Raw genomic sequence first — 72,089 nt, 5'->3', positions numbered from 1 at the left:
GGTGGGGTGAGGGCGGTGCGGAACTGGGCGCGTCGGGACCGCCCCCCCAGCCGCCTGCCCACTAGCTGGGCGGAGCCGGGGCTCGCTACTCTCGGGCCCTGGGACCCGCGGCCGCACTGAGTCCTGTGCGCTCCTGCGCCGACAGTCTTCTTTCCGCGGAACCGGGCGCGCGCGGCCGCGATGAGCTGGGAGTTGCTACTGTGGCTGCTGGTGCTGTGCGCGCTCCTCGCGCTCGTGGTGCAGCTGCTGCTCTTCCTGCGGGCCGATGGCGACCTGACCCTGCTGTGGGCCGAGTGGCAGGGGCGACGCCCAGGTGAGGACCCGCAGCCGCGCCACCCCAGGGGGAGGCCGGGCTCCGGGCAGCCGTGTCCGGTGTCGCCGCATCCTTCCGGGTGGCGTGGAGCTTCCGGGTCTTTCCTTGGGGTTGCCTGTCTGGGAAGGAAAAAGCCGTGGCCAACGAGGCGGTCCTGCCCCTTTGTCTCTCGCGGGGGTCAGCGAGGTCTTGCCCGCTTGGCGAACGAGGAGGGCGCCGGAATGGGCGGAGCGCCCTCGGGACTCGAAATTCTTACCCGGGCTCCCAGGGGCTCTGCTGCTGCGTCCACGGAGGACACCACTTTGACGAGCAGTGCCCGTCCCCCGAGTTTGTAAGGGAGCCTCCTTTTGACAACCGGAGCCCGGTTCATCTCCTTCCTTAAGTTGTCACGAGTGGCGAAGTAAAGTGAGTGTCCGGAGTTACCGCGCTACGCGCGTACTGGGATGAAGGTATCACCCTGGAAAGAACTGGATTTTGCCCGGGGCGAGATCATCGTTGGCATCCTGAGGGGCATTCTGCCTCTCCCACTTTCATCTGTACCCTGGTTAGAATTTGGTGGTTGTTTCCTAAACACATTCTTCGTGCTTGAGCGATGTGACACGACCTCGAGGCTTCACAGCGACTCTTACAAAGTAGGCGTTATTAATCTGATGTACCCGGAGCTGGGCTTTGGATCCGTGAGCGCTAGGGGAAGTGGGGTTTGCCTGGGCCTAGTTTCCTGTGTGTCGATACCCAAAACACATGTGAGCAAGTTTACTCTTCTTTCCAAGCGGTCCTGGGAGGGCAGGGCAGCGACATGGCTCCCAAGGGTGTCAAAACTGGTTCCTGAGGACTAAAGAAAGTCTTAGATGGCACAGTGCTTTGTGTCCCTCCAAAGCTCAGCCCCACCGCACAAAGTCTTATTCCTTAATATTTCATTTGTCTCGTTGCATTTTCTTGGCGATAACATCTGGAGTGCTGACGTTATTGAGTTGGTGGAAAATACACCTATGCAGGGTCAACGCTACAAAACAGTGGCAAAGAGGTGCTTGTGATTGTCAGGCCTCTGGATGAGTCCTTCTCTTGTCTGATGGCTGCCCCCTGACTGCTTTGTGGATATTTCCATTTGATCCTGAGTGCTTTTGTGTTAATTCGGATTTAGGATTACCTAAAAATAGTTTTTAAAATTTAATTCTGCAAAAGTTATCTGATCCATTTCGTTATGTCAAGTGCTGAAGAGGAAGAATGTTGCCAATGCCTGAATGAATATCTAAAAGCTAGTTAAAGTTATTATCACATATCAAGCAAAAATTAAAAGTTGACCAAAAATAGTTTTTAGGAAATTCATTTAATCTTTTCAATGTTTTACTTTTGTTGGAAAAATAATTTTGAAGGATTTTAAGATACATTTAGTTACATTGCTATTATTATGAACTTTTAGAATAGGGTAAATTGCATGCTAATGGCTTTTAAATTTTAATTTAACTTTGTTTTTAAATTTAGTCGTTCTTAAACCTGCATTGACTGTAGAGTAAGGTGTCTAGAACTCTTTCTTTATGTATAAGGTACACAGCACATAAATGGATGTACAGTATATCTGGTGTTAAAATTTCGTGAGGGAGTTTTTAGGAAAAAAACACTAGAAAGTATACTGTGGGTTGGGTTGGGTTGTGAGTGTGATAATAAAACAAAGTTAAAGGCACATGGAGTTACACTCAGGTCCCCATCAGACTCCCAGAACGATTTAGACTGGAAAGATAGGCAGACTCTATTAAGGTAAAAAAAAATATAGATAGATATAGATAGATTTGTAAATAAGTAAATCCTCCTTGTCTTCTCCATTGGTTTATTATTTTTGTCACCTTAGAAAATAGACAATATACTCACATGTTACAAAATTTAACGACACAAAAGGATATATGATTAAAAGCTGCCCCCAACCACCAAGTATGCCTCTCTGAAGGCAACCAACTTTTCCCATCTTGTATGTATCCTTCTAGAGAAATTCTCCATGTTTCCAAGGCTGTATCTCCCATGGTGAAATTGAAGGGTGACTATAGATACTGCACAGAGATCCAGAAAAATCCATGGCACAAGTCCAGAGTAGGAAATCTCCAGCAGCAGCAGCAGCAGCAGCAGCACACCAGAGGAAAATGCGAGTTTTAGTTGGCAATAACCACCATGTGAGTGAACTCTGAAATGACTGCCAAAAGAGATTTGGCAGGTCTGGGAGGCATGTAGTGTGTGAAGCAACACATAACAGTCCACAGCGGGTATCTTCTGAATGGCTGCTTGTGTTATGCCCGAGTTTTTGCGTCCGAGAGACCACCAAGGAGCCAACACCGATGCAATCGCACGAGGGTTTATTTGGCAAGCTTAAGCATGGGCCCAAATGTACCCGACACAGCGGAGTAGGGACTTGGACCCCAAACCGGATTACAGTCAGTTTTTAAAGGCAGAGTGGGGGTGAACTCGGCAGTAGATAATTGAGCCACGACTGCTGGCTCAGCAGTAGGTGAGGACAAAGGGGATGTTCAGAAGGGCTATCAGGGTAAAGAAACTGTCAGGATATTGGAGGCCTGGTTATTATCAAGTCAAGGCCGTTTTCCCCTCTAGTGAGGCACTAACATGACGACAATTGGGAGTTTCCTGGTGGAATGTCACATTCCTCCTATCGAGCGCTCTTGTTAGTGAGGTTTAGGTTGAACTTCATTTCCATTTTCTTCCACCTCAGCCTCCTTCAATTTAGGGCAGCCAGGGGTGCCTGAAGAATGTCACACGTATTACCGAGGGGAGCTGGTGGAGAGGGGGTGCAAGGTGCCAGCTTTTGCTTTGTCAACATGGTGTACTTATGTCAGGGCTAGACTCGAGGTGGGTACAAGCCTTGTTTTTCTTTTCTTTTTTTTTTTTTTTAAGATTTTATTTATTTACTTGACAGATAGAGATCACAAGTAGGGAGAGAGGCAGGCAGAGAGAGAGAGAGAGGAGGAAGCAGGCTCCCCGCCAAGCAGAGAGCCCGATGCGGGGCTCGATCCCAGGACCCTGGGATCATGACCTGAGCAAAAGGCAGAGACTTTAACCCACTGAGCCACCCAGGCGCCCAGCCTTGTTTTTCTTGGCCTCCACACTTGTATGTGCCAAGGACTCTGTGCTAGACCCTGGGACACCCCGGTGGCCAAACAAGCCATTGCCCAGACCCCGTGGGAGTCCTGGATCATTCTCTGGCCAGTTCTCTTCAATAGGAACATTGCCCAGCTAGAGGAAACCTGAAGCCATGTCATCTGAGGGAAGGTCACAGACATTGGAGGTGTTTATTTACCCTAGAGAAGCAAGAGATGAGAAGATTTAGGGAAGACACGTAAGCTATCTTCAGATACACAAGGGATTGTCAATGTGTGAGCCAGGCTGGATTTATTTTTTCTGTTACCACAAGCAGAGCTGCTGCCGACTGCTATGGGGCTGCAGAAGTTAAAGGTAGATCACAATATAAAAAGAATCCTTGACTCCTTGAATGATCATACTAGTCCAAGGAAGGAGGGGGTGCTTTGGAGAGAACTAGCTTCCACATCCTTTGAGGGAATTAAATAGACGTTAGTCAACAGCTTGAGGAGAGAATTCTCAAACTGGGTTGGGGCTGGAAGTCTTGTGAAGTTTCCTTCCAACTCTGAGAATCTGCTTTTAGAGACTCTGAAGGGGAGGTCTTTGTGTCTGCTGGATTCTCTGGAACTGGGAAACAAAAGTTGGTGCTAAATACACTAGTTTTCTTCTCCAGGCTGGGCCAGAACTACAGGTGTCCTGAGGTAAGCAAGAGGCTAATGGTTTTCATTGTTTGTTTCAAGTCATATTTGCTTAGTGGTGTAAACAGGAAAAAAATTTTGTGAGCTGTATGCCAGTTAGTAAATAGTTAACAGTTTTATTTACTCTGTAGTCTGAGTATTGCAGAATTTTGGAATAATGAGGAGTCAAATCTGAATGTACGTTCTGTTCTTCCTGAAGGAGTCCTCTGTTGCACATTTCCATAGAAGTCCATCATATGATAGGAAGGCATTGTAGCCTAGACATAGTATTTGGGATGTTTCCAGCCTTGATTCAGATATTTACATGAAACCCCTTTCCTGAAGACAAGTTTTATTTTCTTGAACGTCTAAGAAACAGTTGGGTTTTAAAGGATTGATCATATTAAAATGTGGGCACCACTGGTCAGGGTATGGCTTTGGAGCTAGAGGTACCTGGGCTTATATCCCAGCTCTGCTAGGGTTGTGGGGTGCTTACTCCACAGTTACTGATGTAGTTCTTTCTTTTTTTTTTTAAAGATTTTTTATTTATTTATTTGACAGAGAGAGAGATCACAAGTAGGCAGAGAGGCAGGCAGAGAGAGAGGAGGAAGCAGGCTCCCCGCGGAGCAGAGAGCCTGATGCGGGGCTCGATCCCAGGAACCTGAGATCATGACCTGAGCCGAAGGCAGCGGCTTAATCCACTGAGCCACCCAGGCACCCCTGATGTAGTTCTTTCTATATTCCAGTGTCTGTGCTAGGCACTGAACGGTGAACAAGGCAGACAGGGTCCCAGCCTTAAGGGAATTTGCAGTCTAGTGGGGTAATGTCTGTAATCCTGTTTCATTTCCTTTTTTATAAAATGAAGATAATTTTTTTTTAAAAGATTTTTATTTATTCATTTGACAGAGAGATCACAAGTAGGCAGAGAGGCAGGCAGAGAGAGAGGAAGGGAAGCAGGTTCCCTGCGGAGCAGAGAGCCCGATGCGGGGCTCGATCCCAGGACCCTGAGATCATGACCTGAGCTGAAGGCAGCGGCTTAATCCACTGAGCCACCCAGGCGCCCCATGAAGATAATTTTTATTTCATAAGTTTCTTGTGAGGGTTCTAATAAGGTAATCTGTTTAAGCATGTAGGAAGTAGTAAAAAGTATTAAGCCTTTATAGTTAAGAGCCCCCTTGCCCCTGGCTGGAGAAATTAGAATATGCAAGTTATTGGGTGAAATATTCTGTGTGTTGCTGCTGCAAAGTCTATTTGTTAAACACTTTTTAGCAATAAGTAGTTAACGTTTTACTAAGCACTGAGTATGTGTCAGACTCTGCTCTGGATATTTATTTTAACTCATTTTTTTCTCAACAATGCTATGAGGGAGGTTTTATTGCAGTTTTCCAGTTGTGGAACATTAAGGCACCAAGTTTTCACAGCAGGGCGTTTCCTTGCTGTGTGTGGTGGAGCCAGGATTTGAACCCTGGAAGTCTCCAGAGCTCGTAATGTTACTAGATGGGTTTTAGTATGGTCTGACTAAAATAGTAAACTGATTTCCCAATTTTAATTTTTATGATCTCAAATCAGAAGTGTGTGTGGTGGGGCGCCTGGGCGGCTCAATCATTAAGTGTCTGCCTTTGGCTCAGGTCCTGATCCCAGCATCTGGGATCCAGACCCACTTAAGGCTCCCTGCTCAGCGGGAAGCCTTCTTTTCCCTCTCCTGCTTCCCCTGCTTGTATTCCCTCTCTCACTGTCTCTCTCTCTCTGCCAAATAAATAAAATCTTTAAAAAAAAAAAAAGAAGTGTGGTGATTCCTTGTTTACTGTTTTGTTTTTTACTTATTTGAGAGAGAGCGAGCAAGCAGGAGCAGGGGGAGGGCCAGAGCAACAAGCCAACTCCCCACAGAGTGGGGAGGCCCAATGTGGGGCTCGATCCCAGGACCCTGGGGATCATGACCTGAGCCAAAGGCAGACGCTTAACTGACTGAGCCAACAGATGTCCCTGTATTCATGCCTTTTTTTTTTTAATTAGGTAGGAGGGGTTTCTGAGGATACTAGATTAAAAAGTTTTTAAATCACTTTATTGAGGTACGATTAGCATGTTAAAAAACGGAGCATATTTAATGTATACAACTCAGTGAGTTTGAGGTAAGCGTATACCTGTGATGTCATCACCAGTATCAAGGTCGTAAATAGAGGATATTTAAACTTTTAAACCCCACACATTATTGTCTTCATATTTAGTGGTATTGTTTACGACTATCTTTTTTATGGGTGTAATCCACAACCTATTTCCTGCTCACTGCACACGTGTTTCTCCCTAGAATGGGAGCTGACCGATATGGTGATATGGGTGACTGGAGCGTCCAGTGGGATCGGTGAGGAGCTGGCTTACCAGCTGTCCAAACTGGGAGTGTCCCTTGTGCTGTCCGCCAGAAGAGTGCAGGAGCTGGAAAGGGTGAAGAGAAGGTGCCTTGGTGAGTAAATCTAAAATGGCAGCAGCGCTTCCTAGAAATAAACCAGAATCCGAATTCAAATACAATTCTGAAAATTTTAGAGGAAAGAGGGGGATTTTCCCAGGCAGTCTCCTCTGGTTCCAAATGCTTCCAATGCTCAGATTCAAATCTTCTTCATTTGGGCATCTCTTCATTAGCTGCCCTTGCCTTTTTCTTCTCTTTTCCTGACACCTTTCTAATTCACTTTTTTTTTTAAGCCTTATTTCCAGCTAGTTGACATACAGTGTAATATTCGTTTCAGGTGTACAATGTAGTGATTCAGCAGTTCCATACATCTCCAGGTGCTCATCAAAATGAGTGCACTCCTTAATCCCATCACCTATTTCAACCCGTCCCCTCAGCCACCTCTCCTCTGGTAACCATCAGTTTGTTCTCTAGAGTTAGGAGTCTGTTTCCTGGTTTGTCTCTCTCTCTTTTACCACTTTGCTTGTTTATTCTGTTTCTTAAATTCCACATATGAGTGAAATCATGTGGTATTTGTCTTTCTCTGACTAACTTATCTACTGACATTCTACTTTCTACTTCCTAGCTCCATCCATGTCGCTGCAAATGACAAGATTTCATTCTTTTTATGGCTGAGTAGTATTTCATTGTATATACACACCACGACTTCTTGGTGCATTCATCACTCGGTGGACACTTGGGCCACATCCATATCTTGGCTATTGTAAATAATGCTGCCATAACATAGGGGTGCGTGTATCCCTTTGAATTAGTGTTTTTGGGTAAGTACCCAGTAGTGCAGTTACTGGATTAAAGATAGTTCTATTTTTTAGTTTTTGAGGAACCTTCACGCTGTTTTCCACAGTGGCCGGACCACTTTGCATTTTTGACCAACAGTACATCAGTGTCCTTTTTCTCCACATCCTCACCAACATGTGTTGTTTGTTGTGCTTTTGGTTTTAGCCATTCTTACAGGTGAGAGGTGACATCTCATTATAGTTTTGATTTGCATTTCCCTCATGATAAGTGGTGATGAGCATCTTTTCATGTGTCTGTGGGCTATCTGAATGTTTTCTTTGGAGAAATGTCTGTTCATTTTTTTCTGCTCATTTTTTAAGGTTTTTACCTAAATTCTAGTTATTAACACGCAATGTATTATTAGTCTCAGGTGTACAGTTCACTGATTCAGCACTTACATACAGTACCTGGAGCTCATTGTGAGTTTGCCCTCCTTACTCCCTATCACCTATTCAACTCACCGCCCCCCTTCGCCCCCCTCCCACCTCACCTCTAGGAGCCATCAGTTTGTTCTCTGTAGTTAAGAGTTGGCTTCTTGGTTTGCCTTTCTTTTTTCTTTATAGTTGTTTCTTTTGTTTCTTAGTGCTCGCTTTCGCAGCATACGTACTAAAATAGTTTTGTTTCTTAAATTCCACGTATGAGTGAAGTCATGTGCTATTTGTCTCTCTCTGACTGACTGACTTCGCTCAGCATAATATTCTAGCCCCATGCTTGTCATTGCAAAGTCTGCCCACTTACAAATTGGGTGGTTCATTTTGGGGGAGTTGAGTTTTTGTAAGTTGTTTGTATGTTTTGGATACTAGGCTTTCCCTGGATATGTCATTTGCAAATATCTTCTCCCATTCAGTAGGTTGCCTTCTAGTTTTGTTGATGGCTTTCTTGGCTGTACAGAAGCTTTCTCTTTTGATGTAGGCCCAATAGCTTTTGTTTCCCTTGCTGCAAGAGACATAGCTAGGAGAAAGTTGCTGTAGTTAATGTCAAAGAAGTTACTGCCTGTGTTCCCTTCTAGGATTTTCGTTTGTTTGTTGTTTAAGTTGGCTGCAGTCCCAGCCTGGAGCCCAGCATGGGGCTTAAACACAAGTGACCCTGAGATCAAGACCTGAGCGGATATCAAAAGTCGGATACTTAGCCGACTGAGCCACCCATGCACCTCTCCCTTCTTTTGATGGTTTCCTGTCTCACATTTAGGTCTTTAATCCATTTTGAATTTCTTTTTGTGTATGCTGTAAGAAGGTAGTCCAGGTTTCATTCTTTTGCATGTTGCTGTCCAGTTCTCCCCACACCATTTGTTGAAGAGTCTTTTTCCCATTGGGTAGTCTTTCCTGCTTTGTAAAAGATTAATTGACCATATCATTGTGGGTTTATTTCTGGATTTTCTATTCTGTTCCATTGATCTGTGTGTGCCTTTCTACGTTTCTTTTGCACTGACCTTTGCTATTAGGGAGTGACCACCAATTCCTTCAAATGCTGGTGGGTTTTCAGTGACCACATACCTTTTTATTTTCATCTTAGAGAAAGAACAGTTTGATTGTTATTTTTTTTTCTTTTTTTTTACAGAGAGAGAGAGAGAGAGATTACAAGTAGGCAGAGCAGCAGCCAGAGAGGGGAGGAAGCAGGCTCCCTGCCAAGCAGAGAGCCCGATACGGGGCTCGATCCCAGGACCCTGAGATCATGACCTGAGCTGAAGGCAGAGGCTTAACCCACTGAGCCACCCAGGCGCCCCCAGTTTGATTGTTATGTACAGCATACATATATGTAACCACAGAAGTTTAATTAGAAAGGATCCTTCATTTTGCTAAAATGTCAGCTATTAAAGTCATATGGGATGCTATAAGATTTTTATTATAAAAATGGAAGCAAAAAAAGAAAGAATGGTAATTGAATTAGGTTTTAAAATGCAGCTTGAGGTCATACTCATATTCATAGATAGAGCAACAATGTTAATTTTTTATTTTTTTGGCCTGGGTTTTGGTATAGTTATAGTCACATGAAAGCAGTCTCAAGTTATAAAGTGATTATTTCTCATGGGGCATTTAGTACTTAAAATGAGATAATTTTGAATTTTCAGACAGACATCTTTTTGGTCATCTGTCTACCTGTTGTTCTTTAAATATTAACCACCCAAAAAAGGGGAGTCAGCAGCCAGGTCCGCAAGGCCTCTTTCCCAATGTTGCTATCAGAGGCCTCTTGGGTTTTGTGCAGCAACACTTCCTATGGTAGCTGTTCCTCTAGCTGTTGAGACTGGCAAGTCCTGTACTGGCAGAAACAAACGGTGTCAGCATTTCTTGGTTGGAGTGAGGCTGGTTGTTTTCCTTTCTTCTGTCCGATCACTGGTGCAAGCATTTCCATTTCTCTTAAACAGTTCGTGTTACACAGTTTAGACTTTACCATAAAACCTTTTTTTTTTAATTTAAAGATTTTATTTATTTATTTGACAGAGAGAGAGATCACAAGTAGACAGAGAGGCAGGCAGAGAGAGAGAGAGGGAAGCAGGCTCGCCGCCGAGCAGAGAGCCCGATGTGGGACTTGATCCCAGGACCCTGAGATCATGACCCGAGCCAAAGGCAGCGGCTTAACCCACTGAGCCAACCAGGCGCCCTACCATAAAACCTTTCTACCCCTTTTATTTCCTCTCCTTGCTTGTTTTTCTAATTGGCATTACTTGTTGCATTTCTTTCTTTTCTTTTTTTTTTTAAGATCTTATTTATTTATTTGAGAGAGAGATCACAAGTAGGCAGAGAGGCAGGCAGAGAGAGAGGGGGAAGATGCAGGGCTCGATCCCAGGACCCTGAGATCGTGACCTGAGCCAAAGGCAGAGGCTTAACCCACTGAGCCACCCAGGTGCCCCACTTGTTGTATTTCAATATTAGGGCCTTATTCTTTTGATGAACAGCTACAGAAAGGGCCAGTCTAGCTCCACATGGTTCTTGATTGGGAATTTCAGGATTGTGCCCTGTTCCTTGTTTGTTTCCTGGAATCCTTTTCTCTGGAAGGAAGTGCCTATGTGTCATGTGAGTGGGGAACTCTGAAGGTCTTACTAGTGTAAGGCATAAATTGTTTTTCTTTTTAGTGTGTGTAAAACGGCAGCTATACTTTGTGCACCTATCATAAGACAAATGTACCTCTGTACTTCTAAAGAAATAGCTCTAAAATTTCTTTTTTTTTTTTTTAGCATAATCTTGATTTCTTTTAGAGCATGTTCCAACGTTAGACTGTATATATTCATGTTGAGGAGAGCCACTTTACTTCCTGGGGACCCAGTCAAGCTTTTGTTTAATAAGATGTTGCCTCGGGGCACCTGGGTGGCTCAGCCGTTAAAGCCTCTGCCCTCGGCTCAGGTCGTGATCCCGGGATTGAGCCCCGCCTCAGGCTCTCTGTTTGGCAGGGAGCCTGCTTCCTTCTCTCTCTCTCTGCCTGCCTCTCTGCCTACTTGTGGTCTCTGTCTGTCAAATAAATAAATAAATCTTAAAAAAAAATGTTAAAAAAAAAGATGTTGCCTCATTACCACTAGTCCTCTCAGTCACTGAGAGAAATTATTCCACAAAGCCACCAGAAATGAGTTTGTTGCCAAGTCGAGTTGTAGGGTGGGTGTTAAACTTAATGCAGGTAGTGAGAAGCCTGATTGAACTCTCATGACTTCCGTACTAATTTTTAAATGTGTTTATCTAGAGAATGGCAATTTAAAAGAAAAAGATATACTCATTTTGCCACTTGACCTGAGTGACAGAAGTTCCCATGAAGCAGCTACCAAAGTGGTTCTCCAGGAGTTTGGTAAAGTAAGGAGCCATTTTGAATTGCTAAGTCTTGCTTTGACACAGATATGAAAGAGATTCCCATCTTTGTGCTATCACTGAAAGGGCTTTAGGTAAATGGGTCCCAGTGCCCATGAGTCTCTTATACTCACCGTCTTGGCTTTATGTAATTTGTACTTTCCATACCTTAATAAGTACTTATTAAGTAATTCCTTACTTACTTAATAAGTAATTCCTTGATGTAGAACAAAAGAAACAAAAAGAACAAAAGAAAGTAAAAATTCACTGTGCCTTTTATTTTTGTGATATTTATAAAAAGCCACTTACGATGGGAAATCATTTCCATAGCTGAATTCTGGTTTTATTTTCTCTCTTTCTTGCTGACTTTTGGAAATTCACATTCCACTGATTTTTTTTCAAGTTAATGATACAACAAACTATCCCTAAGAACTGCATCAGTCCATTTACAGGTCATCCCCAAAGTGCCTTTTTCTGATTTTATTTAACTAGATTGACATCCTGGTCAACAATGCTGGAAGATCCCAGCGTTCTTTGGGTGTGGACACCAGCCTGGATGTCTTCAAAGAGCTAATAGAACTTAACTACTTAGGGACGGTGTCCTTGACATTGTGTGTTCTGCCTCACATGATCGAGAGGAAGCAAGGAAAGATTGTTACCGTGAATAGCCTCCTGGGTATCATATCTGCACCCCTTTCTACTGGATACTGTGCCAGCAAACATGCTCTGCGGGTAAGGCTGCTCTGATGGTGCTGATCTAAATATGTATATGGGAGATTTGGCCATTTCTGCAAGAGGTTATGGGAACTGGGCAGTGATGTAAGGAAAGAGCAAGAATGACCCATGGAGACCTCTGTTAGAGGACATATCCAGAATATGCTGAAAAGGACTTGAATCTCACAGGCATCTTCCTAATTCAGCAAACATGTATTAAGTATCTACACTGTGCCATGCCATGCACTGCAACATGGAGATAGAAAGATAAGAAATGGTCCCTACCCTCAAGAAGTGTTTAGTCTAGTCAGATCTTTCTGGCAAATTTGGGATGTACACCTCATTTCTTCCACACACACACACTTGAGGTTGTATTTGTCATTCTCATTTCTGAGAAAGAATTCTCTTTTTCCTTCCCCATTGTAGTGGGCATTTATTTTCTCTGATCTAACTACATGTGCATGTCAGAAATAGGAGCTCCCCACTGGATGAGTAGCCCTGGGCTTCATATCCTTACTAGGACTAGGCTTGACTCTGTTGACCATGGCTTCACTGAAAGAAAAACTAGTCATGGCAGAGACTAGGAGAAAAGCTTGACTTGGGTTGCTTAAGTTCCTGAATGTAAATATTGGAAAGACATCAAGTTTTCATGTTGGCTTCAGGGTAGATAGGAAGAAATATTTTTAAACTGTAAAATGGAACAAATTAGATCCTAAGGCCAATAGGAGACACATCATTTATAATTAATGTTGTTGAAGGTCATTGTAAGTAGCATGTTACGCTGTTGGAATAATGAGATGCAACGGCTGAATGGTCCTTGCACTTTCATGAAGATCTTAAGCTTGTTCTTTAGGGAACGCTCTTTCCACTGCCGAGAGCGGACAGTTGCAGAGTGGTGAACCGGAGACCACACTGCCGACGACGTCCCCATATTTGGTGCTGGGTTAGTAGTCACTTCCTGCAGAGCCATTGGGCAAGTCTCAGGCAGGCAGATGAGGGAATGCAGCCAAGTTTCTCAAGACATGCAGAATGCTTTCAGTGAAACACAGCCTGGCCTGCCCTCCAGGACTCACTGTGGTGCTGCTGGATTTGATCCTCTGATACAACATGGCAGGTTGAGACTCTAGTTAGTTAAACCGCTAGCTGAACCCTGGGACCGGGAAGCACTTTTCTAAGAACGTTTTTCCTTTCTTGATTCCCAACAAGCTCTAGAGTGAATGTGTTTATCATTGAAAAGTTCATACTCTGTACCAGACATGATTGCAGACAAGGGGATGCATTAGCATCTGACGTACTGGCTCTCGTGGTGTCCTCATCCTTTTTTGCTACAGAGAGGCAAAAGGTTAAGGGTATGAGAGTTCTTGAATTTACAAAAAGCCTTTTTTCCTGTCCGTTTGAGTCAGGCACTTTATTAATCTCTGACCCAGGAGCCCTCACCGCCCCTGTTGATTGGTGGTCAGCATTGGAAGCTGGTAACTGGTTAATGGTGGACAGTAAAAGAACACATTCTGAGCTAGCTGTTTAGTCTCTTCGGTTGTTAACTCAGCTTATACCTATGCAGTCTTGGAACATTTCCTAATTTAGAAAAGAGAGGAGGGGAAGTAGATGTTTACTCCCTATTCGGTTTAGAAATGGCCAGTATCTTTAAATCTAGAGGGTCTAGCTTGTGTCTACAAAAGCCATCAAGTAAGCACGCATATTACTTTTTAACCAACCACGTACTCTCTTGCTAACCCTAAAAGTAAATGTTTGCTAAAATGAATTGTCTGTTAAAATAGTAATATACTCAGAAAACGTTGAATTCTTCTTCCTGTCTGATAATTTCTCTCAGGTATTACTAACCCCTCTCCTTCTTGTGCCAACACTGGCACTTTAGACCACTTTGAGGGATAAAAGTGACCCAACCTCAGTGATTCTCAGTGGAGAACACACACTTTGGGAGTGGGGAGCTGGGGATGGTGTGAGGAAGGCATGTGGGAATAATGTCCACGGATGGTTTTCCACTTGTCCAGCATGTACCATGAAAAAATCACTGATGCCATGAGCCACCACTGCCAAGAGGGGCGAACCGTTCCTACTGGAAGATGACAATGCCCGAACATGCCTGTCCTCTATTGCTCCCAGTCCTACACTTAAAGATGTTTTAGTAAGGTTGCCCAATTATATTTCCCATCTTTTAGTTGGCATTTCAGAGCATATTTTGATAATGTGCCACTACTGTCCCCCATAAAAAGTTGAAGAAAAGTAATTTCATGCTAATAGCAAATATGAGATATGTATATTTAATTTTATTTGTTGCCCTTTTTTTTTTCTTTTGCCTATTAGGGTTTTTTTAATTGCCTCCGAGCTGAACTTGCTACATACCCAGGTATAGTTGTATCTAACATTTGTCCAGGACCTGTGCAATCAAATATTGTGAAGAATTCCCTAGTTGGAGATGTCCACAAGGTAAAAATGCCTCAGAGAATAATAAATGCTTTAGTGGTTATATATTGATATTGTATCACTATGTCTCAGGGCTTAGAGTTTTTTTCTGACATGTTAGACTAACATGTTACCATGTTATGAATGATTTACAAAACTTACCTTATGGCACCTGGAACACTGTTAAGGTTAGCTAATGGTGCTTTGGCATTAAGTTTTAATAAAGGCTAAAGAAATTGAGAAGATACTGTTTATAAATAATCCACTGTTATGTGGGCTGTTAATATTCTTAAAGCCCAGCTTCTATCAATTCATAAATTATAGTGACATTGAAAGGTTCTGTCTGGCTGAATTGTAGTACATGAAATCTTCTGGGATTTTCAAGAGGGGCAGTGGCGAAGGAGCTTAGGAAAAGCTTTGCCACACTGAGGTAATTTTAGGTTAGCTTCACCTGTGCTAAGCACAGGCCTGTGCTTCCCTCAGCTCATGAACTACACATAGTGTTACCCAGTGGAAGACAAATGTCTTGTGAAGAATTCAGTCTCACTCAATCATACAAAATCCAACAAAAGACCATGAAATTTTTCTTCTTTTCAATGTAGATAGATTTCTGCTGAGACATAAATCTATTTCTGCTTGTATGTAAAAGTTTACAGAGACCATTTATATCTTCACATTTTCTGTGGAGGCTCTAAGGTAGAATAGAAGGAGTGTGCTCTTCTAGGAGTGAGGTGAGGACTGTAGAAATCGTTACTGCTAATGGTCTGTGGGAGCACAGCTGAGTCACTACCTCTCTGGGCCTCAGTTTATTTGTAGAATGGTAGGGGGTTAACTACATGAGCAGTACCAGATTTGTTCACTACCAGAAACTGCTTTTATCCTCTTCCTCCATTTTATCCCCATGGTGTCCGTGTCTCTTGCTAAATGGATTAGTAATTTGTTTAAAAATTTTTATTGCTAAAATGACATATAGTTATCAGTAAATACATGAAAGGTGATCTAAGGAAAAGCAAAGAACCTTCATCTTTTGTTGAGCCTGCACCATCTTATCTGGTAAGTGTATGATTTCTCTTAGGCTTTTGGATATATTACAAATAGCTTATAGACACCCATTAGTAGCTATGGGGACTGCAGATGGACATGAGTCCCACTGAAAGAGTCACTCCACTAGATGACCTCTATGTCCTTTCTAGGTTAAAAGTTCTGTGAAACATCTTGGATAAATACTCAGCATTCACTTAATTTCCTTTTTTTTAACATTTTCTTAGACCGTAGGCGTTGATACTGACCAGTCCCACAAGATGGCGACCAGTCGTTGTGTGCGGCTGATGTTAATCAGCATGGCCAATGACTTGAAAGAAGTTTGGATCACGGATCAGCCTTTTTTATTAATAACGTATTTGTGGCAATATATGCCAACCTGGGCCTGGTGGCTAACCAACAAATTAGGGAAGAAAAGGATTGAGAACTTTAAGAAAGGTTTGGTAAGACCCATTTATACACTTTTTTCTTCTTTTTTAAGATTTTATTTATTTATTTGACACAGTGAGAGAGAGGGAACACAAGCAGGGGGAGTGGGAGAGGGAGAAGCAGGCTTCCCGTTGAGCAGGGAGCCCGACACGGGGCTCCATCCCAGGACCCTGGGATCATGGCCAAAGCTGAAGGCAGACACTTAACGACTGAGCCACCCAAGCACTCCTACTGCTTAATACATATCAGTCTTGTAGGAAAGTATGAATTCTCTAGTGCTTGAAAACTTTTCTTACTGACCCTCCATCAACCTCATGATAAATATAAGAGATAAAAAGAATTGTGTCCCCTGTGCATTTCTGTTGGTTTACTATAAATTACTACTGGTCTTAGAGAAAGAGGTTTCTTCAAGGTAAAATCAAATCAAAGATTGACATTTTGTCTTCTACCCTTCCCGACCAGTGTATGGGTCAAATTACTCTTTCTCTACTGCTTTCCACAAGTTCCTACCTGGTATGGTCTCCTTGGGTTGATACCTGGCCTTCCCTCCCACTTCTCCCCAGGATGAAGCGTACCTCAGCCCCGTGCTTAACTCTGTCAAAGCACTTACCGTACTGTTAAAACACATGCACACACTCTGTGTAGTGTTGGTTCCTTTGGCCCCATTCTGGAAGCACTGTGAATATGTGATGTGTGCCAAAATGTCTATGTCTGAGAAAAATACGGTGATTATTCATTCTTTTGGCACTCATTCTTACAGAAAAGTGAGGAATATTATGGGCTATTTCTGAGAAAATTGTGACCATCACAAGAGTTTAATGTATAAAGGTCACAGAAAATGTAATGAGTTAAGCCAAAATTTATAGATATGATAATGCAAAGAAAGGCCATTTCTGTGGATGGTTTCTATCGTAAAATATGTTTTCAAAGACTGCTTCTTCTAGAAGTAAGTTAGCAGGGTTTGATATATAAAGAGAATTATTCAGTGGAAGCATACCATATGTATCATTATATAATCTACCACTATTTAAGCAATCCACAATTTGTTAGGCACTTAATTTGTTCCCAGTTTTTGCAGGACAGTGAACATGAATCAGTGAAAAAAGTAAACAACCAAAATGCTTAAAGAGACTTAAGGGTTATAAAACTTCCTTGATGCATTAAACAAGTTCCAAGCTGGAAAAATCCTGAAGGCCATTCATTGGCTACCAAGTTGTAATGTGGACGATTTATAGTGTTTTGGTAATGTTGGGAGGTAGTGTGGGATCATTCCAAAGGTAGAGGTTCATCAAAGATTTACATCTGACTTTTGAACTCGGAGGACAAGTGGTAGAGTGGTATTGTGCTCAGTGATGGATGAGAACTGAGAAAAAAAGGGCCTCACACTGGGAGGTGACATAGAGTGTCCTGTTTGAACATGGAGCCTCATACCAGGCTCCCTGGGTAGAAATCCCAGCTCTATCCTGTGACCCTCAATCTCAGGCAAGTTCTTCTCTCTGTCCGTCCGTCTTCCCATCAGCAAAATGGAGATTAATGATGCACTCAGTCATAGGATTGTCATGGAGAGTAAGTGAGTGAGTACGTGGAAGGCTCTTAAAACATGTCTTGGAGTGTTATGCTTGTTAAGTATTAGCTCTTAGTGCTTTTGTTTTGATGGTAGCAGGATATTTAGCTAATAGATAAAGATGAAAGAGTTCAGCGAGAGGGTAGAGCGAGAATACATTGTAGAAGTGATTGGGTTCAAGGGAAGAGGGGACCAGGGGGCGAGAGCTCTGTTCAGTGCCACTATGGCAGTTGTGCTTTTTGGAATGTCCGCAATAACATTATTTTGTCTTGTTGGATTATCTAACTGTAAAATACAGACGGTACTCAGTAAATCAAGCATTTGATTACATCGAGTCCTTGCTAAAATGATGGCTTTCCTCTTCTACCACTAACTTTAATATATTGATTATTACATTGTCTTTTTTTTTTATAGGTTTTATTTGTTTATTTGAGAGAAAGTGTGAGCAGAGGGGAGGGGCAGAGGGAGAGGGAGAAGCAGAGTCCTCACTGACATGGGCTCAATCCCACAACCCGAGATCATGATCTGAGCCAAAGGCAGATGTTTAAGCAACCAAGCTACCTGGGAGCCCCTGCTTATTACATGGTCTTATTGTTAATCACTTTTTTTATGATAAACTGCACATCCTTTTATTTCCCAAGGGTATTTCTGAAATAAAATCCCTCCTTCTTTACACAAAATCATATGAACTAAAGAAAAAAATTGTTCCTCACTTTTTTAACTCAAGTTTTTCTCCCTGTTTTTTCCCCATTATTTTCTATATTATATATACAAATAAATATATATATATATCCATCTTCTTACTGAAATTTGCTTATAAAGCATCTATGTTAAGATAATGCCAGTATAGCTTATCCCAAACTAAATGTACTTATTGATAATACTTGAATTTATTTCTGTTGTTTAGGCTAGGAACATTATGTCTGGAACTTTGTTTCTATGAATATGTTATTTTTCAGGATCAAGAACAATAGCTGCACTGAATTGTGTTATTTATTATTTTGTCTTAGTGGAAATTCTTAGAAGTGTTAAATGCATATCTTGCCCAATGAAATGTCACATCTTAAGAATTATTGAGTTGCCTTGGTTTACTTTTTAAGCAATATACTAGAAGTTCACAAATCATTTTCGAGTTATCTGTCAGATACTTCAATTCTAAATACCCTGACCTATTCTTTGTATTTATTTATTTATTTGTTAAGGGTTTATTTATTTAGAGAATGAGCAAACATGAGCAAGGGGAGGGGCAGAGGAAGAGAATCTCAAGCAGACCTCTGCTGAGTGCGGAGCCCCAATGTGGAGCTCGATCTCACAACCCTGAGATCATAACCTGAGCTGAAATCAAGAGTTGGAGGCTTAACCGACTGAGCTACCCAGTGCCCCAATTCTTTGTATTTATTATAGGTATGATCTGCTGGTCCAGAAGAGTAATGGTAGCTATTTCAGCATTTAAGAAATACCATTGGGCAGATGCTATTATGATATTTATACCTGATAGAGGATATAATGATGCTAAATCCTACAGAAATACTTTTGTGTAGGTCTGGAATTCTGGCTATGATTTTTATTCTAATTTAAGCATTTGCTCAGGTTTTGTAAGGATTCTTAACAGTGAACCATAATGCTATAGCTCCTGAAAACAGAAGGAATTTTTAAAAAACAAAACAAAACTAGGGTACATATAAGGAGGGTCTGATTCATGTTACTATCACTTTGTTGCAGGATGCAGATATCTCTTACTTTAAAGACTGGAAGACAAAACGTGACTGAAGGAGGAGTACTTGTATTTTTTAAGCCACCAGAGGTAGAATTGAAAAACAGTAGTCTTCTTATACACTGAAGACTAACTTATGATTGTACTTTCAGTAGATGCAACTTTTCTTTCAACATGTAATAATTAATAAACAATTACCATGAATTTTGCAATAAAGATATTAACACTGCATTAATAATAAAATTTATTAAATAAACAAATAAAATATAAATTAAAAAAATAAAGCATTTTTTTGTATTTTTTAAATTAATTTCAGAGGTAGCGTTTAGTGATTCACCAGTTGCATATAATACCCAGTGTTCACATCACATGCCCTCCTGAATGCCCATCACCCCGACCCCATTCCCCCCACCCACCTCCCCTCCAGCAAAAAAGCATTTCAAAATAACTCTGGCAAAATACATAAGACCTAGTTTAGTAGAATGCTTACCCAAGAATTATAGTAAACATAAATGTATGGAATAGTACACAAAGCGGAGTGTGGAGAAATGAGATAATAAAGAAGTACCTGAAATGGACCTGTCTCTAAGGTACTCACACTCTTAGAAGAGCTAACAGGTACAGACGACTAGTTTGAAGCAGCAAACAGGGCTCATAGCAGCCATCATCAGGCCCCTGCCATATGCACTTTGCTGTACAGAAGTGCTTTGTATGAGTTAGTTCATTTATTCCTCATAACAACCCACTAAGGTATGCGGTATTATCCTTCTTTATAGAGGAAGAAATAGATGCTCAAAGCAAGTAGGTATTTCTTTCCCCTCAGGTGGCTATCCTTACAAAAGGGGGAAGGTGACAGAGGTAGACCACGGGGTACGGCAGCAATGGAATAAAGAGGGTGTAGTATGGGGATAAAATAAAATACACAAGAGGACTCTTGTACAACCAGTGATGAAAATGGGCATTATGACTAATTGAATACACTGCACCTAGGGTAGAAATAAGACGAATTAATGGAACAATTCTAGAATGCTACAAAATAACATTGTCATATAGCATGATATAGACTGTAAGCATAAATAACTCAGAAAAGGGAGAGATTTGAATATAGAATAGTGCGACTTGAATATGATAACCACTACACTATAGAAACCCCTCTGTAGCATAGAGAATATTGTGGAAGTCATTTGTGGAGAAGATTTGCACTGAGCCTTGAAAGGGTGGAATTCAGACAAAGGTTTCAAGAGATTGGAGTACAGGTCAGTTTTGTTTTGTCCTGAAGTCTACAGACCTTGTCATTGTGCTTGCCAATGTTTAGGGTTTGTTGAGAATATGCCAGCCTTCCAGAATGTCAAGAATGAAAACTCATAGAGACTGAAATTAGCATGGTATGAGGATGAAGGAAAAATGAGAGTTGAGTTTGCTCAATTACTCCAGCCAATCAAGGGTAGAAGAGGCATAAATAAATTAAAATGATCTTTAAAAATTCATCTGTGTGGTATTCTTCTATGGCACGTACAATTATATACTTTTCTATGTATAAACCCTTTCTTCTTTGATCTTTTTTGTGAGCAACCCAAGATGGAAAAGCAGCTTTTTGTCGAAGTTCATTTTGTCAAAAATAGTCAAGAACTGTGAAACTGACTTTTTAAAAAGTTTACTATTTTGCCCTGACCTCTCATTTCCTAACCATTATCTTAAATGGCCCTTGAATATGGGAAGGAAACGGTGTACTCATTCCATCAATGCTGAAAGTGAGGCAGATACGGGGTTGTGCAAGGTGACAGCTGGTGAGCTGGTTAGAAGAGTTACCAGTAGAAGCTATGGCTTTAGATTTAGTCTGCTCCATTACTGGGTGCACCAGTAAGTCTCATGAGACCTCAGTCACAATCAGTTATTCAGAGGCTAAATAACATATCCTACTAAACAAATACCCCATTATTTAAACACTTATTATTGTTTTTTTTTTAATATTTTATTTATTTGACAGAGAGAAATCACAACTAGGCAGAGAGGCAGGCAGAGAGAGAGAGAGGAGGAAGCAGGCTCCCCCAGAGCAGAGAGTCTGATGTGGGGCTCGATCCCAGGACCCTGGGATCATGACCTGAGCTGAAGGCAGAGGCTTTAACCCACTGAGCCACCCAGGCACCCCAACACTTATTATTTTTAACACTGATGTGTAGTTGATGTACTATGGGCTGCACACATTTAAAGTATTCAATTTTTTGACATTCAGTGTTTTGACATTCATGGCCACGCTTGTGAAATCATTACACAATAAAGGCAGCAAATATATTCATCAGCCCCAAAAGTTCTTTTGTGCCCTTTGTAATTATTTCCCCTGCCTATCCCACCCCAGAGAACCAATGATGTGCTTTCTGTTACTATAGATTTGTTTGCATTTTCTACAGTTTATGTAAATGAAATCATAGTTTATACACAGCTATTGCTGGTGGGAATGTAAAATGGTACATACAACTGATTTGGAGAAGTTTCGCAGTTTCTTAAAATTTAAACCCACACCTACCCTATGCTCTAGCCATTCTAGTCCTAGGTATGTTCCCAAGAAAAATGAAAACATATGTTCATACAAGGACTTGTAAATGAATGTTCATAAAAGCTTTTACATAATAGTACCACACTGTAAAAAACCCAAATTCCACAACATGAATGAAATAATGTAGTAATAATGAAATAATGAAATAATAGTGTAGAATATTCCATATAATGGAGTACTACTCAGCAACAAAAAGGAATGATCCTTTGATACATGCAACAACACGGATGAATCTAAAAATAAACCAGAGCATCTGAGTTTAGATTTTTTTCTTTTTCAGGCCATTTTAAATTAAAAATTCAATTTCGTTAGTGATTATAGTATATTGAGTTCATCTATTTCATCATTTTTTAGTTTTGGCTGAGTTTTAGGAGTATGTGGCTTTTAAGAATTAATTGTCCAAGTTATCAAATTTATGAATATAAATTACATTCAGAGTTACTATTGTAAGATGTGAATTTAGTGCCATTGTATTGCCTGTAAAGTCCCTGTTTCTGTCTATTGTCTTTGTTCCTTTCTGGTCTATGTTACTTTTTTTTTTTTTTTTTAAAGATTTTTATTTATTTTATTTGACAGAGAGAGATTACAAGCAGGCAGAGAGGCAGGCAGAGAGAGAGGAGGAAGCAGGCTCCCTGATGAGCAGAGAGCCCGATGTGGGGCTCAATCCCAGGACCCTGGGATCATGACCCGAGCCGAAGGCAGAGGCTTTAACCCACTGAGCCACCCAGGCGCCCCTGGTCTATGTTACTTTTGAGCTTTCTCTTCATGTATGGGATCGCCTTTAGTATTTCTTGCAGGGCTGTTAAATGACCACAAATTCTTTTAGTTTCTGTTTGTCCTGGAGGAGCTCTATCTCCTTCCATTCTGAATGACATCCTAGCTGGATAAAGTATTCTTGGCTGCATGTTTTTCTCATTTAGTACACTGAATATATGCCAGCCCTTTCCAGCCTGCCAGATCTCTGGATAGGTCTGCTGCCAGCCTAGTGTTTCCACCATTGTAGGTTATGAGATTTGCCTTGAGTTGCTTTCAGGATTTTCCTTTTATCTCTGAAATTTGCAAGGTTCATTATTATATTTCGGCATGTTGGTCTGTTTTTATTACTTTTGAGGGCTTTTTTGGACTCTACCTTTTGGACTTGAATACCTGCTCTCTTCCCCACATTAGGGAAGGTCTCAGTTATGATTTGCTCAAATATACCATCTGTCCCTCTCTCTCTCTCTTCTTCCCCTAGAACCCCAATAATTCTATTATTGTTTCACTTTATGGTAGTGCTGATTTCTCATGGTCCGTTAGTTTTTCTTTCTTTCCTCAGCTTCCTTATTTTCCATCGTCTTGTCTTCTATGTCACTGACTCTCTCTTCTGCTTCACTTACCTCAGCTGTTAGAGCATCCAATTTAGACTGCATCTCAGCTAAAACATTTTTAATTTGGACCTGATTAGATATATTTCTGCACTAAGAGTTTTTCTAGTGTCTTTTATGCTTTTTTCAAGCCCAGCTAGTAACTTTATCATCGTCATCCTGAGTTCCAGCTCTGACATTTTACTTATAGCCATTATCAATTAGATCTGTGCCGGACACTATTACCTCTGGTTCTTTCCTTTGTTGTGAATTCCTCTTCTAGTCATTTTGGCCAGGGAAGAATGGACAAATGAGAGAACAACAACAACAAAAAATATCAACCAAAATCCAAGTGAAATACATACCAGACAAATCTGAAGAGGTCAGAAACCAAAAAATTAAAGAAAAAAAAAAATGGAGAAAAGAGAGAATATAATCTTCCAAGTGGACAAATCAGGGTGATCTACTTGGTCCTGGGTGTATTTTGTACAATTCATTGTATTGTTAGAAGACAATAAATCCCAAAATTGTAAAGAAAGTGCTTTCTCTCTCTCTACACACACACACACACACACACACACACACACACACATAAACTGAATACAGGGAAAGGAAGCCAAAAATGAAGAATATATCTATAAAATGTAAAAATGAAAATTAATAAAATGATTTAAAAACAAAGAATTGATGAAATAAGAAACAAATTGAAAAGGAAAAAAAGAAAAAAGGAAAAATTTAAACTGAAAGATAAAAGAATCATGAAAGAAAACCTCAAATTCTATATATTATTTTTGCCTAGCACTGGAGTTCTGCAGTTCTTTGTACTTGGTAATGTTGGTGTTCCCCTGATGTACCAGCAGGTCCTCTAGGGGAGAGGTCTGCTGCACTGATTTTCAGGTGTCTTTGCCTAGAAGGAGTTGCACCACCCCTTTCCAGGGGGCAGGGCTCAGTACAAGCTGCTTTGGGTTGTTCTCTGTGGCTTTTGTTCCCTGAAGGCTTTCTACTCTGCTTTAGAGGATGAAAATAAAAATGGAAGCACCCAATCTCCAGTGCTGGAGCTGAAAGATCACCTCCTCCCCCACCCCCACCCCCAGTAAACTCTCAGGGAAAAACCAATCTGTACTTTTGTGTATACCAAACTCTGCAGACTTCTGCAGCCTGTGCTTGTGCCATTCCTCCAGAGGGAGGGAGGAAGGTGGAGGGTTGCTGCAAGCCTGTCATGGGGAAGGTGGAGGGTCACCGCATTTCTGTTTTTTGCAGGGCTCCTGCATGGGCTGTGTGTGGCCAGATTGTTCCCTGGTTCCTGGTTTATGGCAAACCAAGCTGAGAACCCCCTCCCAGGCTCACTGACTGTAGCCAGTTTCTCCACTCTGATGCTTGGGGACTCTGCTGGCTCAGGTATCCCCATTCTTTCTGTGACTGTGGGGTTCCTGAGACCACAGGGTCTCACCCAAGATTCTGTCCTGCTTCGCCACCTGAGTGCCTTTCAGGCAGGAATGTCTCTCAGAGGAGATTTCTAAAAGTTTCATTTTGTGTTCTGGGGCTGTATCACTTTCTAGTAGCTGGTCTACGGGAGCTCCCTTGCCCCCTCCCCCATCCCACCATTTACCTTATGATATATCCCCTCTGATTCACTGCTCTGCACCTCCTACCTTGTGAAAAGTGGCCACCTTTCTATGTGTAGAATTCCACCAATTCTTTTCTTACATTTCAGGTTGGGTTTGACCTGAATTTCAACCATATTAAATATCAAAACAAAACAGCACAAAGTTTGAAAATACTATAAAATTTAATATTTCAAATAAATAAATATACATTATGCAACCTTCAACAGGATCCATTATCATCACATAAAAACACTGATATGTGTGTATATCTTCTAGGAATGTAAAAATTACATAGTTGTTGACTTCTATAAAGCAAGCCACCTATCACATATTTAAGAAAGCGTTAATAAATTCATTAATCTCATACAATCTTTATATTTGCTAAAGCCTACCACAATCCATAGGGCGCAAATATTGGCCAACTATTTCTAACTTTTGTGTTAGACAAAGTTTTTCAAACATTAAGATAGCTGGGAGAATCAACTTTACAGAGCTTAGCTTTTCTCAGGTATCTGACTTGGAGGAGGAGAGAGAGAAGTCCATGGAAGTTATGAGGGATCACATTGTTACTTTTCTAGAATGAAAAAATAAAGACATCTCATTTGATGACAATACACTTACAAGTCAAAATGGGCTCTAATACAAATGTATGTGAAGAGGTTTTGAAGAATAAATTGGATATCCCAGGGGAGGATCAGCTGCTTGTACTGTAAGGTTTCTTAAAAGTAGTGGATGAGCTTGTATACTATATCGTTCCTCATCATCGTTTGTGGCATAAAGCAATTCCCATGACAGATTGGCCCATTGACCTTTAACAGCTTCAGCATTTAACTTCCCAACTTGGATCAACAATTCTTGAAGGGTAAGTACTCTCCCAGTGTAAACACCCTTCAGAGTATAAAAGGTGGGTGGGAAAGGAGAAGAAAAAGTTACCTTCAGGCCTTTACATTTTATTTGTAAATTTAGAGAAAAATTCCATTGTAGTTAGGCAAACTTAAACAGAAAGTGGTATATTAAAATATACACACGAGTTACTTGTCTTCAGAATCAAGATTCACCTTTATTTGGGAGCTCTCTGAATAAGCTTGATATGACAGCCATTCATTCAATAACCCAAATAGCAAAATCTCAGCTACTTCTGCTTCCTTTCCTTCTCTATTCCTTCACCCCATCTGGCCTCAACAATGCATAAGTCATAGATAGTAGTCAGTGGACAATCACACAACAAGTTCTTTTTAAAACATTTTGAGATATAATTCACATTCCATACAATTTACTCATGCAAAGTGTTTAATTCTATAGTTTTTTTTTAGTATATTCAAATATATACAAGCATCTCCAAAAATTTCAGAACATCTTCATGATCTCAAAAGGAAACTTGTGCTCTTTAGCTATTACTCGCTTATCCCATCATTCTCCCAGTTATAAGCAACCACTTATGTACTTTCTATAATTTTGCCTTTTATGAAATTATCATATGAATGGAATCATAATGATCGTGACTGGCTTCTTTAACTTAGCATATTTTCAAGGCTCATTCATGCATATATCAGTACTTTATTCCTTTTTATGGTGGACTAACATTCCATTGCATGGAAAAACCACAATCTGCTTACTGATTCGTCAGTTGATGGATAGTTTGGTTGTTTCCACCTTTTGTCAGTTATGAATAATACTGTAACAAACATCCATATACGAGTTTCTATGTGGATCTATGCTTTCATTTCTCTTGGGTCTATACCTAGAAGTGGAATTACTGAGTCATATGGTAATTCTAAGTTTAATCATTTAAGAAACCGCCAAAATGTTTTCTAAATGGTTGTACCATTTTACATTTCTGCCAGCACTGTGTTAGAGTTCTAATTCTCCACATCCACCAATACTTACTATTTGCCTTTTTGATTTCAGCCATATGTATGAACTTGTATGAAGTGCTACCTCACTGTGGATTTGGTTTGCATTTCTCTCATGACAAATGATATTGAACATCTTTTCATGGGCTCTTTTATTGCCCCATTTGTATGTCTCCTTTGAAGAAATATCTATAGAGATACTTTGCTCATTTTAAAATTAGCTCATATTTTAAATAAAAACACCTTTTTATTATTGCATTGTAAGGATTCTTTAAATATTCTGTTAACAAGTCCCTTATCATATATATGCAAATATTTTTCCCATTCTGTGAGTTGTCTTTTCACTTTCTTGATTGTATCTTTTGAAGCACAGAAGTTTTTACTTTTGATGAAGTTCTATTTATCTATTTTTGTTTTGTTTTGTTTTCATGCTTTTGGTATTATATCTCAGAATCTACCACCATATTTAAGATCATAAAGATTTACTCCTATGTTCTCTTCTATGATTTTTATGGTGTTAGCTCTTATATTTAGAACTTTGATTTATTTTGAGTTCATTTTTATATATAGTATGAAGTAATGGCCTGCAGTTGGTTGAATGGTATCCCTCAAAGAAGATACATCTCAGTCCTAATCCGTGGTACCTGTAAATCTTGTTTAGAATATGTTTTTGCAGGTGTAATTAAGAATCTTAAGATGAGATCATCCTGAATTTAGGTGGTCCTAAATACAGTGGTTGTGTCCTTAGAAAGGGATACAAGAATTGACATGGAGGCGGATATAGGGAAGGTGTCCATGTGAAGACAGAAACAGAGATTGGAGTTATGCTGTCACAAGCTAAGGAATACCAGGAGTCACCAGCAGCTGGAAGAGGTAAGATTCTTCCCTAAAGCCTCTGGACAGAGTAGGGCCCTGCTGGCATCGTGATTTCAGGCTGTTGACCTCCAGAACTCTGAGAGAATAAATTTCTGTTGTTTCAAGCCCCCAGTTCATAGTAATTTGTTGTAGCAGCTCTGAAAACTAATATGCGGTCCGATGACATTCTTTTGAATGTGGCTATCTGTCTCAGTACCATTTGCTGAAGAATGGTCTTGGCAACCTTGTTAAAATCAGTTTATCAAAGCCACATGAATTTATTTCTAGATTTTGATTCAATTTCATTGACTTTTATGTCTATCTTTATGCCATTGCTATACTGTCTTAATTGCTGGTCTGTACTAAGTTCTGAAATTTGTGTTAGTCTGACAATTTTCAGATTGTTCTGTATATTCAGGGTCCCTTGAAATTCCATATGAATTTAAGAAACAGTTTGCCAATGTCACAAAAAAGCCAGCTGAGATTCTGATGGGTATTGTACCAACTCTGTGAATCAGCTGGGGAGTATTGTCATCCTATCATTTTGAGCCAGGAACATAGGATGTTTTTTCATGTTATTAAATCTTAAATCATTTCTTTCAACAACATTTCATAGTTTTCGGAGAATATGTTTCATGCTTTTCTTGCTAAATTTCTTTTTAAGTATTAAGTAGAATTGTTTTCTTAACTTCATTTTTAGATTGTGTTTTAGATTTTAGATTACTAGTGTATGGAAACATAAAGATTTTTGTATATTTATCTTGTATCCTATAACCATGCTGTACTTAATAGTTTTAAGTTTTTTAGAGAATTCCTTAGAATTTCTATATGCAAAATCACATTATCTGTGAATAGAGATGATTTCACTTCTCCCTTTCCGATCTGAGTATCTTTTTTTTTCTTACTTAATTACGTTGGCTAGAACCTCTAATATAATGTTTAATAAAAGTGGTGAATAAAATCCTTGTCTTACTACTGATCATAAGGGAACTATTAGCTTTTCACCAATAAGTATGATGTTAACTGTGGGTTTTTCACAGATGCATTATCAAATTGAGGAAAACTCCTTACTATTCCTAATCTTTGGATTTTTTTTTTTTTTTTAATCTTTGGATTTTTTTGTCAAATGCTTTTTCTGTGTCTACTGAGACGATTATACAGTTTTATTTTTTTATTTAATTGATACCATATATTACGTTAACTGATTTTTCAGTGTTAAGGCAACATTGGATTCCTGGGATAAATACCGCTTGTCATGGTTTTATAATTCTTTCATATGTGGCTAGATTCAGTTTGCTATTTTGTTACAGATTTCAGAAACTACATTGATAAAAGATATTAGTCTGTAATTTTCTATCCTTGTAATGTTTTCTTACGCTTTTGATATCAGTATTAATATAGGCTTTAGAAAATGCACTGGTTAAGCGCTCTTTTTTTTTTGAAGAGTTTGTGAAGAACTGGTATTATTCTTTAAAATACTTGGGGGGTGGCGCCTGGGTGGCGCAGTGGGTTAAAGCCTCTGCCTTCAGCTCAGGTCATGATCCCAGGGTCCTGGGATCAAGTCCTACATCGGGCTCTCTGCTCAGCAGGGAGCCTGCTTCCTCCTCTCTCTCCCTGCCTCTCTGACTAGTTGCAATCTCTGTCTATCAAATAAATAAATAAAATCTTTAAAAAAATAAAAATAAAAAAATAAAATACTTGGGGGGGCACATGGGTGGCTCAGTCGTTAAGCATCTGCCTTCAGCTCATGTCATGATCCTAGGGTCCTGGGATCAAACCTCTCATTGTGCTCCCTCATCAGTGGGAAGCCTGCTTCTCCCTCTACCACACCTCCTGCTTGTGTTCCCTCTCTCACTATCTCAAATAAATAAAATCTTAAAAAAAATACTTGGTAGAATTATGTAACAAAGCCATATAGTTTTCAGATTTTCTTTAGTTAGTATTTTGATTACTAATTCAATCTCCTTAGTTGTTATAGGTCTGTTCAGATTACCTATTTCTTCTTGAGTCAGTTTTGGTAGTTTGTATTTGCAGGAATTTGTCCATTTCATCTAAGTTATATAATTCACTGGCATAAAAGTGTTCACAGTATTCCTTTATAATCATTTTTATTTCTATAAGGTCAGTAGTAACGTCCCTCTTTTTTTCATTTTCTACTTCATAATCACTTATCTTTATTAATTTCTTTCTTCTATTTGCTTTAAATTTAGTTTACTCTTCTTTTTCTAGTGTTATAAGATGGAAGGTTAAGCTATCAATTTGAAATATTTCTTCTTTTTCTTTTTATTTTTTTAAAGATTTTATTTATTTATTTGACAGACAGAGATCCCAAGTAGGCAGAGAGGCAGGCAGAGAGAGAGGAGGAAGCAGGCTCCCTGCTGAGCAGAGAGCCCGATGTGGGGCTTGATCCCAGGACCCTGGGACCATGACCTGAGCTGAAGGCAGAGGCTTTAAACTGCTGAGCCACCCAGGCACCCCTCTTTCTTCTTTTTAAATAAACATTTTAAAGCTATGAATTTTCCTCTAAAGACTGCTTTAATTGCATCTTTCAAGTTTTGCTATACTGTTTCTTCTTGCCATTCATCTCAATGTATATTCTAATTTCTTCTTTGACCACTGGCGATTTAGGAACGTGTTGTTTAATTTCCACATATCTTGTTAGTTTACTCTGTTAGTTTACTCAATAAACTGTTATCTGTTTAATTTACATATCTGTTAGTTTACTCAATTTCTTTCTCTCACTGATTTTTTAAATTTCATTTCCTTCTGGTCAGAGGATACATTTCAATCATTTGAAATATATTAAGTTTGTTTTATGTATTAGCTTATGATTTACCCTGGAGAATGTCCCATGCACACTTCAGAAGAAGACGAATATTCAGATGAATAGAATATTCAGATGAATATTCTATTGTTTTTAGGTGGAATATTCTACAGTTGTCTGTTTGGTGTTACAGGTTTATAGTGTTGTTCAAGCATTCTGTTTTTCTGTTGATCTTCTGCCTACTTGCTCTATCCATTACTGAAAGTAGGGTTTTGAAGTCTTAAATTATTATTATTGAATTGTTTACTTCTTTCTTCATTTCTGTCAACTTTCCTTCATATATTTTGGTGGTTCATTGTTAGCTGCATATATAATTGTTCTAGCTCCCTGATGGACTAACCCGTTTATCACTATAAAATGTCCCTCTTAATCTCTAGTAACATTTTTTGTTTAAAAGTCTATTATTTTCTGACAATAGTATAAGTACTCCAGCTTTCCTGTTGTTGCTGCTTGCCTGATAGCCTTTTTCACCCTTTTACTTCGTTTTTTTTTTTTTTTAATCGGGTCTGACAATCTCTGCCTTTCACCTGTTTAATCTTTTAATGTTACTAGTGATACAGCAGGATTTAAGTCTGTCATTTTCCTTTTGTCTTCTATATCTCTCCTTTTTTGTACCTCTAGTCCTCTTTTACTACCTTCTTTTGCATTAAGTGAACATCTTCTAATACTGAATTTTAATTTCTTTAATGATTTTTTCACTTAAAATTAAGTTATTTTTCTCAGTGATTGTTCTAGGGCTTGCCATAAATAACTTATCAGAATCAGCATTAGTTTATACTAATGCTGGTGAGATAGGAAATAATAATCCTGTATAATTCTACTCTCCTTTTGCCCCTTTTTGTGGTATTGTTATACATATTACACCTATAATGTTTCAAGCCCAATAATGTATTATTATAATTACTATTTTATATACTTTTATGTCTTTTAAAGAAACTTAAAGGGAACAAGTATATATTTATCACTTTTGCTACATTAACTTTTTATTTATCATTTCTGGTTCTCCTTTATTCCTATGGATTCAATTTACCATCTGGAATCATTTCTATTGCTTAGTACAGCTTTATTTCCATGGACTTCCGTTCTGCAATTATTGGCAAGTATATTACATTTCTGTATGATAGAGGCCCAACAATATATTGATATCAGGTAGCATGATACTACCAGCTTTGGTCTTTCTCAAGATTGCTTTGGATATTAGGGGTCTTTTGTGGTTTCATACAAATTTTAGGATTGTTCTATTTCCGTGAAAATGCCACTGGAATTTTGATAGGAATTGCGGTGAATATGTAGACTGCTTTGAGTAGTATGCACATTTAATAGTACTAATTCTTCAGCAGGGAGCCTGCTTCCTCCTCTGCCTCTCTGCCTACTTATGATCTCTGTCGAATAAATAAATAAAATCTTTAAAAAAAAAAAAAAAAGAAAAAAAATGGTACTAATTCTTCCAGTCCACCTTTCCATTTATTTGTGTCTTCCTCAATTTCTTTAATCAATGTCTTACAGTTTTCAATGTAAGGTCTTTCATTTCCTTGGTTAAACTTACTCCAAGTTATTTTATTTTTTAGATGTAATCGTACATTGTTTTCTTAACTTCTCTTTCTGACAGCTTGTTATTGGTGTATAGAAACGACAGATTTTTGTGTATTTATTTTGTATCCTGCATCTTTACTAAAGTTGCTTATTATTTCTAAGTTTTTTGGTGGAGTACTTAGGACTTTTTATATATAATGTCATCTGCAAATAGTGACAGTTTTAATTCTTCCTTTCCAAATTGGATGACCTTATTTCTTTTTCTTGCCTAATTGCTGGGCAGGACTTACAATATTATGTTGAATAAAAGCGTCAAGAGTGGGCATCTTCGTCTAGTTCCTAATCTTAGAGGAAAAGCTTTTAGCTCTTCACATTGAATATGATGTTGGCTGTGGGCTGTCATATGTGACCTTATTACTGAGGTACTTTCCTCCTCCTATATCCACTTTGTTATCCACTTTGTTTTTTCTTTAAACATGGTTTCTTTCAGTCCTTTGAACATTTTTATAATGGCTACTTTGAAATCTTTGTTAAATCTGCCATCTAGTCACTCATAGGCAATTTACCCACCCTGGTATCTGGGTTTGACTTTCCTTTTCTTTTTATGCCTTATAATTTGTGTTCAATACTGAACATTTTATATAATACCACTGCAATTCTGAGGATTGACCCTTGCCCCCCTACCAGGGCTTGTTATTTATTTATTTATTTATTTATTTATTTATTTATTTATTTATTAGTTTAGTAGGTGGCTGGATGACTTTAGTGAAGTTAATTCCTACTTTCCCCACAAGTGTGAAGCCTTTGATTTTGGTTCCTTGGGGAATGCAGCCTTGTGAATGTCCACAGTTACTCTAAGATAGCAGTGGTTTTAGCAGGGCTCACTTCATCTGTTAATTGCTCACACCCATCTGCTAAGCTCCAATGATTGCCAGGTGGTTGCTTTATGTTTTCAACAATGACCTGGGAAGTAAATTGTTTCAAAGACTGATCCAATTAAACGTGGGCACATTTTTTTGACCCCGGGAGGGCTCTTCTCTACTGTTTCTTCCCCTGGTTCTGTTTACCTACTCAGCCTACAGTTTAGTTTATGTCTCTAACAAATTTACCAGTACCCTCTTAATTACTTTTTACCACAAGCTCCATTGTTTTTGAGAGCATCCTAGGTGTCAACATATCCACACTGTTGCAAGTGAAATAATTTCCTTTGGGAGAAATTTAGAAGTTGGGTTTTTTTGTTTTGTTTTGTTTTGTTTTATGATTGACTTCTCCCACTGGGCAAAATCTGTATCTGGGGGTGAGGCAACAGCATGCTTCTCCCTGAGAGACACCTCTGCTTTAGGAGGCAGAAAGCAGCAGTAACCTCAGGTTTTCTTGGCTTGCCTCTCCCTGTGTGGAACCTCCACCTTCTGGAGGTAAGGCTGGTTAGGGCCCCATTATTCTCAGGGGCACCAAGTCCACAGTAAAGCCTCTATCTAAAGAGATGGGTTTGCCAGAAAGGAGTTCTCACCTCTGAACTACACATGCTCAGAACCTAGCCTCCCAACAGGTAGCTGGATGTAAGATAAGAAATGCTGAAGCCCTGACTCTTCCAGGAAAACAGTCTTTCAACTAGGAGCAGAAGTGAGAAGGAACCCTTCTTGTTTAGATCAGTCTGGGGAGTTTCTGTCTTGCTGAGTTGGGAAGGAATGGGGTCTTGGTCCAAATACTGCAGTCTCTCACTACTCTTATTGGGTTTTAGTTGAAACCTTTGAATAAATATTTCTTAATTTGCAAATGCCCTTAGGATCATTTCCAAGTCTTTAAATGGTTGTTTTTTAAAAACAACTTTCATTATTTTTGATGGGGAGGAAATCTACAGAGCTCTTCAAGCTGCAATGCCAGATATAGAACCTCCAATGAGCGTGTAACATTGAATCACACTGTGCACATCTGATGACATTTTAAATGTAATGAGAACAACCACAAATTTCTTTAAAAAAAAAAGTTATTTCCTACTTGGAGTCTCTGAATTTTTACAGGTCAGTTTTCAGATAAAACAGTGATGTCAGCAAAAGGAATACTTTGCCACTTACAAATTAATTTTTCTTCTAGGAGTCAAATCCAAAGTGATAATTCATGACTCAGATTTGGCATAGGAATATAATCCATTTAGTCAAATATGTTATAGCACATTAAGTTTACTTGGCTATCTTAGTGCAGTTATTGCACATTGGCTATACATTTTAAATTAGCTCATATTAGGTTTGCAAAAGTAAATAATCAGTCATTCTAGGATTGTACTATGTTGGCCATAAAGTCATGATTACAAAGGCCTTAATGATATGATTAATATATCCATACCCAGAATGTCGTATCTCTATCACTTAAATACTTTCGTTTCTTTAAGGTCAATATATGAAAATGTTTAACAACACATTTTTAAACTTACCATATTAGGGTCATATCCCAGAGAAAACAAGTATGGTTTTTCTTGTAAAATTGCTTCCTTCCACTTTTCATCAGATACCAAACCAATGTACCAGTCAGTTTCATATTCTTCAAGGCAGTTAGTCAGCTCTTTAAAGTCTTCTATTGGACCTAAACTTGCTTTATCAATCATTAGTTTCAGAGTATACCTTAACAATGGAGAAATAAAGAATTTTAGAAGTTTTAATAAAATTTATAAAATCAACTTCATAGATGCAATAGACTCTGTTCAATCGACATTTTTAAGACATTGCACTAAAATCATCCATATTTCAGATAAAAAGATCAGGAAGAAATGATGGAGTGAAGTAAAAAAAAATCCAGTAAGTCAAAGGAAAAACAGGTTCTCCATATAAAATAAAAGGAAGTGGAAATTAAAATGTAATCCTGACATAAGCACTGTACATACTAAGCATTTCTTTTATTTTTAGGAAAGTGATTATTATTATTATTTTTAAATATTTTATTTATTTATTTAACAGAGAGAGACGCAGCGAGAGGGGGAACACAAGCAGGGGGAGTGAGAGAGGGAGAAGCAGGCTTCCCACAGAGCAGGAAACCCGATGTGGGGCTCAATCCCAGGACCCTGGGATCATGACCTGAGCCTTAATGACTGAGCCACCCAGGTGCCCCAGAAAGTAATTATTTTTTATAGTTAGAAATGAAGAAGTATCTCCTTCTAGGTTTAAAAGAAAAATCAGTATTTTTATGCCAGTTACAGTTTATGTATAATCAAAATGAATTACCTGAAAGCTTTCAGTGCTAGTTGGAACAGTTCTGGCTTTTCTGTGAGCCAATCCAAGGCAAGAGACCAAGGCAAAACGCCACTGTAAACTCTCAATATATGACCAGGACTGGGAACCATATTATCTACTCCAAATAAACTAAAATAACAAGTCATTACTGCATGAACATATAAGTCTTTTAAAACTCTGTCCTTTGCAATTTCTTCTAGGACACTTGAGGCATTTTCTTCTGAATGAAAACATTCCAACTGCCTTAACACAAATTGGTACCACTCTTCTGGAAAGAGTGAGCTCATCTCCCTCATCTTGGAATTAGGCAAACAGCTAGATGTCCACTCTTCAGGTAAGCGTAACAAGTGAGAATGAGAACAACTGAATTCCACAAGGGGGATATATGCCATATCTTTTTGTTTTCCTTTGTCAATAACAGGGTATCCCAATATAACTGACTTGTAAAGATTGTTTTCAGGAACTGTGCCTCCAGAATGCTCACTAACACCCTGAGACTCTACTGATCCTGGAATAGGAAAATTTACACCTGGTACAACTTTTAATTGATCTTTTTCTTCTTTTCCTTTTCTGATAGTTGGCTCATCACCAAAAACATTATCATCAGACCAGTCATCCAAAATTTCTGAATTTAAACTATCTGAGTCTTCTGGGGATTGAGTTTGTGGTGAAGTATTCAAAGCAGGCAGGATTATTAGAGATGCTTGCCCTTTATTTTCAGTTTTGTGAACAACCTCCTGCACATGAGGCCTTCTGGAACAGTACTGAAGAAGTATCCACACAAGTACTTTAATAAGGTCACCTTTAAATTCTTTTAAATTATCATGAGAATCGATTATGCCAGATAGAACATTCCTGGCATCAGAATAGAGTTTTACTGGCAAAACAGTATAGGGTGTTAAGACATTTCCAAAGTGTTCATTAATAGAACATACTCTTGAATATTCTTGTTCAAAGGCACTTTGAAAAACTTCATCAACTCTTTGAGCTTCAGCAGTATGACAGGATGTCTCTTGCAATTCTAACCCCTAAAGAAGAAAGAGAAAGTACTTGAATTTATGATCATTTATTACATAGAGAAAAGCAACTACTTTTGTATATTCCCATGGATTGGATTCTCATAATGAAAATATGGAAAATGCAAAAAAAAAATTCTTTAACTCAAGAGCTACACATTTACTCAAACTTACTGGCACTTCAACACATTTGATCCTGCATATAGAGGTGAAAAGTTATGGTACTACTTTAAAAGAAATTACAGAAATGCCACTAGAAATTGGCAAAACAATTTAATTGACTATGACCATAATTTTGAAAGACTATATGTATAGTGAAGATTGAATCATACTTACAAAATACTTTTTTCTTTTTTCTAAAATTTTATTTATTTATTTGATAGAGAAAGAGAGAGAGAGAGAGAAAGAGAGAGAGAGAGAAAGAGAGAGAGAGAGATTGAGAGAGCACAACCAGGGGAAGTGCCAGAGGAAGAGGGAGAAGCAGGCTCCTTGTTGAGCAGGAAGCCCAATGCGGGGCCCAATCCCAAGACCCTGGGATCATGACCAGCCTAAGGCAGATGTTTACCCAGCTGATCTACCCAGGTGCCCCCAAAAACTTTTTTAAATATAAAATTTTTTGGAGGGTAAAAGGCAAAACTGGAATTATTTAGCATATACAGTAGTTTTCTATCCTACTTTATATGACAGCATTATTCTACTGTGGATATTCTGGAATTTATTCAATCATTTTTCTGTTCCATTTATTTATTTATTTATTTATATTTTAAAGATTTTATTTATTTATTTGACAGAGAGAGAGAGAGAGAGAGAGAGAGAGAGGTCACAAGTAGGCAGAGAGGCAGGCAGAAAGAGAGGGGGAAGCAGGATCCCTGCTGAGCAGAGAGCCAGATGCAGGGCTTGATCCCAGGACCCTGAGACCATGACCTGAGCCGAAGGCAGAGGCTTAACCCTCTGAGCCACCCAGGCGCCCCTGTTCCAGTTTTTTAATTATAATTACAGTATCATCATCATACAGATTTATGTATTTGGTTACTGTCTCCTCCAACTATAATGTAAACTCCATAAAGCAGCTCTCTTTTGGTTACTACTACGTCTGCAGTGCCTAAATCAGTACTTGACACAGTACTGGTATGCAGCAAATATATGTTGATGAAATGAATACTATGAGTGTGTTTTTTTTTTATTTTTTTTATTTTAAAGATTTTATTTATTTGACAGAGAGAGAGAGAGATCACAAGTAGGCAGAGAGGCAGGCAGAGAGAGAGGGGGAAGCAGGCTCCCCGCTGAGCAGAGAGCCCGATGCGGGGCTTGATCCCAGGACCCTGAGATCATGACCTGAGCCGAAGGCAGAGGCTTTATTAACCCACTGAGCCACCCAGGCGCCCCTATGAGTGTGTTTTTAATTTATTTTTTACTTATTTATTTTTTAAAGATTTATCCATTTATTTGAGGAAGGGAGGAGTAGAAGAGGAAGAGAGTCCCAAGCAGACTCTGCACCCAGTGTGGAGCCCGATGTGGGGCTCAATCCCACGACCCTGAGATCATGACCTGACCTGAAACCAAGAGTCTGATGCCCAACTGACTGCATTACCCAGGCACCCCTGAATGTGTTTTTATGTGAATTTTAAACACATTTTTATTACTTCTCTATAAGGAATCATTTGAAGAGGATGCAGTAGGTCACTGTTTACTATTACTATTGCTATCATTGTTTACTTATTTATACATTTTTACAAAGTTACCAGTGCCTTTAATAAAAGACAATGCTGTCAGGTTGTATTAGGATCCAGAGAAAGAACATAGGATATGAACATCAGAAGCCATTTTTAAATCATGGCTTTACCAGGTGTTTGCACAGAATCTTGAGTATATCTCTTACCAAGATTCCTTTTCTGTTTCAAAGAAAACTAATCCTAACACATAGGGTTGTAAAGATTTAAGTAATAAAAGTGCTTTGTTGGGGTGCCTGGGTGGTTCAGTCAGTTAAGTGCTGGACTCTTGATTTTGGCTCAGGTCATGATCTCAGGGTTGTGAGATCAAGCCCACATCCAGCTCCACACTGAGCCTGGATCTGCTTCACATTCTCTCTCTACCTCTCCCTCTGCCCCTCACCCCTCACAATCTCTAAAAATAAATAAACTTTTAAAAAGTGCTTTGTAAACTTTAAAGCATATAACATATAAATGTTGGTAAGGCGGTATTGCTAAAGCCACCTGTGTCCAAAAAACTGAAAAGAAAAAAAGACTGCCATCAAAAAAATGTATCTTTACATATATAATAGAGCACAGAAGAGTAATAAAGGAGCCAAATTATTAGGCATTATAAAACATACCATTTTTAAAAAATACAGCCTAAATGAAGCAATGAAAATGCCATTATTTTTTAAACTTTTTTTTTAAAGATTTTTATTTATTTATTTGACAGAAAGAGATCACAAGTAGGCAGAGAGGCAGGCAGAGAGAGTGAGAGGGAAGCAGGCTCCCTGCTGAGCAGAGAGCCCGATGTGGGACTCGATCCCAGGACCCTGAGATCATGACCTGAGCCGAAGGCAGCGGCTTAAACCACTGAGCCACCCAGGCGCCCCTAAACATTTTTTTTATAATGCTCTCAATATTGCATGAGATTTGCCTTCTCTTACTTACACAGGTTAGACTAGATTCTCAAACTTTAGGTGAGTCAGAATCACTGGATGGCACTTAAAACATAGGCTGCTGGGCCCTCCTCTAGTTTCTGATTCAGTAGTTCTGAGGTGGTGCGCAAGACTGTCCCTTTCTAAGAAGTTCCAGGAGATGTCAATATTACTAATTTGGGGAACTGAATTTTAAGAATCATGGGCCAAAGAAAAAGCTTTTTAATTACCAGGAATTTTATCCCGTCTGTGCTAAGAGAAAAAATTCATTCATTCACCAAATAGTTATCAAGGGGCTATTAAGTGCCAGACAATGTTCCAAGGGCTTAGGCTATATTCCTTCAAACAGAGATCCTTGCTCTTGTGACAATTACATTAGAGAGTAAAGGGATACAGACAGTCAACAATGAAAATAAGTAAACTATACAGTTTGTTAGAAGGTATAAGTGCTAGAAAAATAGAGAAAAAGTAAAGTAAGCCAAGGAGAACTGGGAGTGCCAGGACGGGAGTGGGAATATGATTTTAAACAGGATAGCCATAGATCTCACTAAGGTGATATTTGAGCAAAGACTTGAAGGTGGTAAGGGAATTAGCTGTGTGGTTATGTGAAAAAGAGCATTCCAGGTAGAGAGAATAGCCAGTAGGCTGGAGTAGAGTGAGAGGATTCAAGTAGTAGATGAGGCCAAGAGGAAAGAGAGAGCCTGACCATTTAGGGCCTTGGCTTTTACTCTGAATGAAAAAAAGAGATCCACTGTAGGGTTTTGAGTAGAGAAATACCATGAAATGAGTTAGATATTAAAGATTACCCTAGCTGAGAATAGACTATTGGGAGGCATAGGTAGAAAGAAGCAGGGAGACCAATTGGGAGACTACTGCAATGACCTAAGAAAGAGATAAAGATAGCTAATTGTAGGGTAGAGAGAGGTGGTGGCATATAGGGTGTGGCTTAAAGACAGCCAACAGGATTTCTTGTTGGATTGCATGTGGGGTATGGAGGTAAACAGGAGTGAAATACCACTGGACTAAAGCCCAAATGTTTTGGGGCTGAGCTACCAGAAGCTCAAGGACTTTACCAAGGACTGCTAGGCTCTGGACAGTCTGGTGTTTTTGTCTGTTTTTTTCATTTTGTGTACTTTATTTTTTAAGCTTTAATTCCAGTAAGTAAAGTTAACATACAATATTCTGTTAGTTTCAAGTGTACAATAAAGTGATTCAACAGTTCCAGCCTGATGTTAATTAAGAGGTCTAGGAAAGAGGGGCACCTGGGTGGCTCAGTCGGTTAAGCATCTGCCTTGGGCTCAGGTCATGATCCCAGGGTCCTGGGACTGAGCTCCCATTCCAATTCCGACTCCCTACTCAGCCGCGGTCTGCTTCTCCCTCTCCTCTGCCCCATCCCCCCTGCTTCTGCGTGCTCTTTCTCTCTCTCAAATAAATAAAATTTTTTTTTTTTTAAGATTTTTTACTTATTTATTTGACAAAGAGAGATCACAAGTAGGCAGAGAGGCAGGCGGGGGGGGGGGGGGGGGGCGGTGAAGCAGGCTCCCCGCTGAGCAGAGAGCCCGATGCAGGGCTCGATCCCATCAGGACCTGAGCCGAAGGCAGAGGCTTAACCCACTGAGCCACCCAGGCGCCCCTCAAATAAACAATATCTTAAAGAAACTAAAAGGAGGTCAAGGAAAAGAGAAGGAACCATCAAAGGAGACTGACAAGGACTGACCCAAGAAACAAGCTAAAAGATACTGTGTCAAATGCTGCAGACAGGTCAAATAAGACCAGGTCAGAGAACTGAAATTAGATTTAGCAATGTGTTAGCCAGTAGAGACCTTGACAAGAGCAGTTTTGGTACAGTAATAGATAACAGTAAATTGAAGAGAGAATGGGAGAAATGAAATTTGAGATTTGATTTAAGTAATTCTTTTAAGGTATTTTGCTTTAAAAAGAGGAGAAAGACAGGGTAGTAAGGATCAGAAGAGATTTTTTATTAAATTGAGAATGCTTATGTGATATAGGAGTAAAAAAATATTACTGAGTCACACTTTTGAGATGCTCAACTAGATAAGGATATAAAGAACAGGCCTGGACAAAAAGAGGGCAAGTATATTTTGTTACTACACTCTATTATACAATCAACACTAGTCTACCTAGAATGTGTTCATATTGAAATATACTTTAAAAATCCCTTAGGCGTTTTCACAGGTAATTAACTGATACTCTTAAGTCGAGCTATTAAGCATATGCTATGTCTATAACAGGTAAAATTTTACACATGTGCTATAAAAATACTAGAGAGGTTTCGAATGTACATTGACCTTAATGTTAATACAGCAGTAAGTATAACCACATTCTAGAATCATTATCCATATTAAACGATCCTGAAAACGGCCCAAGTAATGAGATCCAGGTAAGAGGAGACCTAAAACAAATTAGAAAAAAAAAGTAAGTAGTATTCAAGCTTGTTTTATCTTGCCATGTGAATCTTCAAAACTGATAAGACACTTGGAACTGATTCATAGCTCCTTTTATTCTCTCTTTATGTTAATAGAAACAATTATTCATTGCATATCAGGGGGCATTAAATTAAGCTTTTGATAGGAACAGGAACAGTTAAAAGAGAAAATATAGGTAATACATTAAAAATTTAAGGATACATTTTCCAGAGAAACAAATTAGAACCTGCTATATAAAATCCTAACTACAGTAGGAAAAGTAGAAAAGTATTAAATGTTAAAAGTATACAAAAGCCAACTTCACATTATTTATTTAAAGCATTTTGGACATTTTTTTATAAACACATATAAAAATGTTTTGTGGTGTTAAAAATTTACATAAAATGCTACTACCACACTGTATAAAAACTTTAAAAAATTAGTTTTCTCTTAACATTATGTCTCTGAGATCTGCCCATGTTGACTGAAAATAATTCAAGTCATTTGCACCTACAGTTGAGAATTCACTGTATGAATACAGCTAAATTTGAACATTCATTTCCCATTTATAAACACATTCTATATATTTCAATTTTTCTCTATCATAAATAATACTGCAGGGATTACCTTTGTGCTAGTCTGCTTATGCTATGTGCTGTACAGTAAAAAGTTAACATAGCAGAACTAATTGTTACCCTTTGAAAGTCCTGCTTGCAAAGCTGTTTGATGGCTGGCAATGGGGACTTGCGTTTCTGGAGAATTCTCACCATTCTCCTTGATAAGAGTGTCATTGTGTCTAAACAGTTTGTACAAACAACACAGTTTATACTGAACACCTGTTTTCTTTCTAGGAGTCTGGAATCTTGGTACATGCTAGGCAGAGGGTGGCCTACATGACCACACCCCAATAAAAGCCCAAGGCACTGAGTCTCAAATAAGCTTCCCTGGTAGTCACCGTATCACACAGGTTGTGCCAATGTGTGACTGGGGAATTAAGCATGTTCTGAGTGATTCTATCAGGAGAGGATATCTGGAAGCTTGCACCATGATTTACCCCATGTAACTATTCTCTTCATTGATTTTGTTCTGCATTCTTTTGCTATAATAAATCTTAGCCATGAGTACAAATATATATGAGCTCTGCAAGTTCTCTCAGTGAATCATCAAACCTGGATATGGGCTTGGGGAATCCCCAAAACACATGTACAAAAGTTTCTCTAGAATCAGAATCTAATTAGAATTATGGAATCTAAAAGTGAATCCCTAGGTCATGGGATATGTACACCTTTACTACAGACTATTAGTTTACTCTTCAAGGTGGTTATACGAATTTATATTCCCTTCCAGCAGGGTGTGAAAGTTCCTATTTTTCATACCCTAGCCAATACTTGGTAATGTCAGACTTTTACATTTCTGTCAACCAGATGTGTGTGAAATGTTATCTCATTGTTCCCCCCCCCCAGAAAAACTTTATGACACACTTCTTGGCTGAGTGTAACTGATTCCATAATAAAGTATAATTTCTACCTTAGGTATATATTACTTTAGATGTGAGTCAAACCTCACAGGTATTTTTATAAGTGGCATAATATTATATGATAAACCTTAATTAAAACTGGATGAAAAGATTTAAAGTGTAGAAAATTTTCTTTGAGAGAGAAAAATGATTATTCATTAAAAAATTTGTACTATGAAGTTTTTCCTAAATTATCTCCCAAATTTAAGTAACAGATAATTAGAAAAGTTCAATCCAAGTAAGTATTTCATTAAAATTCTAATTTGAAATTATTATTCTGCCTGGAATCAGTTTGCCAAAATGTCACCGGATATTTCTAAAACAAGATTCAAAAGCCAAGGCATATGATAGGAGACAGCACACTAAGGTCATCAGCTTGGGCCTTATCTAAAACCAATCTTGAAAACCTTGAGAAGCAAAATATAGTTGAATTTGTAGTTAAGTGTACAATGAAAGCATTAACTCATGAAATTAGTTCATCCTCATAAAAAAATTTTTTCCTGCTGATACTTCCATAGTACTTCACTTTGGGAGGCTACTGATCATTGACCACTGCTTTTGTTATCTTGCCCTGTAACCTTGTCAGACTGTTTACATTGCCATACAGTAACTAAAAAGATCCTGATAAACTCCCTTAAGCCCTTCAATCTTGTATTATGTAAAGCTAGTTTTCACTATTTATGGATCTAAGCCATTGCATCTACTTGATGTGAACTCACTATAAATTCATGGAAATTTTGGGAGATAAGGTGTTTTCATGGTTAAGTAGTGGGACTATAGTCTGATTTTATCCAAGAAAATATTTTTTTTTAAAATGTCAAGTCACCTTAATGAAATTTCCCCTTACTATTTTTATGACTTTATTTACCTCAAAATAAGGAGCAAGAGATATACTTCTATTTCATACTTAGTCTTTCTGCCATATATCACAGTATTAGAATCTATATAATGGTTGAATCAAAAGACTTCTTCTGTATGTTCTTTTTTTTGTATTTTAAATATAAGCAAAAGCATTTACTTACCTAAACTTCCAGCTGCCATTGCAGCCTGCAGTGCAGTGGTCAGACCTGGGACCATCTGGTCGTAGTACACCGTGTCTGCGCACACGCAGGCCGCGGTGCCCACTGCTCCTGGCCAAATCTGAACAGGTCGGGGAAAGCCCACCAAGAACAAAGGAAGGGTGAAGAGGGGGAGTAAGGGAGAGGAGAGTAGTGCAGAGAAAATGATGAAGACCAACACAAATGGAGAGAAGACAATGTTGAGAATACATAAAGTGGTGGTTGACTTTCGACGTTTTTTCTCAGTCCACGATGCCAAAAGTACAGTCACAGCAAACTGCAGCTTAGACATGAACTGAATCAGACGATCACGCATGATGCCAACCTGCAGAGATGTAAAAATCTTTCTTTTATTCTCAAAGACTTCATGAATTTTCAAGATCACACAAGGAAAACTGTATAATTTTATTATTGCTACAATATTTTTGTGGAAATAGCCCTTATATGAGATTCTTTGTTGTAATTTTCTCCAACTCCACAAGTAATAAATAAGTCTACATTTTTAAAAGTTTGGGCTCCCTTAGGAAAAAAGTAATAACAAAGAGGACAAACAGAGTGCTAGGATAGCTTAAAGTTGACTAACTTTTTGCATTACACGCTTGTTAGGTCATGAAAACCAGAAGTATATAGTAAATAGTTAAGTAACTATCCTTAATTCATCCTTATTTTAGAGAGTATTAGATAAACAGAAGTCATAAGACAAACCTTAGTAGATTGAAATCATACAAGTATGTTCATACAAATCACACAAAGTATGTTCTTTAACCAAAACAGAATTTGATCAACAATAGAAATAAAAAAAATAATAAAGGAATCTTGAAATTAAAAGACACAATGCTGGGGTGCCTGGCTGGCTCAGTTGGTTGAGTATGTAACTCTTGTTCTTGGGGTTGCAAGTTAGGTGTAGAGATTACTTAAAAATAAAATCCTACCAAAAAAAAATATTAAAAGATACATTGCTAAGTAACCAAGGGGTCAAAGAAGACATCACACAAAAAAAATGAGAAAACATTTTGAGATGAATGAAACAAAAACACAACATACCAAAACTTGTGATTCAGCTAAAACAGCGCTCAGAGGGCAATTTATAGCTAGCTTTAAATGCCTATATAGAAGATCTTAAACCAGTAAGATAATCTTTCACCTTAGGAAACTAGAAAACAAAGCACAAACTGAATCTCAAGTAAGCAGAAGAAAGGAAATAATAAATATTGGGCAGAAATGAAAAAAATAGAGAGTATACAAACAATCGAGAAAAATCAATGAAACCAAAAGCTAGTTTTTTTGAGATCAATAAAATGGACAAACCTTTAGCTACACTGACCAAGAATACAACAGAGAAGACTCAAATTACTAAAATCAGGAATGAAAGAGATAACTTTACCTTATAGAAATCTTACAGAAAAAAATTAGGACAGTAAGAGAATACTATGAACTGTATGCTGATAAATTTGATCACTTAAATGAAACAAACAAGTTCCTAGAAAAACATAAAGCAACTCAAGAATAAATATGAAAACTGAATAGACATATTAAAATCAAGGAAATTGAATTTGTAATTTAAAAGCTACTCACAGAGAAAAGCTGAGGCTCAGACGCCTTCCATATTATAAAATACTACATACTGAAAATATTTAAATATGATCAAACATTTAAGAATAATTAGTATGGAATTCCTAAATCATTCTATGAGTCAGTGCTATTTTGATATCTAAACCAAAGACATGACAATAAAATAAAGCAACAGATATATATAAATATCAACAACACAAAAATACTAGTCAACCGAATCCTGCAACATATAAGTAGGATTATACACCATAACCAAATGGGATTTATTCCTAGAATGCAAGGTTGGTTTAACAACCAGAAATCAACATATTATTCCATGTTAACAAATTAAAGGACAAAACTACATGACCATTTCAATAGACAGAGAAAATACATCGGGCAAAATCCAATACCCTTAATGATAAAAAGACTAACTATAAATAGAAGGGAATTTCCTCAACCTGATAAAGAACATCTATACCAGGGTCGCCTGGGTGGCTCAATCAGCTTAGCTTCTGCCTTTGGCTCAAGTCATGATTCCAGGGTCCTGGGACCAAGTCCCGCTGAGCGAGGAGCCCAATGAGGGACTTGGTCCGAGGATCCTGGGATCATGACTGCTTCTCCCTCTGCCTGCTGGTCCCCCTGCTTGTGTGCTTGATCACTCTCTCTCTCTCTCTCTGACAATAAAAAACCTGAAAAAAAAAAGTTTCTTTAAAAAAAAAAAAAGGAACATCTACAACTGATGTCATATCTAACGGTAAAAAACTGACATCAACTTAATGGAGAAAGACTGACTGCTTTCCTCATAAGATGTCCACTCTTCTCTTCGACATTAAACAGGAGGTTCTGGCCAGGGCTAGAAGGTAAGAAAAACAGGAAAGCCATCTAGATTGAAAAGAAAGAAGTAAAAATATCTCTACTATTTCTAATTTGCAGATGATGTGATCTTATCTACAGAATGTCTTAAAAAATCCACTAAAAATCTACCAGGACTCATGGAAATGAGGTTTTAGGACACAAGATTAATATTTTTAAAAAATTAATTGTATTCTCTACTCTAGCAGTAAACAAGCCAAAAAATGAATTAAGAAAACAACTCTATTTATATCATCAAAAAGAATAATATACTTAGGAAAAATTTAGTAAAGGCATTAAGACTTATGACACTGAAAACTACAAAATATTGTTGAAATAAAGATTCTTAAAAAAATATAAATACACGTCATATTGATGGATGGGAAGAATTAATATTTTTTAAGATGTCAATACTCCCCAAATTGATCTATACATTCAAGGTAATCTCTACCAAAGTTTCAGATGTCTTCTTGCTAAAACTTAAAAGCTGAAACTAATATTTACATCAGAATGCAGGGGCACTAGAAGAGTCGAAACAATCTTGAAAAAGAAGAACAAAGTGGGAAGACTCACACTTCCTGATTTCAAAACCTACTACAAAGTATAGTAATAAAGATGGGATAGTACTGGCATAAAGACAGACATATGGATAAATGGAAAAGAACTGTGGGTCCAGAAATAAACTCTTACATTTGTCATTTGATTTTTGACCAGGGTGCTAAGAAAAGTCATTGAGGAAAGGATAGTTCTTTCAATAGATGGTGCTAGAACAATTGTATATCCATACATAAAAGAATGGATTTGGAATCCTACCTCATATCATGTGCAAAAATAAGCTCAAAGTAGATCATAGACCCAACTGTAGGAGTTATAGTTGTAACTGTAAAACTCTTAGAAGAAAACACAGTAAATCTCTATGATTTGGGAATAGGCAGTGTTTATTAGACATGATCCCAACAATTCAAGTGACAAAAGAACAAAGAAATAAATTGAACTTCAGCAAAATTAAAAACTTTTTTGCGGGGCGCCTGGGTGGCTCAGTGGTTTAAGCCGCTGCCTTCGGCTCAGGTCATGATCTCAGGGTCCTGGGATCGAGTCCCGCATCGGGCTCTCTGCTCGGCAGGGAGCCTGCTTCCCTCTCACTCTCTCTGCCTGCCTCTCTGCCTACTTGTATCTCTCTCTGTCAAATAAATAAATAAAATCTTTAAAAAAAAAACAACTTTTTTGCTTCAAAGGATATTATCAAGAAGGAGAATGACAGTCTACAGAATGAGAGAAAATTTTTGTTTATCATATATGTCAAGGAACTTGTATCCAGAATATATGAAGAACTCTTAAACTCAACAACAAAAGGGCAAGCCACATAAAATGGACAAAGGATCAGAATAGACATTTCTCCAAAAAACATACACAAATGGCCAATAAATTTATGAAAAGATGCAGCATTAGCATTTAAGCAATGCAAATCAAAATTACAATGAGATAGCAGTTTGCACCCACCAGAATGAAAAAGTCAGATAATAAGTATTGGTATGGATGTAGAGAAATCCTCATGATATTGTTGGTGGGAATGTAAAATGGTACTATCACTTTGGGAAAATGTTTGGCAGTATCTTGAAGTGTTAAACATAGACCTACTATGAACTGAAATTCCAGTCCTAGATACTTAAGAGAAATGAAAACATATGTCCAAAAAATAAATGTCCAAAAACATGTACACAAATGATCATAGCAGCATTATTCATAATAGTAAAGTAAAAACAACCTAAAAATCCATCATCTGATAAATAAATCAACCAGAGGAACCAAATATGTATAAATGATTTCTGGGGCTGGAGTCAGGGGTGGGAAGGATGGAGGGTGGAAATAGGGAAGGACATTAATGTGCATGAAGTTTCTTCTTAGGATGTTGAAAATGGTTTAAAATTAGATTGTAGTGATGGCTGTAAAATTCTGCCTACTGCTGAAATGTGTAAGTAGATGATTTTATGGTATGTGAACTATATCTCAATAAAGCTAATAAAACATATGCTTACTAGTAAAAGTCTGATTCCTGTATCCACACTTCTGTTCCACCACACATCCGTACTGGAGATCAACAAGTGTACTACTGATACAATGACTGTCTCCAATAAAGCATTTTCTGTATGCTGCCATACCTGTGGTATACAAATTATCACTTTATCAAGTAGAATTTGATAAATTTAAGTAAACTGTCAAAATAAGCAAAACTGCAATTAAACTTAGCAGTACAAAAATACTATTAAGTGCTTAAAAGGATTACCATTCTAAAAGCTCTCGTGAATCCAATGGAGACAGACACAGAGTGGAGCCCTTGTAAGGAACTGTCCAATGAAAGAAATGCTATCATAGCAAAGGGTGATACTAGGACAAACAAAAAAAAAGAGACAAATTTAATATTTTGGTTAATGATTTTTATGAGCACATTTAAGCAGTTAACTGAAAAAACTAATAAACCAAAATATAAACAAATAAATGCCTGTATGTTGCATATTGCAAAAACATGGGAATTCCATATTTTTGTATACTTCCTAGATATAACACAAAGTTAGTAGCTTTTATCTTCCTACCTAGATTTAGCAAAATCCGTCTGACAACACCAATCTTCACAAGCCTTGTTTGCTTTTCTAAGAATAAAGTCACAGTTTGCACATCCTTTGGATAGAAAGGGTTTCGGAAAATTCCAAAGATACAGACACTTTGAATTTCTCTAAGTATCCACAGTATTATAAGCAATATCATCAAAACATAGCCAATAATAGCCTGAGGACTGTTTTTGGAAATCTGTGAGAAACCAGCAAAATGATGCAGCAGACTAGTTTCTATGAGAGCCAAGACTAATACGATGATGTAGAAAAGGCATTCCTTCCAAGTAAACTGTTTTTCTGAACCACTGGGTAAAGCCTTAGATTTGGTTCCAACTCCGTGTCTAGTCACACTGTGTTTGAAGACAAGACACATGTCACTTAGGTTAAGACTCAGTAAGAACCCAAGTCCAGTCATGAAAAGAACCACACCAACAGTGCTGGGAATGAAATACGATGTTACAGCTGTTCCAGCAGAAATGATGAACATTATTAACAACCTGCAGAGAAAAAGAAAAAAAGATTTGCTCGAAAAGAAAGATTGCACTTTAAGAATAAATCACATAGAACTTTAATATTTAAAATAATTACCGGAGGTGTGTCGACATAGATGAACCTCCAAGGCCAAACTCTAAAACCTGCTCCATAGCCCATAAGAAAAGTGAGTCAGGCGGGGGCAGAGTCCCGAGTGCCCACAGAAAGGGTAAAAATATAAATAAGATGTGTAAAATCTGATTCACTTGTTCTAGAGCTGGTATATTTACCAAAAACCTGTAAGAAAAAGGAAACATTTAAATCATACCAAATAATATACAGAAGAGGATCTTCCCAGGAAAAACAAAACAACACATGCAACCCACTCCCTAAAACAAAGGAACATTTACAAAAAGATCCTAGTCCCAAACTGCAAAAGAGCAACATTTATAAATTGTGACCATTGTCCTTCCCCCTTATCAGCAACTATCCCTACTCAATTGTGTATGAGATTAGCACTTAGAAAACATGTGGATTCAAATGTGGAAAGAAGGAAAAGTAATTAAAACCAATTTACTGAATAAAATTGAATTTAGGGATTTTTAAAACTGAACTGAGACCACAGTAAAAACATTTCATCCTTGGGGCGCCTGGGTGGCTCAGTGGGTTAAAGCCTCTGCCTTCAGCTCAGGTGATGATCTCAGGGTCCTGGGATCGAGCCCCGCATTGGGCTCTCTGCTCAGTGGGGAGCCTGCTTCCTCCTCTCTCTCTGCCTGCTTGTGATCTCTCTCTCTGTCAAATAAATAAATAAAATCTTTAAAAAAAAAATTTCATCCTTAATTATCTAAACTACATTGCCTGAAGTTCTACCAATGATTCTTCAGAATTTAAAATTTTCTAATTTAAAATTATAATTCTGGGAAGGCCAAATCTTATTGATGTTCTTAACCATTAGTAGCTAGCAGAGAGTACTCTTCTTGTTCTCCTACTCCATCCTCACCCCCATAACTGTCTTGACCTTAGGTCCCAGAATTTAAGGTCAGTATAATTAATATCAGAAGTCAGCAACATTAGGTCATGAATGTATCTCTGTGGGTTAGCCTGGGAACTTAACTAGCATTTATAATATTGTTTTCATTTTATACAAATGGTATGGATTTGAGAATACAAACTTGTAAAATACAATCTCATAAATTAGAGATGGCTCTATAAAGTGGAAAAATTGGTTCCTGGCATAGCATTTACCAGTTACCCAAATATAATATTATATGTTTTAAATAATTTAATAAAAACTTAAAGCATAGAAGAATAAGCACTATCAATATATTACTAGTATTTTTGGAATAAAGCTGACCAAACATTTTGTCTGGAAACTAATAATGTCCTAATACTTACAATGTTCTAAAGATAACTTGCAAAAAAGAAAACTAAATCTCAAAACTTATAGCATAATTATACTTGAATACCTGAGCTGCTAGGAATCAAAGTCAAGGAGAAGGCACCTTCTGTAATAATTACCCACTTAAGTGTATGTTAAGCCCAGAAGCAAATGTATAGCAACTATGGCTATAATAATGACATAATGTGTTTGCTCACACAGATATCAGGACTATGTCAGCTAATGCACTCTGTCTCATAATGTATGTCCTTCAAATTTTTATAAGCAGAGAATTAATGAATACAAGGTTAACAATATGATGCTAAATTAGAGGACAATACTTTTGTAATGTAGTTTTAAAATACATTTCATTCTGGGAAGAAAATGCTCAAGTACCAAAAAGGAAAATCAAACCACACACAATAAACTGCAGGAAGGTCAAGGAAGACATGCAGATCTGTAGTTATTTTTCTTCTTAAAGACTGTTAACATTTCTCTTTCTAATATATCAAGGATATTATATTTTGTGTAAAAATAATATATATTCAGGAAATATTTTACCCAAATTTAATTTAACCTCCCCAAATCTTTTTGTTCTTACGCAATGATATAGAAAATCTATTTATATACAAGAGTATCATACACAAATACAAGCATATGTAATTTAAGCAACCAAACGTCATGATCACTTTCCTGTATGACTCCTACTCAAATAATATGATTATTGTGGTTAAGTCTTTTATATGAAAATATGTTTACATTATATTTCTGATATGTAACATGAATTTTCTAGAGCAAAATATCTAAGCCCTCAAGAAAAAAACTTTGTTTGAATCTAACAATCATAAAAATATTTCAAATTCTATATACTCACTAAGATCCACATGCCCAGAAAAAAGATGTTTATAGTGGCTAAGATAACATAAATATGCATCATTCATTGAAACAATTCCTGAGAGTCTATGAACTAAAAACTATGGGTTTAACACTTGTCCTTAATAAAAAAAAGCACAGAAAAAGTTATTTAAAATTGTTAATATACAAGTGTACTGGGTAAAATAAAGAATGCGGAAAGAGAAAATATTATTATACTGTGAGGCTTGTCTCTTCAACTTTTACATTCTCTGAAATAAAATTAAGACACAATTTGATATATTTGACAACTGTCCAAACTTGTACAGTGCACACATTTCATACATTATTTACTTGCAGTATCATAGCTACTATATAAAGATCATCTTGATTATTTTGATCAAATTTCTTTTTTTAAAATTTAAATTCAATTAGCCTACATATGGTACATTGTAAGTCAAGTGGGAGGTAATTGTTCTGCATAAACATGTCATCTTTTTCTATAAAAATAGATTTGGGCAGGCTTTTGTCTTAAGTTGAAAAAAAAACCTCTTTGTAATGATCGAACTGCAAACATTAAAACTGTATATTAAATCCAACTAGAATCAGTAAAAAATATTTATGCTCTTTCACTTAGAAATAAGTAATGCAGAAGGTCAAGGTAACCAAATTATGAATTAACAGATTTTTTTTTTAAAAATTAAAGAACTCAGGACATCATTTTAAATGCAAAGATGTACTATAGGCAGGTATGTAATTTCTGATCTCAAAAATAACACAGTGAGACAGTAACTCAAGAATCTAAATTCTTAAAATAATCTTATAAACTTAAATATTTTAGAAGGGGACGAATGTATATATATACACTGAAACTCAAATTTACTGCTAACTTTTCAAAACCAAGTATTTAACTGTAGTATATTTTATGGCTAAGAACTAACAGACCCATTATAAATGGATTTCCCATAAACTAATTCTCCCCCTTACATACGTGATTAGGTGAAGAACAACAAGGATATTATAGTGCCCTCTGGTCCATAAATGTAGCACAACTAGATTTAGGGAATAGCGAATGGTCCCCTAAGAATAGTTCAGTGTCAGTACAAAAACTGGTTAAATATTTTTTAAATGTCTTGTCTTATTTTAGGCTACCATAACAAAATACCACAGACCAGGTGGCTTAAACAATAGAAGTTTATTTCTCATAGTTCTAGAGGCAGGAAGATCAAACTGCCACCACGGTTGGGTTCTGATGAGGACACTCCTCAAGGCTTCCAGATAGCCAACCTGTCACTGCATCCTTACATGGTGGAGAGAAAGATATCAAGCTCTCTGGTCTCTCTTCTTATAATGGTACCAATCCCATTAGAGTAGGACCACCCTGATGACCCAACTACCTTTCAAAGACCCCCATCTCCAAATCTCTCACACTGGGGGTTAGGGCTTCAACATACGAATTTTGAGGGGGCACATACATTTATTCCTTAATATTCCACCCCAGTCTTTTCATGTTCTTCTTACGTGCAAAATATTTCATGTTCTTCTTATGTGCAAAATATATGCATCCCATCCCAACAGTCTTAAAAAATTCCAGCATCAACTCTAAAGTCCACAGTTTGTCTACCATCTAAAACAGATACAGGTTGAGACTCAAGGTACACCCTAACCTGAGCCAAAATCCCTCTCTAGCTGTGAACCTGCGAAATCAGATAATTTATGTGCTTCCAAAATAAAATGGCACGACAGCCCCAGAATGGACATTCTTATTCCCAAAGGGAGAAGCAGGAAAGAAGCAAGGGGTGACATGCTCCAAAGAAGTCCAAAACCTAGCAAGGCAAATTCCATTAGATCCCAAGGCTGGGAAAGAATCTTCTTTTGTTTCATACTCTGCCCTCCAGGCCTCAAACAGCTCCAGGTGGGGGTCCCACCCCCAAGGCTCTGCAGGGCAGTACCAGCCCCAAAACCTCCAGCTTTTAGTTTGTTGAAACCAAGAAAGTAGCCCTGACAATCTCTGAATCACTTTTGTGGTCATTTTTTCCTCTTCTTAAACACCTATCAAATCTAAGAAGTCTAACAGCCTTAGTTTATTTCATCTTGTCTGACCCTTTTCAGAGGAAAAGTTTCTGTTGAAACTGACAGCATTTTTGTTCATACAACCCCATAAACTCTTAATTTAGTGGTAGTCCAGTCACACCCTTGGTGCTCACTTCAGAACATGCTTTCTCATTTTTTTTGCAATATGTATAGGCCAAAAATTTTCCAAACGTTCAAGTTCTGGTTCATTTTTGCTTATCAATTCCTTCTTCAGTTCATCTCTCCTTTCATATAAGCAGTCAGGAGGAACCAAACTCTTCTTTCAACCAGTTGCTTAGAATCTCCTCACCTCTATATTCAATTACATCACTCTCAAGTTCTACTTTCCACAAACATTAGAAAGTGGTTCGGCCAAGTTTTGTGCCACTTAATAATAAGAATCACCTCTCCTCCAGTTTCCAGTAACAGGTTCTCATTTCTAAGACCTCACCAGAAATGCCTGTAAGTACGTATTTCAAGCACGCACCTCAAAGTCTTCCAGCCTCTACTACCCAATTTCAAAGCCACTTCCACATTTTTAGGTATCTGTTGCAGGAGCAACCCACCTCTTGGTATCAAAATCTGTCTTTAATCAGCTTGGGCTGTCATAATAAAATACCAGTGGAGGCTGAAAGTCCAAGATCAGTATTGCCAGCATGGTCAGATTCTGCTGAGAACTCTCTTCCTGGTTTGCAGACAGCAGCCTTCTCACTGTATCCTCATACAGTGGAGAGGGAGAGAGATCAAGCCCACCCCCCCACCCCCCCCCACCCCCCCCACCCCCCCCCACCCCCGTTTCTTCTTAAAAGAGTACTAATCCCATCAGATCAGGGCTCTACCCTCATTTTCCTAATTACCTCCCAAAGATCCTATCTCCAAATACCACTGAGGTAAGGGCTTTAACATACGGGACATAAAATTCAGTTCATTACATGTCTATACATTTCTACCCAGACAGGAACCTGTGAAAGAGAAAGCTGCAATCTACAGAAACAGAAATAAAAGTCAGATTTAGAAAAGGTAAGCAAAGGGGATTATCCAACAATTTGTAAACATTTTGGTAAACAATTTTGTTTAACAACTGTGTTCTATTTTTCTACTATAGCAAATAAAAAAAAATCAACATCCCTTCTACATAGTTACTACAACAAATTTAGAAATGTTGGGGCGCCTGGGTGGCTCAGTGGGTTAAAGCCTCTGCCTTCGGTTCAGGTCATGATCCCAGGGTTCTGGGACGGAGCCCCTCATTGGGCTCTCTGCTCCGTGGGGAGCCTTCCTCCTCTCTCTCTGCCTGCCTCTCTGCCTACTTGTGATCTCTGTCAAATAAATAAATAAAATCTCTAAAAAAAATGTTATTCATCTTAAATTCACTCAATTTGTACATAATATTTATGTATATAAATTTTAAATTCTTCACTAGACCCTCATAGGAAAGTTCCATCTCTTTTCATAGGTCTCAGCCAGGCTATGTTATAGATTCATAGCTTGTTATTGAAAGTGAAACACAGAACTAAAATTTTGTTTATTTATCGTACCTTATAAAAGGTTTTCTTTTTACTTTTCAATAAGGTTTAATTACTGCTTTGGTATGAATATTTAACAGAGATTACTCCTAAGAGATTAATCATCAGAAAAACCTATTATCCAGTGGTTTGGTCTTGATGACTTTCAATTCACAGGTTCATTTTTTTTAATACTAGTGATGAGCTTATACTGTGTATCCTTAAAAACAAAGCAAGTAGGGGCTCCTGGGTGGCTCAGTTGTTAAGTGTCTGCCTTCCGCTCATTTCACGATCCCACAGGATCAAGCCCTGCATTGGGCTCCGCGCTCTGCGGGAAGCCTGCTTCTCCCTTTCCTACTTCCCCTGCTTCTGTTCCCTTTCTCACTGTGTCTCTGTCAAATAAATAAATAAAATATTTAAAAACAACAACAACCAAAAAGCAAGTTATAAAGTATCTGACAGCTTATTACCTGTGTGCAAGATCTACAGAAACAAACAAAAAAATATAAAGAGGTCTCATAAGAGGAGTGATTTCGTAAGTATCCTGGGTTTGGAAAGTCGCAGTCTCTGCAGCTGTGTTTACAATTAATGAATATTCTCCTATACATAATGTCATCCATCCAAAGACAAACAGCAGAACAGTACCTCCTGTACTGCCATACAGCAGGGATATTCTGTTTGGGAGCAGATACCATGTTCCAAGACCACACATTAACCCAGCAAGAAAAGAATGAAGAACTGTATTGGCTATATATTTCTTGCCAGGAATTAGAAATTTGATAGTCTCAGTGCCAGCACAACTTGTAAAGTCATGTTCATCTTCCTCTGCTAAGATATCTGTGGTTAGCATTCTTTCTACTGTCACCGATTTGTTTCTGGCATATAAACTTGTGAACTGGATGATAATTGCCGCAAAAAGCATTAGTCCACCTGAAAGAGCTGCTGTGTAATAGTCTTCCAAAATGCCCAACTGATACAAGAGTGTTCCTAATCCACCCCAAACCCATGGCATCAGAAAAAGGACAGTTTGATTAACATATATGTAAGGAGGGGCGCAATAGCCTAATTTGAACCGAGGGCCTCCAAGAACAGTCTGAGGAAAGCGCTTCAGAAAGAAGTCCTGTTTGTAATCATTCAGTAGAGGCACATCTGGACTCATCCTTCTCATTCAGGATTATTCTGAAAGTCACATCCTCTTCTGTAATACAGCAGTCTCTAAGAAAAAGAAAAAAGTCACTACTTGACAATGTCATACTTAAAAGATGAGGGGAAACCCCACATTTCCATTTTTATCTCCTTAATTCCTTCAAGGGCAGGATTTAGAACTTCACATCTCTAGCTCCTTCCCATTGCCTGACACACACGTGGCACCAAACAAATAGTTCTGAAGTTGTTTTTTACTTGAAAAAGAAACATATTAATTATTAATTTATCTAGAACTAACATTGGGGATTAGATCTTAAAGGAACATTTTTAGATTTCAAAGTCAAAGATAAGTTCAAAAAGCCAGTGCTCTCAAATCAAATCTGCCAGTGGTTTAACTAATCGTTTTCCTAAGAGTTTTTGATGTTTGTTTTTAAACTTTCCCTCTGTTTTAAGGGTCAGCAAAATTTTTCTCTAAGGGCTGAAGAGTAAATATTTTAGGCTTTGTGGACCATATCTCAGCTACAATGACTCAATTCTACTGTTGTAGCAGAAAAGAAGCCATAGATAATAAATAAATAAATGAACAGGAGTGGTTATGTTCCAGTAAAGCTTTATGTTATTTTTACCTATACCTGTGGACCAGACTCAACCTGTGAGCCATAGTTGGCCAAACCCTGCTCTATAAAATGAGGATATTCTTTTTAATTCCCTTGAATTGGACTGAAAATAGAAGTGGAAAAAGAAATAGAAATACTGTTAGTCACATCATTTAGCAATTACAGTAAACTTAGGATTTTCTGAGAATTTAAAAAGTCAAATCCTGTTAAAATAGTAACATTTCTATAAAAAGCCACTAACAGTTCAACATGCAGTAGAAAGAACAATAAACTAGAAATCAAAGGACTCCAGGTGTCTGACTAAATGCTTATTATTAGCTATGTTACCATAAGCAAACTACCTTCTGATTCAATTTTTACTTTCTCTGTTATCAGTTTCCAAAACCCACCCAAACTAGAAAAACATGAAACAATAATAGGATCTGTATGTGCTATAGTCTAGATTATTTCCATTTCAGGGCCACAAAATTCTAAGTTTCGGGGTGCTGGGCTAGCTCAGTTGGTAGAGCATATGATTCTCGAGTTTGAGCCCCACTTTGGGTATACAGATTACTTTACAAAAATAAAATATTTTTTAAAAATCTAAGTATCAAATAACAGGTTCTCTTCTCTTTGACTTTTCCTTTTCCTGGGATACACTTAGTAGCATATTCTGAAAAACAGTTGCCTAACACAAGATAGCTAGCCATGTATTATTCAGGGATCACATTCTGGGCTGGAAAAGAAAAATTAAGTTTAAAGCTAACTTCATAAAGTAAGACCTAGAGGTCAATGAAATAGAATAGAAAACCCAGAAATAAATACTCACATATATGGTAAAATATTTGACAAGAGTACTAAGACCATTCAATGGTGTCAGGAAAACTGAGTATCCATAAGCAAAAGAATGAAATTAGACCCTTAACATCACACACAAAAATTAACTCAAAATGGACCTGTTAAGACCTAAAGCAATAAAGCTTTTAAAGGAAAACATAGGACAAAAGCTTCCAATACTAGATTTGGCAATGACTTCTTGGATATGACACCAAAGGTACAGGTTAACAAAAGGAAAATAGACAAATTAAACTTCATGAAAATTTTAAAATTATGTGCATCAAAGACACTATCAACAGAGTGAACAAGCAACTCACAGAATGGGAGAAAATATCTGCATATCATATCATATATCCATCTGATAAGGGATAACTATCCATAATATATAGAGAACTCCTAAGACTCAACAACAAAACAAACAAATTCAAAAATTGGCAAAGGACTTGAATAGACATTTCTTCAAAGAAGATATACAAATGGCAACAAATGCATGAAAAGATGCTCAACACTACTAATCATTAGAGAAATGCAAATCAAAACTACAACAAAATACCACCTCACAGCTATTTAGATGGCTACTATTAGAAAAACAGAAAACAACATGTATTGGTTAGCATGTGGAAAACTAGAACCCTTGTGTGCTATTGGTGGAAATATCAAATGGTTTAAGTGTTGCGGAAAACAGTACAGTGGCTCCTAAAAACTTAAAAATTGGATTACCATATGATCCAGGTTTTTGATTTCTGTATATATACCCCAAAGAACTGAAAGCAGGGTATCAAAGAAATATTTGTTACTCGTGTTCATAGCAACATTATTCACAATAACTAAAACATGGAAGCAACCCAAGTGTCCACCAAAGGATGTATGGATAAACAAAACGTGGTATATACATATAATGGACATTTTTTCAACCTTAAAAAGGAAGGAAATCCTGCCACATGCTATAGCATGGATGAACCTTAAGGGCCTTATGCTAAGCAAAATAAGTCAGTCACAATAAGATAAACAGTACATAATCTCACTAAGACAAGGTACTTAGAGTTGTCAAAATCATAGAAAGTTGAATGGTGGTTGCCATGGGATGAGGAAAGAGAATGGGAGTTACTGTTTAATGGGCATAAAGTTTCACAAGATGAGAAGAGTCACAGGGATGAATGGTAGTGATGACTTTACTACAGGGTAATGTAGTTAATACCACTGAACTATATGCTTAAAAATGGTTAAGACAGTACAAATTATATATGTATTTTACCACACATGCACAGATTTAAAGCCATCTTAAGATAGCCTGCCTGCCTGCCTTCCTTCCCTGTTCTTTCTTCAGTTTAAAACAGTATTTCTACAAGTCAGTTCTACCCAACCAGTATCAGTCCTAGAGAGAGCTTTCAGGCATCATGAAAAGTTTGGGGGGTCACAATTAAGAATTACTACTTTAGGGGCACCTGGGTGGATCAGTGTTTGATTAAAGCCTCTGCTTTCAGCTCAGGTCATGATCCCAGGGTTCTGGGATTGAGCCCAGCATCAGGCTCTCTGCTCAGCAGGGAGCCTCCTCCCCTGTGCCTCCCACTCCCCGCCTGCCTCTCTGCCTGCTTGTGATCTCTGTCAAATAAATAAATAAAATATTTTTAAAAATTATTACTACTTTAGAGAACCTTTTATTGTACTGTTAGGAAGTTCTTTAGTTGTAAACACTCACCATTTTTTTATCTTCTGGCCATTGGTCTTAATTCTACACAGAATAAGTCATAGCTTTTACTTACATGGCAGCCCTGCAAGTACTCACAAAATAACAGAACTGCAGGGCCAAATGGAACCTTAGTCGTTGATGGTTCAATCTCAAGGAATGAAAAGACTGGTTCCCCCCTCTGAATGAGCTTAACTCCTGTCCTGATGGCAGGCTCAAGGTACTCCCCTATTCTGATAGGGTTGTTCTACAGAAGCCAAAGGGTAAGTAAGGGCATACTCCTGTGAGCAGGCACAAATATTTTGATTTCAATTATCTACAGAAGATGCTATCAGAAAGGAAAAGGAAGTTGGATGTCTGTCCTAGGCTTTTAAAAGAGACCAGATATGCCTGGAATTTTCCCAGAGAGTTAGGTAAAACCTGGTCCCTCTTGTTCCACTGGAGCAATCAGGAACAAGGTGAGATGGCTCAATGGGAAAGGAAGACAGAAACTGAAGACACCTTATAAACCAGATTATCTAGCTGCATGTACTTCAGAATCTTTGGTAGAGCTTAGTTTAAGCTCTTACTCATTTGACAGAATACTCTGTGATTATATTCCAAACAGTGAGATATTCTGAAGATCCATTATTGATGTGGAAACAGAATGATGCCATAAAATGCTGAAAAGTAAAATAAACACATTGATGATCTCATTTGCATTTTTTTAAAAAAAAGTATACACACTGAGGTGTATACATAATCCATGGTTATGTATAGTTTGTATGGGTATGAAAAGTTCCAGAGAGCATACATGGTAGGTAGGGTGTGCTTGTGTATTTTACATAGAACAGTTTTATATCTCTTCAAATGACCACATAACCTCTAAAATTCTCAGCCCTATGCCCCACAAATACATCCTGCCCTTTTCCTTCTGGGTGCTTCTGCTCATGCCCTTTCCTTGGTGTGGGATGTCCTTTCTTCCTTTCCCTAATTGGTATTCTTGGTCAGCTTTAAAGATTGAGTCTAATCCTTTCTGAAAATTCCCCAGAACCCTCTCTTCTCTCTGCATATCAAACATTGCTTGTTCATACTACTCATCTTGTAACATGTATCAACATAGGGCATTTCTTGTATTGTTCACCATTTCACGTGTTATTTTTAAATTATGTATGTCTTTTCTCTACCAATAAGTTATTTGTGGGCAGAGGCCAAATCTTGAGACACTTCCAATTCTCCGTAATATGTAGTAAAATACCTTGGTATAGAGAGGAATATAATACATTAATGGTAGAGCTTAAGTAAGATGATTAAAAGAAAACATTTAACACTATTGTTTAAAGGGGAAGTTGGAAATTTGACAAGTAGCAAGTACGCTTATTTCTAGTATGGGTATTTTCTTTCTAATATTTTAAGGATAAAAGGGAATTGTGGCACAACAAATACTAGAAATTCATTAAAGCAAAAATTATGAGTAAAGTAAGTCAAGCAGAGAGAGTCAATTATCATAAGGTTTCATTTACTTTTGGAGCATAAGGAATAATACAGAGGACACTAGGAGAAGGAAAGAAGTGAGTTGGGGGAAATCAGAGGGGAGACAAACCATGAGAGACTGTGAACTCTGAGAAACAAACTGAATGTTTTGGAGGGGAGAGGGGTAGAGAGTTGGGTGAGCCTGGTGGTGGGTGTTAAGGAGGGCACATATTGCATGGAGCACTGCGTGTGGTGCATAAACAATGAATCTTGGAACACTGAAAAAAAAATTAAATTAAATTTTAAAAATTATGATAAACTGGTACTATGTGATTTTTAATTTAATTACAGATCCTGGAATATTTAAAAAATATTTTCTTCATAGGAAGCAGCATTTAACATTTATACAGAAAAACCTTCTAAATCCTAATCTGGATTAGTAGAATGGAAAGGAAAATCAGAACAATTAAAACTTAGTTCCTGAATGAGATTTTGGCATATATTCTCAGAGACAGTTCCCAGACTGGTGCATTTTTATGGCTGCTGCCTCCAACATGTTAAAATGAAAAATGTCTCAAGACTTAGGGGAAGAAAAAGTGTCATGAAAAGAAAGGTTACGGGATAAAGATGGCATCAAAACATTGATTTTGGCCATATGCTTTCTTCATATGCTACTCTGAAAGTGGGCCAACAAAGTAGCCATAGAAACGCTGCTTTGTTTGGAATTCGAGCCATGTTTCTTATGCATTATCCAGAAAGGGGAGAAACAGATCAATTTGGCAATGTACTGGGGAGAATTTTTATTTTTCAACTTTAATGCAGGAATCAGGCAAGATATCAATGTGAAAAATCCCTTAAAACAAACAAACAAATAAACAAGCAAAAAGATAACAAAGTAGCAGTTTGGGGAGATTACAATAAATTTATAGTTTTCTTAGTTTGGCAAACAGAATTTCTAAAAACGTAAGTTTTAGCTAATCGTCTGATTTTTATTTAGTGAAATTTACTTGTTTTTAACCTATCACATTATTTTTATGGATTGGTCAATTTCATTCATTGAACCTACACTTCCTTTTTCTGTTCTATTGGATTCAGATTTTTTTTATGATAAGAACACTTAACATGAGATTTACCCTCTTAAAATTTTAAGTGTATAATACATTGTATAATCTCATTGTTAAGTAGCAACAGAATATTGTACAGATCTCTAGAACTTATTCATATTGTAAAACTAAAACTTTATATAGCAAGTCTTCTTCCTGTTTCTTCCTCCCCTAAGCTCCTGGCAACCTTCAGTCTACTCTGTTTCTGTAAATCTGACAATTTTAGATATAAGAAAGAATATTTATGAATATGAGAATATCTTATATTCTCATATAAGAAGAATCCCGCAGTATCTGTCTTGTTCTGACTGGTTTATTTCATTTACCATAATGTCTTCAAGGCTTATCTATGTGATCACAAATGGCAGGATTTCCTTCCCTTCTAAGGCTAAATAATTTTCCATTGTATGTATATAACACATTTTCTTTATCCATTCATCTGTTGATAGACAGTGGGTTATTTCTGATTTTCGGCTATAGTGAATAATGCTGCAGTGAACACAGGAGAGCAAATATGTCTTCAAGATTTTGATTTCAATTCTTTCAGATAAATTCCCTGAAGTTGGATTGCTGGATCATATGGTAGCTCTATTTTTAATTTTTTGAGGACCTTCCACACTGTTCTCCATAGCAGACACACTACTTTGCATCCTACTAACACTTTACACAGGTTCTAATTTTTCCACATCCTTCCCAACGTCTGTTATTTTTCTTTCTCTTTTCTTTTTCTAGTAGCCATCTTAACAGTTGTGAGTTGACACTGAATCCACACTTACTTATTGGGCACTTCTATAACTGTACCTCAGCTGTATTTTTATTATACCTTCAAAAAACTTACTCTATCCTATTTGTCAAATTTTATTCAATCTTTGCTCTCATATTTTCAATTCCTAAGAGTACATCTTTAACCCCTAGATGTTCCTTTTTATAGAATCCAATTATTATTTCAGTAACATGGTTTATCTTTCTGAGAATATTCACTACACGTATATGTGTGTACTGCAGACAAACGTCATTTAATTTCTTTGTAAATTGCCTTTGCACGCCCTTTGCCTCTTTTTTTTTTTTTAAGATTTTATTTATTCATTTGACAGAGAGAGAGATCACAAGTAGGGACAAAGGCAGGCAGAGAGGGGGAAGCAGGCTCCCCACTGAGCAGGCTCCCCGCTGAGCAGACAGCCTGATTGGGGGCTCCATCCCAGGACCCTGAGACCATGACCTGAGCCCAAGGCAGAGGCTTAACCCACTGAGCCACCCAAGCGCCCCGCCTCTTTTTCTTTTAAAGTGTTCACTTCTCTTATTAATTTGAAAGAACTTTTTAAATTTGAAGGATATTAACTCTGACATATGTTATAATCTTTTTTTCTCCCTCTATGTTAACTTGTTCTTGAAGCACTGAGGATTAAAGTGTTCATTCTGACATTTGTTAATATAGACAAATGTGTTAACCTTCCTTTCATAGAGAAATAGCTAAATGAAAATTTAGTACTTTCCACACATTTAAACTTTTGAATACCTACGATGTACTAGGTTATGGTAATAGGCCACCCTCTGATCTAAAGAAGTTTATAATCCAGTGGGATAGAGATCATTTCCCTCTCAAATAATTATTACTGGTAAAAATAACTCTGGAATTATTTTAATTTTCATTATCAAGAGAATAAACAATATACAAAGTTAGTTTATAAATACCATAAAATTATTAAACAAAATTAACTTCTCAAGAAAAAGTAATTCCTGCTTATTTACAAAATGCCTACACAAACTTGTCAGTAATATATAGAATATCCTCATCCACATTCCTAAAAAGTATTTTTAAAAATCTAAAAAGAAATATACTGAAGTTCTACTTTTCTAAGCATCACACCTTTACTAAAGTGGAAAACAAAAAACTTCAGGTCTGGAAAAGAAACAAAATGGCTTACACCTTAGTACTCAAAAAGTATGCTCTCATTTGCCCTGGATAAAATGACCTATTCCTGTTAGATCAGTTCTAATAAGAAAGCACCTGTGGACTTTTTTGATAGCCAAGTGCTAACTGTTGAGGGTATCAGTAGGAATCTAGAGATGCAAAGGTAGCTATCCCTATAAATCAGAAAACACTCTACGAATCTTGACTAAATGCCATATCAGGGACAAACAGCTAAATTCTTGAAGAGTCTTTAAAAGACATTTAGTGCTAAAACATGAAAAACATATTTCAGCTTATAGTTTATCAATTATGTAGTAAGCAATCTCTTCGACCCACCAAAAAAAGGAAAATCTACTCAAGCACTTAAAGAGTCTTAAAGTAAAAGAACAAGCACAATAACATCCCTTTGATCTACAATATGGTATTTATTCAAATTCAAGATTTTAGGAGGGTCTTTGAATTTAAGAGTATTCTGTATATTCACAGGAATTGGTTTGTAGAGAAAGCTATGACTGGATGGAAAGGGTAAGTAGATAGCTCAAAGGATCTATTTATTGCAGATATTGGGAAAGCTTTACAAATAGAATGATGAGTTATCAGTTCTATAATTCACCCTTCTCAAATGTACAACACGAGAATATGAATTATTAACATTCCATTCCTTTTGGAAAAATAAGATGGTAGAAAATAGCCAAGGGGCGCCTGAGTGGCTCAGTGGGTTGAGGCCTCTGCCTTCGGCTCAGGTCATGATCCCAGGGTCCTGGGATGGAGCCCTGCATCGGCCTCTCTGTTCAAGTGGGAGCCTGCTTCCCGCCCCCCTCTGCCTGCCTCTCTGCCTACTTGTGATCTCTGTCAAATACATAAATAAAATCTTTAAAAAAAAATAGCCAAAAGTCACATCAGCGTATCACAAATGTGCAGCAGGCCCTGCTGACACTTCTCTCCCAATCTACCCTTCCCGCTCTGCATACATTTTACCAATTCAAAGCAATTAACAAATTTTTCTTTCAAAGTCAAGTGTCAGGTGAATGAAGTGTACCATTTACACAGATAACCCAAAAAACCCAACTTGCTTTACAGAAAACTGAGAACCAGTGAAATTAAGTGACTTAACACACCACATCAGTTGGTAGCTGAGTTTTAAAATCATACCAAGCCATTGACAAATGAAAGGGAATTTCATTTTTGAGGCCAGAGAAATAGAAGGATAATTTGGGAAAAAGAGTTTTCAGGGAAAAGTGGGCCTGAGAGGAATCTCCAAAATGTCAAATGGGAAACTTTTGTAAGAGATAAAGAAACACAAATGGGAAAGTGTCTAGAAGGAAAGGTTCTCACCATTAAGAAAATGAAAACCCACGAAATAGGAAAAAATTTTTGCAAATCATATATATGATAAGGGACTTACATCTAGAATATATAAAGAACACTTACAATTTAATAGTGAAAAAAATAAGCCAATTTAAAGGATTAAAGTAGGCACTCTCCAAGGATACCATACAAATCTCCAATAATCACACAAGACAATGCTCCACATCATTACTCACTCATTTGAGAAATGCAAACCAAAAGTGAAATAAGGTATCACTTCAAATCCACTTAACTGGCTATCAAAAATAGTACTGGTGAAGAACCTCCACACCAGTACTATTTTTGATAACCAGTCACGTGGATTTTAATGTCCACAATCTCCAAACTGTGGAAAGAGCCAAGATGGCCTTCGAAAGATGAATGGATAAAGAAGATGTGGTTCATATACACAATGGAGTATTACTCAGCCATCAAAAAGGATGAATACCCAACTTTTGTACCAACATGGAGGGGACTGGAGGAGATTATGCTGAGTGAAATAAGTCAAGCAGAGAAAGTCAATTACCATATGGTTTCACTTATTTGTGGAACATAAGAAATAGCATGGAGGACGTTAGAAGGAAAGGAGAAGGGAAGTGGGGGAAATTGGTCAGGGAGATGAACCATGAGCGACTGTGGACGCTGAGAAACAGACAGGGTTTTAGAGCGGAGGGAGCTGGGGGATAGGTGAGCCTGGTGGTGGGTATTAAGGAGGGCATGTGTTGCATGGAACCCTGCGTGTGGTGCATGAACAATGAATCTTGGAACACTGAAAAAATAAAATTAAATTTAAAAAAAAGTATTGGTGAGATTGTGGAGAAAACCAAACCCTCAAGTTATAAGGTAAAATGGTGCAGCTGCTTTCAAAAACAGTCTGGCAGTTCCTAAAAATGCTAACCATAGAGTTACCATATGACCTATTAATTCTATTGCTGCATATTTACCCAAGAGAAATGAGAACATAAGCCTACAAAAAAATTTGTACACAAACATTCACAGCAGAAATATTAATAGCTAAGAAGTGAAAACACCCAAAATGTCCATCAACAGATTACATAAAATGTGTTATATCCATATGATGTAATATTATTAGGCTATAAACAAGAATGAAGTACTGACTTATGCTACAACATGGACGAACCATGAAAACAGAATGCTAAGAGGAAGACAATCACAAAAGGTCACATATTGTATGCTTCCCTATAAATGAAATGTCCAGAACATGCAAATCTATAAAGACAGATACAAGTTAATGTTTGCCTAAGGCTGGTGGGGATAGTGACAAGGATGGAAGGGAGTAATTCCTAAAGGATACAGGGCTTTTTGAAGGGGCGATAAGATGTTCTAAAATTGATTGTACTAATACTTGCACAATTCTGTGAATATACTAAAAACCACTGTACACTTTTAAAAATCTTTAATACATTTAAAAAATTTTAAATGTAAATTCCAGTTATTTAACATACAGTGTAATATTAGTTTCGGGTGTTGAATTGTCCACTTTTAATGACTGAAGTCTATGGAATGTGAATTATATTTCAACAAAGTTCTTACAAAGGAAAAAGAAACAGAAAAGTTCCCCAACCATGTACTGTCTGTTAATAACTAGTAGGAAATTTAAGAGTGGCTGCCAGGTGCCCAGTTAAATCACTAAAATGGCAATATCTGGTCATGAGTCTGGTTCTGGATGCTGTGACAGGGTCTGGAGACTTGGCATGGGTGGCAGTGGACACTCGATAATATAAAGGATGGTCTTTGCTCTAGTTGTAAAATGATTCACTAAATGCATGTATATATACACAAATATATATGGCTGAATAAAAGAGAATGACTGGTAAAGAGTAGATAATCAGTTCACAGTTCTGTCTGATAAATAACCTCCGATATTGTAGATTTCATTGATGTAAACACTGGTCCTTGACAGAGTTGTGAAGAGAGGCAGCAGATGGGGGGAAGAGTTATTTGTGTTCAGGGGGTCAGAAATTGACCAAGTTGGGGCAAACGCGGTTTAGTTGGAGGTAAGGAAAGAGTACAGCACTATCTAAGGGACGCAATTTGTACACTTTATTGGGGTAACAAGGACATCACTAAATCAAGACTCAATGGACCGTTTTCCATTCCGCAAGTGTCTCTTAGAAACAAAATGCAGTAACTCAACAAGCTGAGGCAGTCTTTTGAAAGAAAATTAAAGTCCTAGTGGACTGATTCCTCTAGCCACTGGGTTCACCTTCCGTGTAAAAAATGCAACAATCGCACTTGAAGAACAAGAAATCTGGCACTTCAAACTGCAAGAACAATTTGCCTCTGCATAGGCTTGGAAATTAAGGTGCCTAAGAAGTAAGTCCCCAGGTGGGTGTCGGGGATGGAACGTACCTCGAGTCACCCGAGGGAAGAGGCGACGCGAAGGAATCCCGGGAACTGCATTTTTGCAGGTAAACCCGGGTTGGGCGATCCCGCCCGGAGGCTGCCTGCGACCCGAACGCAGAGGCGGAGAAGCTCCAGCGGCCAGGCAACCAACTCACGGCGATCGCACCCGAGGCATCTCCGCGTTTCCATAGCTAACGTCAACTCTAGCGGGCGCCACCGCCGCGGAACCGAGATCTCGCTCGGGGGCGGTTCGGGCGCTCGGCTCGCTCCGCCCCTCAGCTTGTGCTCGCGCTGGGGCGCTTCCCCCGCCGCCGGGTAGGCGAGGCGGAGGTAGGGAAGAGGCGGGCTTCGTTCACTCCAGGTTTGGGCCCACACTCCTTTGCTGAGGTATCATGGGAGTCTCTCCCGATCCAGCTTCGCCTCGGGCCACCGTCGAGGCGAGGGGGAAGGGTCTCAGCAAGCCCTGCCCTTTCACCCGGGACCGCGCCCCTACGCAAGAGCGCCGTTTCCCTGGTGACGTGACGTGTCCGACGGAGTGGATAGCGCTTTCTGGCAGATTGACGTGCGGCAGCCATTTCGAGAGCTCTGGCTTGCGGGTGGTCAGACTGCTGCCCTGGAGTGTAGTGTGTGAGTCCAACAGCTCGCGGTCTCTCAAATTCCATTAACCACATCCTCACTTTGGCCATCACCACCCAGCACACCGACGGTAATAAGTGCTTTTTTAAGTAATAGTTCATACATCCGTTTCGGCTTGGAAGATTTGGAACTAAATATACGTGCTAGCTATTGCCCTTTGTTGCATACTTTTTCTCCGTGAGATTTTTAAATGCAAGGAACCAAAAATGTCCCATCATTGAATCATGCTACTAAGAAGGTATCTGTTTATTAATAAAATAAGGCAAAGTCCACATATCCTAATGGGGAAAAAAAAAAAAAAAGCCGCGGCGCACTGTTAATACTCAGAGGCAATTTAAGATCTGGCAATCTTTACAGGGTGAACCCAGAGTACCCAGTTTTGCTAGTTTAAAGTTACACGCCCGTCGTCTCCATTTTCCATGAAGTTTGATTTCTTCCCGGTGTTCTGGACATCTTCCAGATTGCTAGCTGGAAGTCACAAGGCGGTCCCTTAGAGCATTAAATTGGTAATTGGTCTCAAATGAGTTAGAGGCTCTCTAAGGGAACTCCGAAGCCAATTGGTCACTATTAAGGTACTTGAATTTCCCTAAGTGATTGACATTCTAGCAATTCGGCGTGCTTGGGACTCCTGAGTGCTCAAGGACTGTCTTCTTTGGATCTCCTTACCTCAAGACTATGAATGCGGCCTTTTTTTGGTGATGGCTTTTTTCTTAAGCATCTAGGTTTCAGGCCATAATAGGAAAACTTTTTGTGTGTTAATATTAAAAGAAAGCCAAAGCTTATATACATATATAGATAGATACTACTTTATTACTTTATTTAGGGGGAAAGCGTAGTTTATTGTTAAGTATGTGGAAGAAAACCCTGTGCAGTTTCATTGCCGTACATACACTTGTCTTCAAAGACACCATTAGTGGTCTGAGGGGAAAATGGATTCTTAATGTTTCCCATACTTTGGGGGGAAGGCAACCTTAGTTGTCATCAGTCAGGGTACCACATTAAGCATCTTTGAGGCATTTGCAATTGCTAGGAAGTCAGTGTAGTGTGGTTAAGAGTAGAGGCTGTGGAAGAAGAGAGGCTCAGCAGTCCTAAGTTGTCAGAACTCTGACATCACAGTTCACTACTTGTGTGATATAGGGGTTACCTAATGTTCCTGGTGCTCAGTTTTCAAATCTTGTAGAATAGGGTTAATAATAGAGACAATTTATCACAAAGAGGGTTGGGTAGATTGGATTAAATAACTAGATCACGTAGGTAGAGCTTAAGTGCTTAGTGAGAATGAGCTATTCTCTTCATGTAAAGAGGCTGTATTTTGTCACCCTAAATTATATGTAGTGCAATCAGAATTAATATTTTTGTTGTTGTAATACCTACTGTAGATATTTGGTTGTTTTTTCTTTTTTTCCAGTATGTTACTTTGCATTTGGAATAAAATTATCAAAGCTTATGGTACAAGGCCTTTGGTTACTTGTACACAGAAAGTACTCATTCAGCATTTACTGAAATAGTAGATGATGTTTGCCAGGAACCATGCCTATTCTTGCAAATTCAAAGTCAAATAATACATGACCCTTATCCTCAAGGAATTTACCAAAATATAATGAGAGACTAACAAGGACATCAGTAATTACAGAGTGTGTGATAAACAGACACTGGAGCCATAGAAACACAGAACTGGGACATAGGAATCATTCTAGGGAAGGAAATTCAGGATGGCTGCAACAGAGGTATAAAAATACAAGTTAGCTGGATGAAGATGTGGGAGAAGAGGATTTCTAGATTGGGAACCATCATTCATTCATTTAGCAAATATTTAGAGCACAAGTCAGGTATATACGAGCCCTATTTAATCTTAACCTTATGGAGGTAGCTTCTTATTATTCTCATTTCAGTACTCTCATTTCTCATTTTACTTCAGAAGAGTAAAATAAACGAGATTTGAAATTTAGCCTATATGTGTATGTTTTCAAGATCCATATTTTTTGTTAACCCTAATGACTGACATAAAATGAAACATTACCAATAATCTGGAGCTGCTTCTTTAGCCAGAGAAAATGTTTACCCAGCTATTATCATGGCATACATGTTTTTATGTAATGGTAATGCCCATTTTCAAGTTACTCCTCTTGCCAAAAAGTAAAAAACAAAAGAATCCAAAATTATAAAACCCTCACTCTGCCCCATTGCTCACTCTGGACTACTGACCAGAGGGCTCTGAAAATAATAACAGAGCTGCAACACAGGGTAAGGTGATTTAAAGTGGAGAAGTGGCTTCAGGGAATTTGAAAGCTGAGCTTCCAGGGCAAGGCAATAGAAAAGCTAAAGGTTTGGTAAAGGTTTGGATCAGGGTGGAGAATAGGTAGGGGGGTAAGGAGATCAAAGAAAAAGATAAGCCTAAGCTTTAAGCTGTGTGACCACAAAGTTTGAGGTACCCTTAAAGTTAAGTATAGGAGGAAGAATAGGTTTGCAAAGAAAGATAATCCACTTTGAGACGGTATGTGTTTTTAGGGCTTTTGGGATATGTCCAGTTCCAGATAACAGGATTGGACCCTAGGAGACAGGTCAAGACAGAGAGATTTGGAAGTATTCTACATTTCATTTTTGTTGTTTTTAATTTTTTATTTATTTGACACAGAGAGAAAGAGAGAGACAGCGAGAGAGGGAACAGGAGCAGGGGGAGTGGGAGAGGGAGAAGCAGGCTTCCCGCTGAGCAGGGAGCTCGATGTGGAGCTTGATCCCAGGACCCTGCAATTATGAACTGAGCCGAAGGAAGAGGCTTAACCACTAAGCCTCCCAGGCGCCCCTGGAAGTATTCTACATTAAAAAAAATTTTATTTGAAATCATGAGATTAAAAGAGAATGCCAAGGTTTGGATATTAGTGAACATGAAGAAAACCACTGGGAGAGAAAAAAGGGACTTTCAAATGAGATGATCAGTTTTTTACATGGCTTCTTAAAATTCATCTAATTTCTTTATGTCACAAAATATATGCATATAAATGTATATAAAGACCATGTGAGGGCGCCCGGGTGGCTCAGTGGGTTAAGCCGCTGCCTTCGGCTCGGGTCATGATCTTGGGGTCCTGGGATCGAGTCCTGCATGGGGCTCTCTGTTCATCAGGGAGCCTGCTTCCCTCTCTCTCTCTGCCTGCCTCTCTATCTACTTGTGATCTCTCTCTGTCAAATAAATAAATAAAAATCTTTAAAAAAAAAAAAAGACCATGTGAATGAGGATGTGGTAGGTAGCGATTTTAGTATGTTCACAGGCATATGAGTTGGGTGACATTGAGTTATAAGGATATTAAAGATGGAGTAGGGGATTATCGTAAGTGAAATAAGTTAGAGAAAGACAAATACCACATGATCTCACTTATATGTGAAAATCTAAAAAAAGCAAAAAAACAAAAAGCAGAAACAGACTGATAAATACAGAAAACAAATTCATGGTTACCAGTGTGGAGGGGAATAGGGGGATGGGCAAAATAGGTGAAAGATTGCAAGAGATTCAGGCTTCCGGTTAGGAAATGAGTAAGTCTCAGGGATAAAAGGTACAGAATAGGGAATATAGTCAGTGGTATTGTAATAAGGTAGTGTGGTGACAGGTGGTGGCTGCACTTATAGTGAGCATAGTATAATTTATAAACTTGTCCAGTCTCTGTGTTGTGCAGCTAAAACTAATGTAACATTGTGTATCAACTATACTTCTATAACATAAAGACAAGGAGTGACCAATTGTTAGTTACAAAGTTTCACATTGAAACTTCCTTTAATATAGAAAAAAATTTCATACTAGGTAAACATTCATAAATAGGACTGTAAAATAAACAATGTATAATGTAATCATAGCTTGCCATTAACTAGTTTTAAACTTTGTTGTAAAATACAATATATTTTAAATTACAATTCTGAAAAATTTATATTAATGTCTGAAAAGTATAGGGTAAAAAAGAATTTTTCAGAATTTGGTTTTAAGAACTTTTAATTTTATGTGGTTCTTAAATTTCATTATTTCCTATCAATAATTTCACAGATTAGGATTTTAATTTTAGGCGTGTTTTAATTATTACTATTTTTTTATTTTTATTTTTATTTAAGATTTTCTTTATTTATTTGACAGAGAGAGATCACAAGTAGACAGAGAGGCAGGCAGAGAGAGAGAGAGGGAAGCAGGCTCCCTGCTGAGCAGAGAGCCCGATGCGGGACTCGATCCCAGGACCCTGAGATCATGACCTGAGCCGAAGGCAGCGGCTCAACCCACTGAGCCACCCAGGCGCCCAATTATTATTATTTTAGAAAGTTGTCACCACTGGAAACT

General features: G+C 38.1%; 2 protein-coding genes across 5 annotated transcripts; one reads left to right on the top strand and one right to left on the bottom strand.

Annotated features, from left to right (window-relative positions):
* Positions 1-71: 71 nt before the first annotated feature.
* On the top strand, positions 72-19,053 carry DHRS7 (dehydrogenase/reductase 7). The gene is made up of 7 exons (XM_046009646.1): positions 72-313; positions 6,374-6,526; positions 10,976-11,082; positions 11,569-11,808; positions 14,116-14,238; positions 15,483-15,698; positions 18,971-19,053. The coding sequence occupies exons 1-7, from the start codon at positions 181-183 to the stop codon at positions 19,016-19,018; spliced, it is 1,020 nt and encodes a 339-aa protein (XP_045865602.1). The 5' UTR covers positions 72-180; the 3' UTR covers positions 19,019-19,053.
* A 5,632-nt stretch (positions 19,054-24,685) lies between these two features.
* Positions 24,686-67,577, bottom strand: PCNX4 (pecanex 4). 4 transcript variants are annotated; one of them, XM_046008727.1, is made up of 11 exons: positions 67,145-67,577; positions 55,162-55,906; positions 49,004-49,183; positions 48,398-48,912; positions 48,091-48,191; positions 47,843-47,965; positions 43,365-43,725; positions 40,710-40,813; positions 34,747-35,783; positions 33,963-34,149; positions 24,686-25,354 (listed from the first exon to the last, which is right to left on the bottom strand). In XM_046008727.1, the coding sequence occupies exons 2-11, from the start codon at positions 55,857-55,859 to the stop codon at positions 25,103-25,105; spliced, it is 3,558 nt and encodes a 1,185-aa protein (XP_045864683.1). In that variant the 5' UTR covers positions 55,860-55,906; positions 67,145-67,577; the 3' UTR covers positions 24,686-25,102. The 4 variants fall into 4 exon arrangements, with proteins under 4 accessions (XP_045864683.1, XP_045864685.1, XP_045864684.1 ...); XM_046008729.1 differs by having other exon boundaries at positions 48,845-48,912; XM_046008728.1 differs by lacking the exon at positions 47,843-47,965.
* Between the last annotated feature and the right edge of the window lie 4,512 nt (positions 67,578-72,089).

Source organism: Meles meles, chromosome 6 (genome assembly GCF_922984935.1).
Source record: "Meles meles chromosome 6, mMelMel3.1 paternal haplotype, whole genome shotgun sequence".
NCBI lineage: Eukaryota > Metazoa > Chordata > Mammalia > Carnivora > Mustelidae > Meles > Meles meles.
This window is presented reverse-complemented; position numbering and strand designations above follow the sequence as displayed.

Excerpts from the sequence above, each read along its gene's own strand:
- DHRS7 (XM_046009646.1), top strand. The coding sequence starts at position 181 with ATGAGCTGGGAGTTGCTACTGTGGCTGCTGGTGCTGTGCGCGCTCCTC. Across the intron at positions 11,083-11,568 it reads TTCTCCAGGAGTTTGGTAAA|ATTGACATCCTGGTCAACAA; the intron begins GTAAGGAGCCAT and ends TTATTTAACTAG. Across the intron at positions 15,699-18,970 it reads AGAACTTTAAGAAAGGTTTG|GATGCAGATATCTCTTACTT; the intron begins GTAAGACCCATT and ends ACTTTGTTGCAG.
- PCNX4 (XM_046008727.1), bottom strand. The coding sequence starts at position 55,859 with ATGAGAAGGATGAGTCCAGATGTGCCTCTACTGAATGATTACAAACAG. Across the intron at positions 48,913-49,003 it reads TCTATGTCGACACACCTCCG|GTTGTTAATAATGTTCATCA; the intron begins GTAATTATTTTA and ends TTTTCTCTGCAG. Across the intron at positions 40,814-43,364 it reads AATGGCAGCTGGAAGTTTAG|GTCTCCTCTTACCTGGATCT; the intron begins GTAAGTAAATGC and ends AATTTGTTTTAG.